This window comes from Hordeum vulgare, chromosome 2H (genome assembly GCF_904849725.1).
Source record: "Hordeum vulgare subsp. vulgare chromosome 2H, MorexV3_pseudomolecules_assembly, whole genome shotgun sequence".
Classification (NCBI taxonomy): Eukaryota; Viridiplantae; Streptophyta; class Magnoliopsida; order Poales; family Poaceae; genus Hordeum; species Hordeum vulgare.
In genome coordinates, this window is record NC_058519.1 from 622177089 (window position 1) to 622249177 (window position 72089).

A 72089-nucleotide genomic window follows, 5' to 3' on the forward strand; every position below is an offset into this window, starting at 1 on the left:
CCCTCCTCCGTACCTAGGGTTCTCTCTCCTTCCTCCAGCGCCGCCACCTTCTCCTTTCTTCTTCCTCCCTCTCTGGTAAGTGCAGTAGGTAGCCAAAGAAACCTCCCTCGTCGAACGCCGTCCTCCCGTCGCCCTCCCGTGCCGCGGCCATGTCCAGGAGCTTGGGGGACTTCCCCGCGCTCCATTTTTGCCCTCGGTGAGGTCGAGGAGCCTCCTCACCGACGACAGGGACGACGCCATTGCCGCGGACTCGAAGCCCCGCGCGTTCTGCTTCCACGAGGTCTTCTTCGCGTTCTTCTTCCTCTCCGTCGCCGGTCTGCTTCCCCTTCCTCCGGTGGGTCCTCTCCTTCCTTCCCCAAGGTGAGGAACCGTCCCCTCCTTCTTTTCTCCTCAGTAGCTTCGCGTAGATCGACACCGGCGAGCCCCTGTACCAGCGTCAGGTTGGCTGTTGCAAGTGTTGTAGTGCATGTGGTGGTGGCTTGGTAGCGCTATGTGCAGCAGGACTTCTTCCCCGTGTAGCAGACGTGCAGTAGCAGCAGGGACGTTCCCCATCATGGTGCAGAGCAGCAGTAGCAACGTCCAGGAATCCCGTCGTTCTCTCTGTCGCTGGAGTGCAGAGTAGAGATCAGGTGGATGCGCTAGTAATCCTTTCATGCGTGCCTTTCTCTGTCTGTATTCGACTCGTAGCACAGTGGAGTGTCTCCGTGATTGTAACATGCAGGTGCTGGGTTCGAGTCCCCACGGTGCCACCCCCCTTTTTTGTTGTATTTTTTCTCAGGCACAGTAACGCAGGGAGGCAGCTTATGTAGTGCTATCCCTCTGTTCTGTCGTGAGCTTGTGCAGTAGCAGAGTGGTGTTGTTGGCTGGTGGGAACCAGGAAGTCCTGGGTTCGAATCCCAGGCCTGCCTCTTTTATTTTTGCTTTCTATCCTATTTGTTTTCCTTGCTAATTTCTGTTGGGGAACGTCGCATGGGAAACACAAAATTTCCTACGCACACGAAGACCTATCATGGTGATGTCCATCTACGAGAGGGGATGAGTGATCTACGTACCCTTGTAGATCGTACAGCAGAAGCGTTAGAGAACGCGGTTGATGTAGTGGAACGTCCTCACGTCCCTCGATCCGCCCCGCGAACAATCCCGCGATCAGTCCCATGATCTAGTACCGAACGGACGGCACCTCCGCGTTCAGCACACGTACAGCTCGACGATGATCTCGGCCTTCTTGATCCAGCAAGAGAGACGGAGAGGTAGAAGAGTTCTCCGGCAGCGTGACGGCGCTCCGGAGGTTGGTGATGATCTCGTCTCAGCAGGGCTCCGCCCGAGCTCCGCAGAAACGCGATCTAGAGGAAAAACTATGGAGGTATGTGGTCGGGCAGCCGTGAGAAAGTCGTTTTAAATCTGCCCTAAAAGCCCCATATATATAGGAGGAGGGAGGGGGACCTTGCCTTGGGGTCCAAGGGATCCCCAAGGGGTCGGCCGAGCCAAGGGGGGAGGACTCCCCCCCCAAACCGAGTTGGACTTGGTTTGCTGGGAGGAGTCCCCCTCCCTTCCCACTTCCCCCTTTTTTTTCCTTTCTCCTTTGATTTTCTTATCTTGGCGCATAGGCTCCCTTGGGGCTGTCCCACCATCCCACTAAGGGCTGGTGGGTCTCCCCAAAGCCTATGGGCTTCCCCGGGGTGGGTTGCCCCCCCCCCCCCCCCGGTGAACTCCCGGAACCCATTCGTCATTCCCGGTACATTCCCGGTAACTCCGAAAACCTTCCGGTAATCAAATGAGGTCATCCTATATATCAATCTTCGTTTCCGGACCATTCCGGAAACCCTCGTGACGTCCGTGATCTCATCCGGGACACCAACAACATTCGGTAACCAACCATATAACTCAAATACACATAAAACAACGTCGAACCTTAAGTGTGCAGACCCTGCGGGTTCGAGAACTATGTAGACATGACCCGAGAGACACCTCGGTCAATATCCAATAGCGGGACCTGGATGACCATATTGGATCCTACATATTCTACGAAGATCTTTATCGTTTGAACCTCAGTGCCAAGGATTCGTATAATCCTGTATGTCATTCCCTTTGTCCTTCGGTATGTTACTTGCCCGAGATTCGATCGTCGGTATCCGCATACCTATTTCAATCTCGTTTACCGGCAAGTCTCTTTACTCGTTCCGTAATACAAGATCCCGCAACTTACACTAAGTTACATTGCTAGCAAGGCTTGTGTGTGATGTTGTATTACCGAGAGGGCCCCGAGATACCTCTCCGTCACACGGAGTGACAAATCCCAGTCTTGATCCATACTAACTCAACTAACACCTTCGGAGATACCTGTAGAGCATCTTTATAGTCACCCAGTTACGTTGCGACGTTTGATACACACAAAGCATTCCTCCGGTGTCAGTGAGTTATATGATCTCATGGTCATAGGAATAAATACTTGACACGCAGAAAACAGTAGCAACAAAATGACACGATCAACATGCTACGTCTATTAGTTTGGGTCTAGTCCATCACGTGATTCTCCTAATGACGTGATCCAGTTATCAAGCAACAACACCTTGTTCATAATCAGAAGACACTGACTATCATCGATCAACTGGCTAGCCAACTAGAGGCATGCTAGGGACGGTGTTTTGTCTATGTATCCACACATGTAAATGAGTCTTCATTCAATACAATTATAGCATGGATAATAAACTATTATCTTGATACAGGAATTATAATAATAACTATACATGTATTATTGCCTCTAGGGCATAATTCCAACAGTCTCCCACTTGTACTAGAGTCAATAATCTAGCCCTCACATCACCATGTGAATTACATTGTAATAAATCTAACACCCATACAGTTCTGGTGTCGATCATGTTTTGGCCGTGGAAGAGGTTTAGTCAACGGGTGTGCTACATTCAGATCCGTGTGCACTTTGCATATATTTACGCCCTCCTCCTCGACGTAGTCGCGGATGAGGTTGAAGCGTCGTTTGATGTGTCTGGTCTTCTTGTGAAACCTTGGTTCCTTTGCTAAGGCAATGGCACCAGTGTTGTCACAGAACAAGGTTATTGGATCCAGTGCACTTGGCACCACTCCAAGATCCGTCATGAACTGCTTCATCCAGACACCCTCCTTAGCCGCCTCCAAGGCAGCCATGTACTCCGCTTCACATGTAGAATCTGCTACGACGCTTTGCTTGGAACTGCACCAGCTTACTGCACCCCCATTAAGAATAAATACGTATCCGGTTTGCGACTTAGAGTCGTCCGGATCTGTGTCAAAGCTTGCATCGACGTAACCTTTTACGGCGAGCTCTTCGTCACCTCCATACACGAGAAACATCTCCTTAGTCCTTTTCAGGTACTTCAGGATATTCTTGACCGCTGTCCAGTGATCCACTCCTGGATTACTCTGGAACCTGCCTGCCATACTTATGGCCAGGCTAACATCCGGTCTAGTGCACAGCATTGCATACATGATAGAGCCTATGGCTGAAGCATAGGGGACGGAGCGCATATGCTCTCTATCTTCATCAGTTGCTGGGCACTGAGTCTTACTCAATCTCGTACCTTGTAAAACTGGCAAGAACCCTTTCTTGGACTGTTCCATTTTGAACCTCTTCAAAACTTTATCAAGGTATGTGCTTTGTGAAAGTCCTATCAGGCGTTTTGATCTATCCCTATAGATCTTAATGCCTAGAATGTAAGCAGCTTCTCCTAGGTCCTTCATAGAGAAACTTTTATTCAAGTAACCTTTTATGCTCTCCAAAAGCTCTACGTTGTTTCCAATCAGTAATATGTCATCCACATATAATATTAGAAACGCCACAGAGCTCCCACTCACTTTCTTGTAAATACAAGATTCTCCAACCACTTGTATAAACCCAAATGCTTTGATCACCTCATCAAAGCGTTTGTTCCAACTCCGAGATGCTTGCACCAGTCCATAAATGGATCGCTGGAGCTTGCACACTTTGTCAGCATTTTTAGGATCGACAAAACCTTCGGGTTGCACCAGTCCATAAATGGATCGCAACGACAGAGGTTTCCCCTTGCCCTGCGCCACCATCCAGAGGGATGAGAGGTTCGACAACCTCGTCAAGTTCTATCTTCCTCCCACTCAATTCTCTCGAGAGAAACTCCTTCTCGAGAAAAGTTCCGTTCTTAGCAACAAACACTTTGCCCACGGATTTGAGATAGAAGGTGTACCCAACTGTCTCTTTTGGGTAACCTATGAAGACGCACTTTTCCGCTTTGGGTTCCAGCTTTTCAGGCTGAAGCTTTTTGACATAAGCATCACATCCCCAAACTTTAAGAAACGACAACTTTGGTCTTTTGCCATACCACAGTTCGTATGGTGTCGTCTCAACGGATTTTGATGGTGCCCTATTTAAAGTGAATGCAGCTATTTCTAATGCATAACTCCAAAATGATAACGGCAAATCAGTAAGAGACATCATAGATCGCACCATTTCTAACAAAGTACGATTACGACGTTCGGACACACCATTACGCTGTGGTGTTCCAGGAGGTGTCAACTGCGAAACAATTCCACATTGTCTTAAGTGAGTACCAAACTCGAAACTCGGATATTCACCCCCACGATCAGACCGTAGGAACTTGATCTTCTTGTTACGATGATTTTCCACTTCACTCTGAAATTGCTTGAACTTTTCGAATGTTTCAGACTTGTGCTTCATTAAGTAGACATAACCATATCTACTTAAATCATCAGTGAAGGAGAGGAAATAACGATATCCGCCGCGTGCCTCCACGCTCATTGGACCACACACATCAGTATGTATGATTTCCAACAAGTCACTTGCACGCTCCATTGTTCCGGAGAACGGAGTCTTAGTCATCTTGCCCATAAGGCATGGTTCGCACGCGTCAAGTGAATCAAAGTCAAGTGACTCCAAAAGTCCATCAGCATGGAGTTTCTTCATGCGCTTTACACCAATATGACCCAAGCGGCAGTGCCACAAAAATATGGCGCTATCATTGTTTACTCTAAGTCTTTTGGTCTCAATGTTATGTATATGTGTATCGCTATCAAGATTCAATATGAACAATCCTCTCACATTCGGCGCATGACCATAAAAGATGTTACTCATAGAAATAGAACAACCATTATTCTCAGACTTAAAAGAGTAACCGTCTCGCAATAAACAAGATCCAGATATAATGTTCATGCTCAACGCAGGCACTAAATAACAATGATTTAAGTTCATCACTAATCCCGAAGGTAGTTGAAGTGACACTGTGCCGACGGTGATTGCATCAACCTTGGAACCGTTTCCTACGCGCATCGTCACTTCGTCTTTCGCCAGCCTTCGTCTATTCCGCAGTTCCTGCTTCGAGTTGCAAATATGAGCAACAGAACCGGTATCAAATACCCAGGCACTACTACGAGAGCCGGTTAAGTACACATCAATAACATGTATATCAAATATACCTGATTTTTCTTTGCCCGCCTTCTTATCTGCCAGATACTTGGGGCAATTGCGCTTCCAGTGACCCATACCCTTGCAATAGAAGTACTCTGTTTCAAGCTTAGGTCCAGCCTTGGGTTTCTTCGGCGGATTGGCAACAGGATTGCCGCTCTTCTTCGAATTGCCCTTCTTGCCTTTGCCGTTTCTCTTGAAACTAGTGGTCTTGCTCACCATCAACACTTGATGCTCTTTACGGAGTTCAGACTCTGCGACTTTCAGCATCGCAAACAACTCGCCGGGAGACTTGTTCATCCCTTGCATGTTGTAGTTCAACACAAAGCCTTTATAGCTTGGCGGCAGTGATTGAAGGATTCTGTCAGTGATAGCTTCTTGCGGGAGTTCAATCCCCAGTTCAGCTAGACGGTTTGAGTACCCAGACATTTTGAGCACATGTTCACTGACAGACGAGTTTTCCTCCATCTTGCAAGCATAGAATTTATCGGAGGTCTCATACCTCTCGATCCGGGCGTTCTTCTGAAAGATAAACTTCAACTCCTGGAACATCTCAAATGCTCCATGACGCTCAAAGCGACGTTGAAGTCCCGTTTCTAAGCCATACAAGACTGTACATTGAACTATTGAGTAGTCCTCCTTACGCGCTAACCAAGCGTTCTTAACATCCTGATCAGCCGTAGCGGGTGGTTCATCTCCTAGCGCAGCATTAAGGACATAATCCTTCTTCCCAGCTTGTAAGATTAGCTTAAGATTACGAGCCCAGTCTACAAAGTTGCTTCCATCATCTTTCAACTTAGCTTTCTCTAGGAACGTATTAAAATTCAGGATGACACTTGCGTGAGCCATGATCTACAACACAAATATATTCAAAGTGGACTTAGACTATGTTCAAGATAATTAGAGTTCAACTTAATCAAATTATATGCTAAACTCCCACTCAAAAAGTACATCTCTCTAGTCATTTGAGTGATTCATGATCCACTTACACTATCCCAAGTCCGATCATCACGTGAGTCGAGAGTAGTTTCAGTGGTAAGCATCCCTATGCTAATCATATCAACTATATGATTCATGATCGACCTTTCGGTCTCATGTGTTCCGAGGCCATGTCTGCACACGCTAGGCTCGTCAAGCTTAACCCGAGTGTTCCGCGTGCGCAACTGTTTTGCACCCGTTGTATGTGAACGTTGAGTCTATCACACCCGATCATCACGTGGTGTCTCGAAACGACGAACTGTAGCAACGGTGCACAGTCGGGGAGAAAACAATTTCGTCTTGAAATTTTAGTGAGAGATCACCTCATAATGCTACCGTCGTTCTAAGCAAAATAAGGTGCATAAAAGGATTAACATCACATGCAATTCATAAGTGACATGATTTGGCCATCATCACGTGCTTCTTGATCTCCATCACCAAAGCACCGGCACGATCTTCTTGTCACCGGCGCCACACCATGATCATCCATCTATGTGTTGCCCTCGGGGTTGTCGTGCTACTTATGCTATTACTACTAAAGCTACATCCTAGAAAAATAGTAAACGCATCTGCAAGCACATATGTTAGTATAAAGACAACCCTATGGCTCCTGCCGGTTGCCGTACCATCGACATGCAAGTCGATATTTCTATTACAACATGATCATCTCATACATCCAATATATCACATCACATCGTTGGCCATATCACATCACAATCATACCCTGCAAAAACAAGTTAGACGTCCTCTAATTTTGTTGTTGCATGTTTTACGTGGTGACCAAGGGTATCTAGTAGGATCGCATCTTACTTACGCAAACACCACAACGGAGATATATGAGTTGCTATTTAACCTCATCCAAGGACCTCCTCGGTCAAATCCGATTCAACTAAAGTTGGAGAAACCGTCACTTGCCAGTCATCTTTGAGCAAAGGGGGTTACTCGTAACGATGAAACCAGTCTCTCGTAAGCGTACGAGTAATGTCGGTCCAAGCCGCTTCAATCCAACAATACCGCGGAATCAAGAAAAGACTAAGGAGGGCAGAAAAACGCACATCACCGTCCACAAAACCTTTTGTGTTCTACTCGAGAAGACATCTACGCATGAACCTAGCTCTGATACCACTGTTGGGGAACGTCGCATGGGAAACAAAAATTTTCCTACGCGCACGAAGACCTATCATGGTGATGTCCATCTACGAGAGGGGATGAGTGATCTACGTACCCTTGTAGATCGTACAGCAGAAGCGTTAGAGAACGCGGTTGATGTAGTGGAACGTCCTCACGTCCCTCGATCCGCCCCGCGAACAATCCCGCGATCAGTCCCACGATCTAGTACCGAACGGACGGCACCTCCGCGTTCAGCACACGTACAGCTCGACGATGATCTCGGCCTTCTTGATCCAGCAAGAGAGACGGAGAGGTAGAAGAGTTCTCCGGCAGCGTGACGGCGCTCCGGAGGTTGGTGATGATCTCGTCTCAGCAGGGCTCCGCCCGAGCTCCGCAGAAACGCGATCTAGAGGAAAAACTATGGAGGTATGTGGTCGGGCAGCCGTGAGAAAGTCGTTTTAAATCTGCCCTAAAAGCCCCATATATATAGGAGGAGGGAGGGGGACCTTGCCTTGGGGTCCAAGGGATCCCCAAGGGGTCGGCCGAGCCAAGGGGGGGAGGACTCCCCCCCCCCAAACCGAGTTGGACTTGGTTTGGTGGGAGGAGTCCCCCTCCCTTCCCACTTCCCCCCCTTTTTTTTTCCTTTCTCCTTTGATTTTCGTATCTTGGCGCATAGGCTCCCTTGGGGCTGTCCCACCAGCCCACTAAGGGCTGGTGGGTCTCCCCAAAGCCTATGGGCTTCCCCGGGGTGGGTTGCCCCCCCCTGGTGAACTCCCGGAACCCATTCGTCATTCCCGGTACATTCCCGATAACTCCGAAAACCTTCCGGTAATCAAATGAGGTCATCCTATATATCAATCTTCGTTTCCGGACCATTCCGGAAACCCTCGTGACGTCCGTGATCTCATCCGGGACTCCGAACAACATTCGGTAACCAACCATATAACTCAAATACGCATAAAACAACGTCGAACCTTAAGTGTGCAGACCCTGCGGGTTCGAGAACTATGTAGACATGACCCGAGAGACACCTCGGTCAATATCCAATAGCGGGACCTGGATGCCCATATTGGATCCTACATATTCTACGAAGATCTTTATCGTTTGAACCTCAGTGCCAAGGATTCGTATAATCCCGTATGTCATTCCCTTTGTCCTTCGGTATGTTACTTGCCCGAGATTCGATCGTCAGTATCTGCATACCTATTTCAATCTCGTTATCGGCAAGTCTCTTTACTCGTTCCGTAATACAAGATCCCGCAACTTACACTAAGTTACATTGCTTGCAAGGCTTGTGTGTGATGTTGTATTACCGAGTGGGCCCCGAGATACCTCTCCGTCACACGGAGTGACAAATCCCAGTCTTGATCCATACTAACTCAACTAACACCTTCGGAGATACCTGTAGAGCATCTGTATAGTCACCCAGTTACGTTGCGACGTTTGATACACACAAAGCATTCCTCCGGTGTCAGTGAGTTATATGATCTCATGGTCATAGGAATAAATACTTGACACGCAGAAAACAGTAGCAACAAAATGACACTATCAACATGCTACGTCTATTAGTTTGGGTCTAGTCCATCACGTGATTCTCCTAATGACGTGATCCAGTTATCAAGCAACAACACCTTGTTCATAATCAGAAGACACTGACTATCATCGATCAACTGGCTAGCCAACTAGAGGCATGCTAGGGATGGTGTTTTGTCTATGTATCCACACATGTAAATGAGTCTTCATTCAATACAATTATAGCATGGATAATAAACTATTATCTTGATACAGGAATTATAATAATAACTATACATGTATTATTGCCTCTAGGGCATAATTCCAACAATTTCTGCTACTCCTTGTGCCTAAACAATAGGCATAAAGAAAATAGCATTTAGTTTTGTTCCTTCCTGCAGATGCACTAGTGTGTGTGTGCTCTAGTGTGTTGGTTGTGTGTGTATGTGAGCACTTGGTGAAGTGAATGTGTGGTGGTGGTGCTAGCTTAGTGCATGCTTGTAGGTGCACTAGTGTGTGCATATGTGAGGTAATATACATGTGGTTGTGCTTGTAGATTGTCGTGTGTATATGTGATTTCCACTCATACATGGGCTTGGCTCATGTGGCACCATATAGTTGTTCATATGTATGTGTAGGTGTTGGTACTTCCATGATGTGTGGCTTACTAGATGCCTTACAATTTTGTGTGTGGTTCAAGAGCATGTGTAGTGGGTGTTGTGGAGTTGATGTGTTAGTGAGGATCAGCCCCACCTTTGCAAATCATTCTTGCACCTTCACATTTCCATATGTGAGAGGGCATAGTGACTATTGTGTGTGTGATCTACTTGGTAGATGTGCTTGTGGGTTGATGTGCATGACACAAACATGGGGTTCAAAACCCCATGTCACTTTGTCATTGTGCACATGAGCTCAACCTTTGTAGTTGTTGTTATAGTGGAACTACATGAAATGATGCCCTATTCACTAGGCATGATTTGGAGTAGTTTCCTCTCCCTTAATTTGTGGTCACTTGTTCCAAGTAAGTGCCCACATATTATATATGATTTTAGGGTAGAAACTCCCAAGGAATCCAGTGGTGAAGTTAGTTTTGCCATTGGGAAACTTTATGGAGTGGACATATTCAGATTTGTTGCAAGTTTGATCTTGGTTTCCATGGGATAGGTGGAGCCCAAGGGCATGTGTTTTTGTGTGATAGAAGTAGGGGTTTTGCTCTACACCATAGTGGTGTCATTTACCACTTGGTGTTATTTGCATGCAAACTATGCCTAGACAAAGTGGACATGTGGCTGAAAAAGTCCAGCTTAGTGAAATCTGGAATTTCACTAAGTATGGGAATTCTGGAAACATTTTCTTCTCCTATAGATGAGGATGTGCTGGTCATTGTGTTGAGAACTAGCCTTAGTTCAGTGCTAGGATTTTGGACCTGATATGTTTGTGAAGCTTCCTGTCAAATTTAATCTCATTTGGAGTCCATTAGGTTGTGTTTTGATTGCTGTCAAAAAGCTTCAGAACAAAGACAGAAATTCAGGTGCAGGAATTTTCATCAAGTCCCTGAGATCTAATGGTTTTGGGAAAGTTTGTGGCCTTGTATCTTCTAGAGTTTAATTCCTTTTGCTGTGATTCTTGCTGGTGCTTGTAGTGTTCTTGGTTGGCTACATCCACATATATTATTTGTCATATTTAGAGGGTTGTAGCTAAGTTGCATGTAGCTCACAAAGAGCTAAGATGCAGATTGGGACAGATGGAGTTGTATAGTCATTTTGATCATTGTGTGTGCTTAGTTGATGTTGTGGTGTTCTTACTTGCTCCAAACCATTCATGTTGGGTTGTTACATGTCTTGGCAACCTGGGAATACCAGATTTGTGCCAATTGTGGGTGTGGTGTTGATTCTTCTACATAGAACTTCGTATCTTGTTTCGTTGATTCCCGTTGATCCGTAGCTCGTTTGCAATGTTCTTTATATGGTTTTGCATCGTTTTCACGAGCCGCATCTGTTCATGCCATCCTCATGCATGTCAAAATAGCTTAGTGTACAGTTCTGTACAGAAACTTCCAGTAGTTTATTTTGCTTGTGCTAGTGATAGAAATAGCGGTGCATGCTCATTTATCATCTCATGCATCATGTGATTGTTGCATCTTGTGGTGCTGCTGTTCATTGGTTGTTATTATTATGTTGGGTAGCACCGGGATCATAGAACGAATACGTGGAGTCAGGAGAGTATGTGCAGGACGAACCAGAACCATTCCAAGCTAAGGATATCACACGCAAGATGATATGACCTTGATTCCATCTCTAGACTTGTTATGCTAGTTTCGTTTCCATGTCATATTGCTCGCTGCCTACCACTGAAATTAAATTGCCTCTTCAAATGCCATGAGCCCATTACACTGATCCCTTCCCAGCATAACTTGTATGGCTATGTAGGCTTTGCTCAGCTACTAATATTAGCGTTGCTAGATGCAGGTGCTTTGTCTCATGTGATAACATGAGCTTGATATCATTATCTTAAATTCTGTTATTTAATTAATGCACCTATATACTTGGTAAATGACGGGAGGCCTAGCCTTTTGCCGGGTGTTTTGTTCCGTTATTGCCGCCTTAGTTACCGGTTACCGGTGTTTGATTCCATAATGATCGCTCCTAACACGTTCGGGGTTGTTATGGGGACCCCCTCGATAAATCGCGTAGTGCTAAGGCTTGTCCGGCAGGACCCAACATTGGTGTTAATTTGCTAATCACTTAATAATAATCTGCATAGGGAGTAGCTACCCCGAGGACTTTAATCAACAACCCGGGCCAGTGCTCCTCATGAGTGTTGGTCCAACCCTGAGCAGCTTATTACGCTCCACGGGGCAACTCGGTGTTTTGGCATGGTAACCATCGCTCATCCGGCGTGTCCTGAGACTGAGATACGCGGCTCTTATCAGGGTCGTCGACACGTCGGGAGGTCCTGCTAGCCTTGCCTTACCTTAGCGGTATATCTTGCGTATAGGAATCCCAGTGAAGCTTTTGTTTCCCCGAGAGTTGAGGTTTTCCTCTAAGGAATCCGACGAGATCACGAGATTCGTGATAGAGGATGCCTTTGCGGCCTGTGTTCGTTTGTGATGGACTAGTTTGAGCACCCCTGCAGGGTTTAATCTTTCGGAAAGCCATGCCCGCGGTTATGTGGCAACTTGGAATATTTTGTTAACATCCGGTATTAGATAACTCAAACATAAGCTAATAAAATTGCCAACGGTGTGCGTAACCGTGACTGTCCCCTCGAAGATCTCTCTTCGATCGAGAACACTTAGTGATCAAGTAATCCCGACCGCTAGTGTAGATGTCACGCCCAAGATGCGACCCTATCCTCAATTTGGCACGAAGGCCTCGTCAGGGATAGAAGCGCATCTCGTCGTGTCGCAAGAATGGATATCGTTACAAGTACATGTACTGAAAAGAAGAGATATATATATAGAATTGGCTTAAACTCGCCACAAGCTACATCAGAGTCACAAGAGTACATTACATATTTATCAAGAGTAAGAGCAGGGTCCGACTACGGACGAAAACAAACGAGAAAATAAGAACGACGTCCATCCTTGCTATCCCAGGCTGCCGTCCTGGAACCCATCCTAGATCGATGAAGAAGAAGAAGAAGAGGCAACTCCAAATGAACAATCAACGCGCTCGCGTCAACTAACCTTTACCTGTACCTGCAACTGGTGTTGTAGTAATCTGTGAGCCACAGGGGACTCAGCAATCTCATTTCCAAAGGTATCAAGACTAGCAAAGCTTAATGGGTGAGGTATGGTTTAGTGGTGAGGTTGCAGCAGCGACTAAGCACATATTTGGTGGCTAACTTATGAGTACCAAAAATAAGAGGGGGGAAGATCTACGCATAACGGACGTGAACTACAGTTGATCAAATGAATGATCCTGAACACCTACCTACGTCAGACATAACCCCACCGTGTCCTCGATCGGAGAAGGAACTCACGAAAGAGACAGTCACGGTTACACACACAGTTGGCATATTTTAATTAAATTAACTTTAAGTTATCTAGAACCGGTGTTAAACAAAGCTTCCACGTTGTCACATAACCGCGGGCACGGCTTTCCGAAAGATTTAACCCTGCAGGGGTGCTCCAACTAGTCCATCACAAATTACCACAAGTCACAGAGAAATCCTCAATCACGAAGCTCGCGATCTCGTCGGATTCCCTAGTGGAAAACCTCAACTCTGAGATTACCCAAAGCATCACCGGAATCCCGATGCACAAGATATCTCGTCAAAGGTAAAACTAATCCAGCAAGGCCGCCCGACGTGTCGACGATCCCGATAGGAGTCGCATACCTCGTTCTCAGGACACGGCGGATGAGCGATGGTTACCACGCCAAACGCCGAGTTGCCCCGGGTAGCGTTAATAAGCTGCTCTGTTTTGGACCAACACTCATGAGGAGCACTGGCCCGGGGGTTGATTAAATTATCCTCGGGGCCCGGGAAGTCCCTATGCAATTTATTAGGTGATTAGGCAAATGTAGTACCAATGTTGGGCCTTGCCGACCAACTTTAATCTAAAACGAATTATCAAGGGGGTCCCCATAACAACCCCGATCGTGTTAGGAGCGCTCAGTTATGGAAAATAACACCGGTAGCCGGTAACTAAAGGGGGCAAAGGTGGAACAAAACACCAGGCTAGAAAGGTCGAGCCTTCCACCTTTTACCAAGTATATAGGTGCATTAAATTAAATAGCATTTATTATGGTGATATAACAAGGAACTCATGCTTTCACATGGAAGCAAAGCACCTGCAACTAGCAACGCTAACAACAAGGTTAAGCAAGCAGTAACATAGTCAATCAGTGGTTTGCTAGGTTGAACAGGTTGAAGGTTTCATGGCATTGTTGAGAGGCTGCTATTTAACAGGTGGTAGGCAACGAGACATAAACGGTAGCAACGGTAAAACTAGCGTGGCAATGATAGTAATGGTATCTGGGGAAATGATCATCTTGCCTGAGATCCCGCTTGGAAGAAGAATGTCTCCGTGAAGCAGACGAACCGACGTAGTCGAACGGGTCCTCACAATCCGACACGCTGCGGAACTCCATCGAGACGAAGCAAACCGGAAACACAAATCATCACACGGAATTCACCACAGATACACAACACAAATGATGCATGAGCTACTGAATACATGCAAGTCACGGCATGACAATCACACAATCAAACACTACACATTAAGTGAAGTTCAATATGCACGAGTTGCATATTGACGAAACTCCACGTTAATTATTTAATTCACTCCAAGTTATCTACACGGCAATATTAATGTTGTCAAACATGCAAGAGGTGAAGCGGAAATTAAACTACCTATCTAGGCATTTTAAATGAGGTCGGAAATGACATATAGCATCTCCGAGACGACCTCACATGTTAATTTACAATTCTGTCCAGATCTGAACTAATGCATATAATTAGTTGTTAAACAGAAAAACAAATAGGTTCACGTGATTCTACGCGTCAAGGCAAGCAATCTACACATAAAGAACATCTCCAACGGAGCTACAGATCAAAAGTCACAAGCACCGCAAGATATGATGGCATGAATGCAAAATGTGTGCAACGGCGGCTACGAGCACTTCAAAACATGCAACCAGCAAGATAAAATGAAACTACACAAGATTCTAAGCAAGTTTCATGTAAGACACGATCAAATCGGAGCTACGGTTCACAAACTACGAGCAGAACAAGAAACGACTACAATCTGCCAAAAACAGCCACATAGCATATTCTACGCCTCACAACTTCGGCTACACAACTCCGATAAGCTCAAGCGAGGCATGGCACGGAAGAGGGCAAGAAGCACTACTACAAACAACTAACAACAACTAGCATGGCATCATGGATCACTAGGGAAAGTAGTCTGAAAAAGGCATCTCACACACTATTTCAGACTTTGTGAAAATAACACCTCCTGAAAGTGCAGTTTTCAGCCTGAAGCTATATTGACAGCAGCAAAAACCTAAGCTACAGGACTCCAAATGGCATGAAACTTAACATCATGCTAGAGAAACATAAGGGGAACAACTAACTCCATTGGACCAACCTCAAAAGAGCTACTGATCTAAAGATGCAAGCAAGACAAGACAGCAACAAAATATAACAGATTCCAGACTTAGAAATATTTCAGCTCCTCTAAAACAGCACTATTTCTAGCAACTTGAGAGCAAGCAAACAACACCTAAACATGCATTTCTATTGCAACTAAAAATACCAGGGGCTAAACAAAACATCCAAGATCAACTCTCCAGTTGTCAACTAATTCAAACGAGGCACGGAATAAATTCTATGAATTAAACAAAAGGGCATCACGGCAAAATATCGCGCGAACTAACTTGCTCAAAAGCTAAAACTAATTGCACAGAAAAATCCATGGGATTTTTCTACCCCGAAAACATATAAAATATGTGGGGTTTGCAACACAAAATAATGCCACACATTAATGCGGGAGAATCACCTAGATACGGAAAAATAAATTACCGACAAATCCTACGCGCAAAAATACGAGTGACCGCTCTAAAATGCATGCAAAAAAGATCCCTAAAACACGAGCATTTCTATCATGGCGTGCAAGCAATTCAAACACGCGAGGAAAATAAATGCGGGCACCTACTTATTGAGACAGCACGTAAATCCACGCATTAGGCAGTCTAACCGGCGTCAACTAAAAATGCAAGTCTTATAATCGGGTTCTACGCGAGAAAATACACGTTTTACATATATAAAACGTTGCGAACCGACTAACGGTCGAAAAGATACACACGTTTAATTATATGTCTAAATCCTGAAAAACAACATATTCTCAGGAAAATCCTAATAAGCAAACGGGCCGAATCTGGAGGCGCAATTTAACTAAACAGTGCATGGGCGAAGAATAGGCTTGCGGGGGGGGTGCTCACCTTGGTGGGCTCGGCCTGGTCGGCGCTGGAGCTGGGCCAGCTTGCTGCTGCTCTACTGGGCCGGAGCGAGGCGAGGACGCGGCCGAGCGCGAGGTGGCGGGAGGAGGCCGGCCTGGCGCTGCTCCACTGGACCGAGGCGAGGCGGGGCCGAGCCGACTGCTGGGCCCGGCTCAGGCGCTGGGGAAGCTGGGCCAGCGGGGCCCACGCGCGGGTCAACGACGCGATTTCTGGGGCGAGCGGGCGCAGCGCCTCGTCGTGCCCGAGACACGAGCCTGGCGGCGGCGCGTCCTCCAGCGGACGGCAGCGACGCACTCCCGGCCGACGGGGCTGCCGGCGACTGGCGGGATTGGACGGCGCGGGGAGGCGGCGCAGTGCCGGCGGCGAGGGGAGGCAGCATGGCGGCGGGTGGCGGGGCAAGTTCGCAAGGTTTCGGCCGGCAGGGAGAGCGCGGCGCTCGCGGCGGCTGCCGGTGGCCGGCGGGAGTCGGCGGGACCGAGGCGGGTCCGGGGACGCACGGGGGCCGAGGACGGCGAGGCTCCGGCCGGCGACGGGAGGCAGCGCAACGGGGCTGCTGCTGCGGGCACGGGCGGCGGCGCGCAGACGGACCTGCCCGGGCCCGATCTGGGCTCGGCGGGCCCACGGCGGCTGGGGGAGGAGAGAGGCTGTGGGGGCGGCTAGGGTTTGGTGCGGAAATCGAGGAGGGAATAGGGGGAGGCTGTCCCAAAATAATAGGAGGGTCTATATATACGCAAACGGGGGCTCGGTTAACCGGAATCGCGTTCCGGATCCAACCGCGGGGTCGGATTCGGACGATTTCGGACGTGGGAATGGGTACGCGGCCGTGTAGAGGGGTTTACCGGAGACGAGAGGGAGAGCGGGCGACGCGGCACGAATTTTTAAAACACCGACAGACGTCCGACGAATAACCGAAGACGGTGCCGCTACGGTCGACCGTTCGGGTACGAGACGGTCTCCGATCGCGGCGAAATTCGACACGCGGCCTCGCTATAACTAATCACGACCGCACGTCAAATCTCAACCCGATCAGAGAAAGTTTTAAACGCACTTTAAAAACAGGGTTTCGACGGTGCCGCGGGCGCGTGCGTGTGCGGTCGGACTTAGAACGAACAACGACGAGGACCGGCAACTGCTAGCGAATGCAAGTTTTGAAAACGGGCGGCAACGGAGATGCCGATGCAATGCAGATGATGCGCATGATGCGATGATGATGCGACAACTAAAATAAATCACACGACGAAAACGGAAAGAGAGGGGAATCTTCTGGAACGTCGGCATCGGGCTGTCACAGTAGACCACCTTCACAATTGCTTTACGTAAGTTAGCCACTAAATTAAGCTTAGGATGCTGCAGCCTTATACACTTCACCCTAACCCACCTAATAACTTGACTAGTTCTGGCACCATGGTCTTAGATTGCTGAGTCCCCGTGACTCACGGATTCCTCCGAAACTCCCAACAGGTACAGGTACCCCAGAGACAGATGAACCCGACGGCACCCAGCAGGCGTGGCAGTACGACGAGGAGACATACCGCCTCTACGTGAACTATCCAGAGGACTGAGGCGTGGTCGTGATCGTGGGCCTGCAGGCAGGGTAGCATAGCATTTCCATGTTTTGTAGTCCGTAGCGGAACTACCTTGATTGTATATGTGATGTACTCTGAGTTATTAATAAGAAGATTGAATCCCGAATTGTCTACTTTTATTATTATTTGTGCTATGTTACTTGCTTGCGAAACGCTTAGATGCGCTTCTTTCCTATTCGGGGGCCTCGACCCCCAGATCGGAAAGGACCGCATCTTGGTCGTTACATGCATCATATTGGGTGTTGCATTGTTGTTGTGCTGGTGTTTATTTGTTGTTACCTTACCTTGGGTAGCTTCGAGAACGGAGAGCGAGTACGTGGATTCTGGAGAGTTCGTGCAGGAAGAACAATAGCAGTTCCAGGCTGAAGAAATCACACGCAAGATAACCGTGACCTTGACACCGTTTCTAGCTTTGTTATGCTTAGAGTAACTTTTCCATCGTTACATGCTCGCTGCCTACCACATGCTATATATGCCACCTGTCTTTGCCATGAACCCCAAACACTTCCCTGTCCTAGGAAATATTGTTTGTCTAAGTAGGCTTGCTCAACCTCTAATGGATAGCTTTGCTAGTTGCAGGTGTCAGTTGGTCCATGTGATAACATGGGCATTTTGATATTATTATGTTTAAATACTATTTAATTAATGCACCTATATACTTGGTAAATAACGGAAGGCCTAGCCTTTTGCCGGCTGTCTTGTTCCGTTGTTGCCGCCTTAGTTTCAGCTACCGGTGTTTACTCCATAACTGAGCGCTCCTAACACGTTCGGGGTTGTTATGGGGACCCCCTTGATAAATCGTGTAGTGTTAAGGCTTGTCTGGCAGGACCCAACTTTGGTTTTAATCTGCTAATAACTTAATAATTAAATGCATAGGGAATAGCTACACCGAGGATTTAATCAACAACCCGGACCAGTGCTCCTCATGAGTGTTGGTCCAAACTAGAGCCACTTGCGGGGCCACCCGGGGCAACTCGGGGGATGTCTATCCGGCCACTGTACATAGTGCTCATCCGCCGTGTCCTCAGAACGAGATACGCGGCTCCTATCGGGATCGTCGACACGTCGGGAGGACTTGCCAGATTTGTCTTACCTTAGCGATATATCTTGCGCATTGGAATTCCGGTGAAACTTTGAGTCTCCTCAAAGTTGAGGTTTTCCTCTAAGGAATCCGACGAGATCATGAGTTTCGTGATGGAGGATTACTTTGCGGCCTGTGGCAGTTTGTGATGGACTAGTTGGAGCATCCCTGTAGGGTTTAATCTTTCGGAAAGCCGTGCCCGCGGTTATGTGGCAAATATGGATATTTTGTTAACATCCGGTTCTAGACAACTTAAAGTAATTCTAATAAAACTGCCAATTGTGTGCGTAACCGTGACTGTCTCTTTCGGAGGTACTTCCTCTGATCGAGAACACGGCGGGGTTATGTTTGACGTAAGTAAGTGTTCAGGATCACTTAGTGATCAATCTAGTGTTCGACCGACTTGCATAGACCACCATATATTCACTCTGATCATCGTAAGGTAGCCACCAAATATGCTTAGGTTGCTGCAAACCTATACACTTGACCTTCCTCACCCAATAACTCGGCTAGATTCAGTACCAAGGTCATATGATTGCTGAGTCCTCGTGGCTCACGGTTTACTACAAACACCCACAGGTACAGGTACCCCTGACGCAGGAGATCTCGACGACAGTCATTTGAAGTGGGAGTTGGATGAGGACTCTGGCAGGCTTTACGTGACTTATCCGGAGAACTAGAGGCTGTGGTCGTGATCGTGGGGCCAGCATGCGGGATGTCATAGATTTATCTGTTTCTGTTTCAAGTCCATAGCTGGACATTCTTATACTCTGAATAATGTGTGCGTGTAAGCTATATGTTATATCCTTAACAGATGGCAAGTGTATGCCCTACTTGTTATTCTTTCGGCTATGTAATGTGATGATTATCCCGTTTGCGAAACGTGTAGATGCGCCCCTTCCCCTTTTGAGGCCTCGCCCCCAAATAAGGAAAGGGCCGCATCTTAGTTGTTACACAAATGGCAAAGAAAGATTCAGATCACAAGCATCTTAATGACAAGTATCAATTCTTGTTTAACCTGACAAGAGCTTAAGCAATTGTCATCCAAAACTTGAAGTTCATCGTGCATCCTCTTCCTCTACCTCTTATGTCTTATGATGTTGTTGCTTTTCCTCTTCGGTTGTTGTTGTTGTTGTTGTTGTTTCTCTTCCTCTGCTGCTACTACCAATTTCTCTTCTGATGCTTCTTCTTCAGATCCTTGTCTAGCCTCTGTTATCTCACATTTCTTGTGCCCACTCCATCCTTTTGGTCTTCCAGGCATCATTGTCAAAGGCATCCACACCATGGCCACCGAGGTCAAGATCGTCATGCGCCACATCTTCGTTCTGAGGCACCAGTTCATCAAAACCGCACTTCAAGATCCAGTTATGTAGAATGCAACATGTAAGAACAAGCTTAACCTGAGTGGGGTAAGGGTGGAATGGCTTTTGATCCAGGATCTTGAACCTGTTCTTCAAAGCTCCAAATACACTCTCAATGGTTACTCTAAGGCTGGAGTTCCTGAGATTGAACATCTCCTATGGAGTCCTAGGGTAGTTCCTACCAGAGAACTCGTTAAGATGGTACCTGGTCTTCCTGAAGGGTGGAAGAACACTTGGTTTACATGCATAGCGAGCATCTCCTAGGTAGGACTTGCCATCAGGGTTGTTGATGCCATCAGGACGAGTCATGTTGTCATTGAGTATGTTAGCATCATGTGTTGACCCTTCCCAGCCAGCCGACACATATGTGAACTTCCTTTCAAAGTCAATAGCAGCAAGCATATTCTGGCTTGTGTAGTGCTTCCTCCACCTAAATGATGCAGCTTGTGACCTCTGCACTCTGGCAGTAACATGAGTACCATCTATTTCCCCAATGCAATGCTGAAATGGCAATAGATGACTGTGTTAGTGCTCATCTTGAACAATTCGCTCATATGAAGCAATGAACTACATACTGCATTCCTCACCTTGAAGTGTGGATATCATCTTGGACTAGTGTGAATCTTGCTAGTAGTCTGGCCAGATGGTGACTTGTTCATCTCTCCTCTCAGCACCCCAACAGCATACAACACTTGCTTGAAGTACCTTGAGTGGTCTCCATTGATCTTCTAAACATGTTGTGGATAACGCTAAATCTCTGGTTATGGCCAACAACATGAAGGAACATGATCGCTTGCTCTTCCACACTGGTGTGGATGCTTTCTTCCAGAAGTCCCCTGTTCCTGAAGATCTGGACAAGTCTAGCAAACGGCGCTCTTTCCATTCTAAGCATCCACAGATCCTATGTTTCGTTGCAGTTGTATATGTAATTTAGATTGGCGATCCTTTCCTGCTCCCATATAAGCATTGCAGCATACGTGATGACAGGTGTCTCCCCACAGCGAACAACTCTCTTGTGCAAGAACATGGCCCTTGCCTAAATCACAAATATCAGCGTTGCTGCCTGAACTACCAGCCGCATCCGTGCATCCGTAACCTAGTCCACATCGAAGATGCGTTTAGCAACATGGAAATTGATCATGCACGCCTAACGGCCTAACAACGGAACCTAACATTGGGAGAGGGGGTGTTTCTTACCGGCATCGGAGACGAGGACGACGAGGGCGGAGGGGGCATGGCTAAGTCAAGGACGAGCAAAAACATCTCCTATTGCTGGACCCGCCGCTGCCACCGCCGCCATTCTGTCTTTCTGTCTAAGAGCCGTCGTATCACCATAATCTACCGTTTTGCCGCTTGGAGAAGGTGCCTCACCACCAAACAACTTGTCGTGCACTTGCGTCGCACTGGCAGGGAAGTGTCCCGTCATCACCTTTCTTGAACTGGTGGCTTCGTCGGGGATGCCTTCCGACATCAACGAGACAATGGGGAGCAGGGGTAGTGGCGGCGGCTAGGGTTCCTCCCTTGAGCCGCCAGGTAGGCGACGCGGGGCGTGTGAAAAACTTAGATTCACTCTATTTATCGTTTTGATGGAAAGGGATAAAGGAGGTAGCAAAGCATGAGGGATACCACAATTTTTGTAAACCTCTCATATTGCGCGCAAGTTTTCTGAACAAAAGGGAAAAGATATCTCACTCTCTACGTGAAGTCGACCTCAAGTGCCCTACTGACTAAATGCTCGCAGTCGTCCTATGTACAGCAACTCACCACTGGACGAGCTGTACTCCGAGTACGTATCATCTCTTTCGTCCTCTGTACTCTGCAAAATAATAATGCAGTCAGTCACTATCATCTACCAAAAGGACCTTTATCAGCCAGTGTGCCAATCGGCCAGACCAGAGCAGGGCAGAGCAGCCTCCCTCGATCGCGTCGCCAGATCGATCGGGCATCGGCCGGCGATGTCGGCGGGCGAGGGGAGGAAGACGGCGTGCGTCACGGGAGGGAGCGGCTACATCGCTTCGGCGCTCATCAAGCTGCTGCTCGAGAAGGGCTACGCCGTCAAGACCACCGTCAGAAACCCCGGTTGGACCCGATTCCGATTCCTCCTTCCAGTTCTACTCTGTTGTTGTTGTGTGTGTGCCGGCGATTTTCTTTCCCAAGTTCGAGTTGAAAATTTCGGATATTTGCTGGCGCCGACCTTAATTTTGCCCCGCGCTACAAATCCCAAGTTCGACCTTATGCATGCCTAAAGACCGTTTTGCTGCATATTCATCTTCTTTTGCTTGCAATTGTTTTCGCTTCTAACTGAAGATACGGTAATTCTAGATGACATGGAGAAGAACTCCCACCTCAAAGACCTGCAGCAAACGCTTGGGCCCTTGGAGATCATCCGTGCCGATCTGAATGAAGAAGGCAGCTTCGACGAAGCTGTTTCTGGCTGCGACTACGTCTTCCTCGTCGCCGCTCCGGTGAACATGTTGTCTGAAGATCCTGAGGTACACAGCCATCTACGTGACGTTTCGTCTTCATTCACACGATTGTTCTTCCGGCATCTAGCTTCTTCTCTTCATGGATAACTAGCTCAGTTGGCTTGACGTTGGAGTTTGCAACCAGCCCATTGGTGTTCAAGCGTCGGCTCTAACATTTGATGCTTACGGAATTTTTTTCTATAAAAAATATCAGCAGGCTAGTCTAGCCCGGGTTGGTCTCATTAATTTTTCTTCATGGATAACTTACTCTGCTTTGTGTCCGACGGTAGAGAGATGTGATCGAACCCGCGGTTCAAGGAACGCTCAACGTGATGAGGTCGTGCGCGAGAGCAGGCACGGTGAAGCGCGTGATCCTGACGTCGTCGAACGCCGGGGTGTCCAGGAGGCCGCTGCAGGGCGGCGGCCACGTGCTGGACGAGAGCTCCTGGTCCGACGTCGAGTATCTCAGAGCCAACAAGCCACCAACTTGGGTACACAACACAAATCTTTGTGTTCAGTCCCTCTCCCCATCAATGGAAAATTGGAAATATGTCCACAGTATTGGTTCCATCGATGTGATTTGCATCGCAGGCATACGGGGTGTCGAAGGTGCTTCTGGAGAAGGCGGCGAGCGAATTCGCGGAGGAGAAGGGCATCAGCCTCGTCACCGTGTTGCCCGTGACCACACTGGGCGCGGCGCCGGTCGCCAAAGCAAGATCCAGCGTTCCCGTCGTCCTCTCCTTGTTGTCTGGTGAGAGATCCAAGCATCCCTGCTACCTTTGCGTCCGTGTTCACAGCAACGTTTCACAGCTCTCGACACACCCACAAGTAGCTGCAGCAGACTGAGCATCTCCAGCTCGTTTGACCCCTCAAAAGCGTTTTTCTGAAGAAAAATAGCGCTTTTTGGTACGTCGTTGGTGAAATTTTTAATCTGGGGAACACCAATTCCCAGCCGCGAACGGAACCTAGCCGATCCTTAAAAAAAATTAAACGCCCAAACTCAACAAAATTCAGTCAATTTAGACGAAATATAGACAGTTTCATTGAAATTTGGGCGAATAAGAAAACATAGATAAAAAAGCTCAAAAGATTACGCCTTGTCCATGCCGAGAAAGTTGTAGAAGACGGTGTAGTCGTCGCCGCCATTGCCGTCGTCACCGTCGCTCGGCGGCCATCCTTCGGGGCGTCCTTGCTGCAACCCTGTTCTGGATCGCGATTGCGGAGGGGCTTCCTCGGCGTCGTGAACTCCTCGTCGTTGTCGGAGAGCAAGACGATGCCTCCCTTGTCACGGCCGCGGCACCGCTCGGTAATTTCTTTCACAGCACGGTGTTGGCGCTCCATCTCCTGTTTGAGGTTGTCAACACACGACCTAGCGAGGCGGCACTTCAGGTCAGCGGCCATGTCCTCATGCTCCTGGTTAACCACGGTCGTCGGCTCCTTCTTCGGCTTCATCGGTCGAATGTGGCCGCGGGGAGGGGATGGGACGTGACGGCCCTCGTTTATGACGAGGTTGCCGCTGCGGCAGCGTCAGCGGAGCGGCGTCTCCTGCGGCTCGGGCTTCACGGGGACGAGTGGTGCCGCTGTCCCGAAGGAGCGGGAGTGAGAGGATGACTAGGACGATGGGTCCATGCGCCTCGGCACCCAGGAGCTCCCGCTGTGACGAGAGAACGACGACGCGAGGTACTCGAGTCGTGGCTCGTTGCCTCCCTCGATGTGCGCGAGGACATCAAAGAGAGTTCGCCCGGGCGCGCCCCACCGTTGACGGTGGCCCTCCGAGTTCTGGGCCCCTCAACATCGGGACGCGATTGGTAGACGCTAGCTGCTCGGCGTGGCGGCACTGGAAGTAGGCGGTCCACAACGCGAGCATCCTCCGGCAAGCCGGCCCGAATCGCCTCGATCTCGGTGGGGCGGTCCGCGTCGGATGGCGACGGAAGGATGGGGACGCCGGCATCACTCAGTCGACATGCGCCCGGTATGGGCATGTCGGGCGGCATCGGGTAGTTCGCCTCCTGCAGCAGGGGCGCCTCCCATTCGTGCAGCCATCGGTGACCGAAGCCGTTGGTCGCCACCCCATCACCGAGAAAGCTCTCCGCCATTGCGTTTCCCTCGGGTTTTTGAGAGAGAAGGAGGTGGTCGGTGCTAGAGCGTAGGCGAAGAGATGGCTGGTATGTGCGACGAGCGACGGCGAAGATCGGCTTTTATAGTGGCGAGAGGAGCGACGTAGACATGTGGCGGGAAAGAGCGGTGTGAATGCACGACGGGAAAGTGCACGGACGCACGACAGTGGCTTACCATCAATGAAAGGCTGACCTGTGACAACGTTGAATCACACGGGAGCCGAGGCAAGGCGATGAGGACGACTACACAGGACGGATCTGGCGTGGATTGTTTTCGCGTAAATTTCCTTTTCGTCGATGGTCCCGGTCGCCTCCCAGCGTGCTGGGTTCGGCTGGGTCCGCCGGCGTGAATTTTGACCCAACCGACGGAAATTGGGCTCCTTGGGATATAACTAGACGTATTTTTCCACCGGTGATAAAAAAACGTCTGGGGGCTGTTGGGGAGAGGGGGGCAGCTGGAGATGCTCTTATTACAGGATACGTACAAACCTCTCCCCGACAAACACACGAGATAAGGGGCAAAATCACTAGTTAACGAATATACCTTCCAACGATTACTTTCACCTTCATAGGTTGCGACAAGTGGCGCACTGCATGCGTGCCATTTGTCGTAACCTGGGAGTTTTCCCTTCTTTCGTAGATCTGTATTTTCAAAATGTTTTATCTCCAAAACCGTGCGTTCAAATCTCGAACCGTTTTCATCGTTGGCTTTTTCGCAAAACTAGATCCCATGTTGATAGGTTTTGACGAACTTTTTGTTTCACGAAAAAAAACGGAAGAAAAAACCGTGCCTCACGCAATAGAAAAAAACAGAAAACACGTTTTTTTTTCCTTTCCGAAAGGCACGGGTCGTGCCTCTTGCGAAGGCAAAACCGTGCCTCTTACGGAAGCAAAACCGTGCCTCTCGTGAAGAAAAGAGAGCAGAAAATGCGTTTTTCCTCTTTTCGGGACAGGCACGGTCGTGCCTCTCGCAAAGGCAAAATCGTGCATTTTGCGAAGCAAAACCGTACCTCTCGCAAAAAAAAAACCAAAAAACGCGTTTTTCCCTTTCGGGAGAGGCACGGGCGTGCCTCTCGCGAAGGCAAAACCGTGCCTTTCGTGGAAGCAAAACCGTGTCTCTCGTAAAAAAAATGAAAACGCGTTATTTTTTCCTTTCCAAAAGGCACGGGCGTGCCTCTTGTGAAGGCAAAACCGTGCCTGTCATGGAAGCAAAACCGTGACTCTCGCGGAAAAAAAAGAAGTGCAGAAAACGCGTTTTTTTATCTTTTCGGGACAGGCACGGGTGTGCCTCTCGCAAAAGCAAAACCGTGCCTCTCGTAAAAAAAATCCGGAAAACGCGTTTTTTCCTTTCTAGGGCGTCCCTCTTGCGAAGGCAAAACCGTGTCTCTCGTAAAAAAAACAAAAAACGCGTTATTTTTTCCTTTCCGAAAGGCACGGACGTGCCTCTCGGGAAGGCAAAATCGTGTCTTTCGTGAAAGCAAAACCGTGCCTCTCGCAAAAAAATGAAAACACATTTTTTCTCTGCCAAGAGGCACGGCCGTGCCTCTCGACAAGGCAAACCATGCGTCTCACAAAAAAAACAGAAAACAAGTTTTTCGCATAAAAAAGGAAAACGCGTTTTTTCGCTTTTCGCGTCCAAAAGTTACGAAAGACTGATGAAAAACCACAACATCAAAAAAATCAGAAAAAACCACTCTAAAAGAGCAAAAACGCGTACGAAAAAAATAAAAAAACAAAATTCGAAAGAAACGCTCAGTACACGACACGTGGCCGCGGCTAGAAACGCGTCAAGTGGCGGCGCGCGGAAGCGATCGCTGAAAGGCTTCTCAGGGAGCGCTCGGCAACTAGTTGCTCCCGATAAGGGGGCATGCAACAGAGCTTTTAAGCATTACTGCTTTTGTTCGTAACTATAAGTTTTTTTTAAAAATTGCACTATAGACCATACATGAAACAAAATGGATAAATTTACATTTTAAAATATATTTACATACATTCGTATAATTTTTTTAATATAAGTTATATTTAAAAGCGGAGGAGTACATCACACCAAAACGGTCACTCTGTTCGACAGACGGCCCGAACTAACCAGCAGCCCATGCGATTCTAAGAGCATCTCTAGTAGAACCCTCAAACCCTTAAATCTAAAACCAGTTTTAAGGGTTGAGAATTGGTTATTTTTGACACTTTTAAGGGTTGAAAAACATGGGCAAAGACTAGATCCCTTAAATCCAACCCTTATAACAGAATATTCCGTTATAAGGGTTGGGTTTGAGGGTTCTAATCTTTGCCCCAACCCCAACCCTTAAAACTGTCATTTGGCATTGCACAATTTTCACTAGAAAAACATAATAAACCTTCAAACAAACACGGAAATAAAGATCATTGATGCATGGTTTAATAGTTTTTACATCACACAATCATCATCTTCCCCCTCTCATCGGCACCATCACCAAAAAGTTGCACTTGACGCCATTTCCTAGACCACTTCCACGTCCATCAAGCACCTCCATTGTCGCCGGTGGTGGAGTCTTCCACACCGCCATCGCCACCACCACTCATCGGAGTGTCACTTCGAAGAGTAGTGGACGCACCACGGAATATCCTCTTCCTCTTTGCGATGTCCTCCTTGTAGTCCTTCCACCATTGCAATTGTTCTTGATCCATGTCCTTCTTGGACATCATCATGTGCTCCTTCTCTTTCACCATGAGTTCTTTTCATACCTTTGCCTCTTTCACCTTGATCATCCTCTTCTCCAAGTCGGTCTTGCGTTTTGCTTCTTCACGTTTTGCTTTAACTTGTGCAAGCTTGACCTCTTTCTTCTTCTTGGTGATAAGAATCTTCGTCTCCAATGTCTTCCTTGTCAATTCCTCTCTTGCCTTCATCATTTGCTCCATCTTCTCCCTTAGGCTTGATGCCTCTCCTTCCATCTTCACCCTTTGCTTGCCCTTCTTGGTTCCCTCGGGCTTGCCCAAGTTCCTCTCCTTCTCCTCATCTTCACTATCATCCATCCTAAGCATTGCCGACTTCTTGGGTGCGGTCTTTTGATCCCTCAACTTCCACTTGTCAAAGGTTTGAAGAATTACCCAAGGATGCTTAAATGGGAATGGCTTGCCCTTGGAAGCGGCCATCTCCTTGTACCTCATGTCGGGCGGCGGGAGGAGGTTCGGCGACGGCGGCGGGCGGGGTCGCGGGCTTCTTCCGCGCCGCGACCTTCTTCCGCTTCGGGGACGCGACGGCGACCTTGGAGGAAGCCCCTCGCGGCCCACGGGAGGACACCTTCGGCCGGCTCTTCTTGACGGTGGCCGGGGCGGGGACGGTGGCCGGGGCGGGAGCCGTGGAGGCGGCAGGAGGCGGTGCGAGGCCCGCCCGCCGCCGCTTGGCCCCGACATGGGTCGCCGCCACCACATCGGCCACGGTCGGCTGCAGGACGGGGGCGGGGGCGGGGGCGGGCGCGGCGGCTGGCGCGGCGGCGGGCGGGGGCGCGGCGGCGGGGGAAGCCTCCATGGCGGCGAGGACGCCGGAGGAGCTGGGGAGGCGGTGGTAGTTTTCCCTCCCGCGCGATGTGTGAAGAGGAGTGCGGGTTGGGGGGAGTTTTCCCTCCCAACCCTCATTTCTACAGGCTGGGAAGGGGTTTGAGGGTTGGACCTCTAATTTTTTTTACGGTTTTAAGGGTTGTAGTCCACGTCGTTTTTCGATAAAAACCGTAAAAAAAATGGTTATTTTTAAAGGTTTGAGGGTTTGAGGACTCTACTAGAGATGCTCTAACCAGCTCCCCTTGTCCATGGGTCGACCCCTTCATATTTTGTAGTATCAAACTTTGACCATAGTGTTAACTATACTTAATAAAGTATGAACTCTGTCACAAAAAGTGAACCATGGGAAACCCCTACCCATTTTTCAACTTGATCAGTTACCGTTTACAAACTGAAAGGTGCAGCAAAAGAGCCCTGAACTATAGCCCACTGTTATTTTCGCGTGTTGCGAACTGAAACTTGGAGATAGCAATGGATGGTAGACTTTTTTTACATTGCTCCCTTGTGACCGGTGATATTGGCACGTGACCACGCATATTTTTCAGGCGACGAAGCGCGGCTGACAATCCTGAAAGGCGTGCAGTCTGTCACCGGTTCCGTGTCGATAATTCACGTGGAGGATCTCTGCCGCGCCGAGGTGTTCGTCGCGGAGAACGAGACCTCGTCGGGGAGGTACATGTGCTGCAGCCACAACACCACCGTCGTGCAGATCACCCGTCTCCTGGCAGAAAAATTCCCGCAGTACAACGTGAATGCCCAACGGTATACAAGAAGAAATTCCCATCATGCACAAGTGTTCATAGTTGAGTGAGCCACTGACACAAGTTTTCTGCAGATTCGCTGGATGCCCCGAGGAACCGAGAGTGCGCATGTCGTCTCAGAAGCTCGTCGGAGAAGGGTTTGCCTTCAAGCATGAGTGCCTTGGTGAGATATTCGATGACGTTGTCGAGTATGGAAGGAGCACCGGGATTTTGCGCCATTGACATGTTCTTTAGACACCGACCGATATGTGATCGATGGGAACAATAAAATGTGATTTCATGTGAGTGAAGTCTTATGACTGCATTTTGTCTACGTGAAATTGTAGATACGTTTTGCCTTATTTATATTGAAGAAAATTGCAAGGGGAGACGGGATGTAATAACATCTACAGCCGGACTTAATAAATATGACCCCTATACGCTCGTGGATGTGTCCGGTTAGTGATCGTCCATGTATATTTTGAGTCTTTATTTTTCTTACTATGCAGCCGCATTTTTCATATTTTTTTTCATATGTTCGTTCACTTGCATATGATTGATGAAGAAGAAGAGAGAGAAAGAAAAATAATATATAAAAAAGAAAAATGTGATCAGAGATGGGATCGCGTCCTAGGTGACGGATTGACCGGACGTGCCCGGACGTTTTTGCGAGCCCTTATATCGTCCTCATATTTGAGATGTATATAAAAAATGTCAATTAGTTAAGTCGTTTGAGACGGATATGAGGCTCTAATTGAATCGCGTTTTTGTGACTCGTTATTGATCGAACGGCCTGTCCGAACATTTCAAACGGATAAAGGGATCCAGTTATATATGTTCTAAACTCGTCACTTTGGTTGTACTTTATATTGTGTCATCCATCGCTCGCAAGTCCTCATATTTTTTTTGTAACAGAGACCTTGTGTTTTTCCGGTCTTAAATTTTTTGTCTTAGCTTGTCTAATAATGGATGTATTTAAATGTACTAAAATGTGATTAGAACATTTAGATACTTTATATCTAGACAAATTAAAGACAATATTTTTTTATGAAGGAAGTAGAAAGGAGAAATCATGAAAAGTTAGGTCGACCATGTCACGTGGAACACACATCATGCAACCAAGGCGATGGCCACGAAGGTGATAATCCGTCAGCTGAAAAATATCGTTTCACATAAGAGAAACGCTCACCAAATTGCTCACGGTTGAGCTGGTGGGTTGTATAGAAGATGTTGCACAGACCTAGTGACCAACCACCAGCGACATCATCACTTTTCGGCAGTGAATTCTGAGTGTAATTTTCAACTTCTTGAAAACCCCTTCTGCGTTGGTAGTACTCAGAGGCGTATCTAAGGGGTGTGTCGAGTGTGCCATGGCATATCCAAAATTTTAAAAAACATTATTTTAGCATGTAAAAATTAGCAGATTTTGAAGACCCATCTAAGCCAATTAAAATAGACCTAAGATTTTAATAGTGTGCACACCCTTCATTTTATTTCTAGCTACGCCACTAGTAGTACTCCTTCCGTCTCGGTGCATTGAGCATCTTATGAAAATCAAATAATCCCAAAACATTAAGACACATTACAATAGTACTACTTGCATGCATATTAATTAGACCCCATCTATTAATTGTAGGACCAATGCATGTAATATATGCGTCATATTTTTTGAATTTGAAGAGGTCTTCTAATTAATAGCGTGTTTTTCGTTGAGAAAGGAATAGTGTGATTAGCTTCCTCTACAGTTTAATTTCTTCTCCTATCCAATCTTTACATGCCTAGGTTATAGTACATCTTGTAATATGCCTAATGTACCGCGACGGAGGGAGTAATACTAGCCAGCGACTTGTCTAGTGCGGGTTCCTCTTTCGCAGGTTGCAGGCCATTATAGTGTGCCAACAACCACTCCAGAGGAACTACCTCATAACCTCTGTTCTTGAAGCGAGGTGAGCGAGCGAATCATACTTGTCTTTTGCACGAGAGGTACGATCGAGTACTGGCCGGCGATGTCGTCCGCTGAGGGAAGGAAGACGGCGTGCGTCACCGGAGGGAGCGGCTACATCGCCTCGGCGCTCATCAAGCTGTTGCTCGAGAAAGGCTACGCTGTCAAGACCACGGTCAGAGACCCCGGTTCGTTTCTTGTTTGGTCGCCTCTAGTTCTGTCTCGTGCCTAGTTCAGCAACTTTTCTTTCCGATTTTGAGGTCAGATCATGGGCTCTAAACTTTGAAGCGACCTCTTAGTAGGTTCTAAACATGTTTAGTTTATCCATTCAGCTTCCCTTGATAAAGTCAGGGCAGCATCGGTTTGTCTACCCGAATCATCACGCTGAAATTGATGCAAACTGTTTCGGTCTCAACCCACTAACTTACCTACTGTAAGCTGTATGCAGATGACACGGAGAAGAATTCCCACCTCAAGGACTTGCAAGCACTTGGCCCCTTGGAGATCATCCGTGCCCGGCTGGATCAAGAAGGAAGCTTCGACGATGCAGTTTCCGGCTGCGACTACGCCTTCCTCGTCGCCGCCCCGATGAACATCGGCTCAGCAGATCCCGAGGTAAACATAAAATCTCCACCAAAGTTTCGTTTTCATGTGTACGACTGTTGGAGTTGTGGTTGTTGGCACGAGGTACACCATTTAAGTTGTCAGCCATCAGCCATTCAGCCACCACTCACACTCTGACAACTCGCTCTCGGCCGCAGGAGACTTCGGATCCTGTCCACCCCACCGTTAGCGTTGCAGTACTTTGCAACTCAATCACGAAAAACCTATTTCACTCCTAAAAACCTATTTATTCAATTCTAAAAACCTATTTCACTCCTTTCAGGAGAGTGATTTCACTCATTTCAAACATTTGAATTTATACACGTTTGAAATGTATTCAAGAGGGATCTCATTCTAAAGGTCTTGACGCCAGAAGTTCGAATATACATATAATTTCAAAAATAAAATTATGGTTTAAAATATAATTTAATTCTGTCATGCATGCAATTCTGCCATATAATTTAAACTAGCATAAATATGATAAATGTATGGTTGTTGTGTAGCAGTGTGGGAGAGAAGAGAGTCAATATATTTAATTCTACCATGCATGCAATTCTCTGGGATCTACTTGTACCTTTTAAGAGCATCTTCAACAGCCGCGCTTCGCGTCGCGCCCAAAAAATATTTTTACAGCGCGCGCTGGCTGGTTTAGCGCAGGGATAGGCGCTGGCTCCAACAGCCGCGCTATAATGCAACGCGCGCGCCGCACTCCAGCAGTGCTCAAAAATACAGCGCGCGCAGCAGGCACAAACCACATATATATTTCAAAAAATAGTGAGAAAAACGATCAAACAAACAAAATAAATCAACAATAAATAGTTATTACAACTCAAACAAATAGTTTCTCGTTCAGTACAACAAATAATGCAATAAACACAACCAATAATTCATGAACAATACAATACAAATAATGCAATCAAATCATGCTCTTTGTCGTCCATGCCATACCCACCAATCTTCAATCAGATCCTCGGGCGTCGGAGGCGCGCGAGGGCCGGCCGAACTAGGAGGGGTGGGGCGGAAGCGCGGCGGCGCGGGGAGGCCGGGGAAGCGCCTGAACGGCGGGCGCGGGCGGCGGGCGCAGCGGAGACAGGTCGGGGAAGCGCCGGCGGGCGCGGGCGGCGACGGCGGCTCGGGGATAGGCCGAGGCAGCGCCGAACGGTGGCGCGAGCGGCGGCGGCGACGCGGTCGGATGGGGGCGGCGGCGCGGTCGGATGGGGGAGGTCGCGAGAGTGCAGAGCGAGCGCAGAGAGTGCACAGCCAGCGCAGGAGAGAGCGCAGAAGAAAGAAGGAGCGAGCGCGGGAGAGTCGCGCGCGCGGAAGCCGGCGCAGCAAATAATGGGCGCGGGATTGCGTTTCGACCAGCGCGCTCAATTGAAAATGGCGCGCGCGCCGTTTTTGCGCACCCGCTGGAGCTGCCGCCGCGTCGCGCGCGCGCTAAATACAGCCTTTTTTACGACGCGGCGCTTGTATAGCGCGGCTGTTGGAGATGCTCTAAGAATACGAGTGGTGAGCGGAAATCCCTTTTGGAGCTCGGTCACCAGTGAGGCCTCTAAATTCGAATTTTAAATTTAATCGAAATTCATATTTTTACATTTCAATTTTTTTTTTAAAATACAGATATACATGAAGATATAACATACATGTGTGTAAATTTTCAGTTCAAAATACATTGAAAGGAGGTCTATGTGAAAAAGACAAATCTGGGGCTGTTTAACACATGATACTATTCATCCTCTCAGGTCGCGAATTTTCTTTTTTGTACAGGTCGCAATTCAAGGTATTTCATCATGAATTTTTACATACACGTGGATTACATCCTTACATACACGCATATTTTTTTTAGATTTTTCTGAAACATAAAAAATTGAATTTGATTTTTTTTAAATAAAGACCTTCATGGAGCTCAGCCTCCAAAACGCGTCTCTCAGTGATGAGCTTCTATTATACCTGGTTATACATATGGATCGATGAACCCTCACTTATGCACATATCATAAAACATGCGAATGATGGATGCTATGTCGGTACATACCGGCACCGGTAAAAGAGACTTTGCGAACTCAATCATGCCACTTTTCTTCTCTTTGCGGATAACATGCTGTGCATCGTGTTCGACGGCAGAGGGATCTGATCGAGCCGGCCGTGCAAGGAACACTCAACGTGATGAGATCGTGCGTGAGAGCCGGGACGGTGAAGCGGGTGATCCTGACGTCGTCGGATGCCGGGGTGTCCAGGAGGCCGCTGCAGGGCGGCGGCCACGTGCTGGATCTGGACGAGGGCTCCTGGTCCGACGTCGAGTACCTCAGAGCCAACAAGCCACCAACTTGGGTACATAAAACAAAACCGTGTGTTCGTTCTCTCTGGCCCGTACATTTACGTTCATTGAAGCTATTGTGCACCTGTAATTTGCATCGTAGGACTACGCGGTGTCCAAGGTGCTTCTGGAGAAGGCGGCGATCGAATTCGCCGAGGACAACGGCATCAGCCTTGTCACCGTGTTGCCCGTGTTCACCTTGGGCGCGGCGCCGGTCTCCAAGGCCAGAACCAGCGTCCCCGTCACCCTCTCCCTCTTGTCTGGTGAGAGAGCTGTCCCTCCATACCATTTCTCTGTTTATACAACATGATCGATGCTTGCTACTGGAGTAGATGAGTGTTAATTTGACTGGTGACATATGTATATGTCTGCGTGTCTTCTCCATTTTTCAGGCGATGTGACACAGCTGGACATCCTGATAGGCCTGCAGTCGGTCACCGACTCCGTGTCGATATGCCACGTGGATGACCTCTGTCACGCCGAGGTGTTTGTAGCCGAGAATGAGTCGTCGGCGGGCAGGTATATTTGCTGCAGCCACAACACCACCCTCGTGCAGCTCGCCCATCTCCTAGCCGAGAAGTACCCACGGTACAACGTGAAACCTGAACGGTATGCTAACCGTCTGCCCGTTGACACGAGTGCATGTTTACTTTTAACACTTTTGCTTCTGTACAACCCCTCCTCCATAAAACGTATAAAGAAGAATGTATATCCACCTCGTATTGTATACTATAGACCGCCATATGTATATCTACCTCATATATATAGTATACGTATGACGCCTATAGTGTATAATACGAGACGAGTATACATTCTCCTTTATACGTTTTGTGAGGAAGGGAGGTTGTACCGAAGCATACCTCTACTTTTAATTTTAATACGGATTTAACAACATGCGAGTACATACTTTCTGTAGATTTGCTGGGTCCCATGAGAAGCCGAGAGTGTGTTTATCGTCTCAGAAGCTCATTGGGGAAGGGTTCGAGTTCAAGCGCAATGACCTAGGCGAGATCTTCGACGACCTCGTTGAGTACGGCAGGACCACGGGGATCCTTCAGCACTGATATATGTATGTTGGATGCAGATGGATATGTAACTGGATCAAAACAATGCCGTGTAGGCTGAAAACCCCATGCTTGTATTTTGATGTGTTATGATGTTAATTACTTCTTGCCCTATGCGTCTTGGTCCAACTATAGACTAGAAATAATCTACAGCTGCTGTTAAGTCCACCAGCTCGGACAAACACTTGAGAAACGAAGCACAAGCTAGTGAAGTGCTGGTACACACACGAGTAGAGGAGGTCACACCAGCATAGTATGAGCTGAAGTGCATTGTACTACTGCTACTACTTAGAAGTTGAAGAGGATTCCATGGAAAACGATCAGATTCAATCGGCTAGTTTTCCACTCCATCAACCGCCACGCTTGCTTGACGCATGTCTTCTCTGGATTAGGCCCATCGCTTCCTCACCTTAGAGCATGGTTAATAGTATAGCCAACTGCTGGCTATAAACAGTCTTATAGCCCACCTTATAGCTAGCTTGTACAATAGTTAGTTATAAAAAAGTACTACTTTTATCATATATGACCCACGTTTCATTCTTACAAAGCACCTAGGAACACGTGCTTCCCTTCTCTCTCCTCTTCTCTCTAATCCAACTCAGCAGAAATATAATATTTTAATCCTTAAAGTCTGCTGACTGTATCTTATTATACTTGCTCTTACAGCGTTACCTTCACGCACACGTTTCCTCCCAGCCTTCTTTTTTCTATGCGAATCCTCTCGCTCGCCGTTCGTCATCGAATAGTGTTGCAGCCGCCGCTGCTAGCCTGCTACCTTTCCCAATCACTGTATTGCAAGCTCCATGGATAAAACGGTGCACATCGAGCCCTCCCCCTCCCCCCTTCATCCCACCATGGCTGCGATCCTGCGACCACTTCTGTGCTTCATATCCATGCTTCATCCCGTCGGCGCTGCGTTGGAGCTCCGCTTGTTAGATTGATCTCTTCCCGTGTTGGCCCAACGGCCCACCGGACCCCTGATCCACGTGTCCTGATCGGAGGTGCCCAATCCATTATGGTTGGTGGACCCCTGTGACCCGCGCTATATTAATAGAGGTGAGGGGCTGGGACACGAACTACGAGATTTGCCGCCGCCACACACCCCACCGACAAACCCTTTTGATCTAGGGCTAGTGCGATGCTCACGGGAAGCACCACCTCCACTTCTCCATCTCTCTGTCATCGTCGCCGTCATCATCTCACCATGGATGCCAGTGGGAGCACCTCAAGTGCAGGACAAGGTAAAACCTATCACTATTGTTACCGGAATCCTATCCTACACGATCTAGTGGTTGCATCAATGGTATCAGCCAGAGATTGGTTTAGGATTTTCGGTACAAAACAGAAAAGAACTCCCCATCCCCAAAGAACCCAAGCAGGGCAAAGATAACAAAAACAGCAAAAGCTCACCGGAGAGGGCTTCAGGCCTCGCCGGCAAAGAGCGTCGCCGCAAGGCCGCGCGAGTGCCTCTCGATCCCCACACGCATCGGCAAGTGAGGTGCAGGGAAGAAGAACAAAGCCTCCCCAAGGGGGCAAAAGGGCACCACCACCGCACCGCTTGATGGTGGCGCGCCCAACCTCGGGAGCTCGCGCACACAGGCAATGGGGACAGAGGGGGCACCGCTGCTTCACGTCGTCGTTGTCCTCGGTGACACAGAGAGGAGACGTGGGTGGTGGAGAAAGAGAGGAAGAAGGGAAGGGGAAAAGGGTCAGCTCGGCTCGCGCGGCGCGGTGACGTGACGCCGTCGCCGGTGGCCGGCGTGGCTTCCCGCGCCATCGGCGTGGCCGGCCGGCGCAGAGACACGCGAGAGGCGTGGGGAAGAGGGGGAGAAGACCGGGCATTCGCGGCGGCACAAGCTCGTCGTCGCCGGCGCGCCGCCTTCGCCCCGAGCGCGCGCGAGAGAGAGAGAGAACTGCGGGCAAGGTTGTGAGAATCGCGATTCTAAATCAGATCGGAGCTCTGTTGTTAGGATCGTGAATTGTAGAATCATAACTATCACGATCGTAGAATCTAAGATTTTATGAGCAAAATCGTAGAATCAGAGGGGCTAGTTTGGATTGTAAAGTCGTAAGATTCTAAGACTTGAGTCGCGATTCTCACAACTTTGGCTGCGGGAGAGCAGGGAGGCGAGCGGCGCACGAGGGGGAGAATGAGCTAGGGTTTTCTTCCCCAGCCGCCCCAGACCCCTTTTGTTCGAGCTAGAACCGCGTTGGACTGTCGGATTTGATCCGACGGTCGCGAGGGAAACCCTAGCCCTGGCCGGGCCAGTTTGGCCGACACCCCATGCGAGGAGGTGCAAGGGAGCAGGCCGTTTTCGGCCCGAGGAGCTCCAACAGTTTTCTATTTCTTTTTAGTTTTTGTTCCGTTTTACGCAAAAACAATATATATAGTCTTGATTCCTCTTCTATGCAATTTTTTCCAACGAAAATTTTGTTTATAAAATAGAAAAGAAACAGAAATGTTTCTGCAAAGAAAAATAAAAGTTTCTAAAAACAAAAAGAGACATTTTCAGAAAAAGAAAAGTGCATGGATTTTATAATGAGAAAAATAAAGTTCATGAATATTTATTTCGTAACAGAAATGTTTTTTGTAAAGTAGAAAAAGTACATGAATTTTATATTCACGTTTTCAGCTGCCAATTATTTATTTTAGTGCTCTTTTCACAAAGCAAATAACATATTAAAAGGAGCATATTAGAGTGTTTATTAAGAAAGAATATGATTCTGTTATTTTCTGATCAACGTTGTTAATAACATAATCATGTTTTATCATCATTAGAATTCAAATTGCATTTATTTCTAAAAAAAATTCAACGGTAATATAGATTTAATTGCATAGACAATTGTATGGTTAATTTGACCAACGTTGGATTAATTGCATATGATCGTCATACTGATCTCACTTAAATTGTGATTTCAGGAGGCTACCACTTGATGAGTTGCCTAAAAGATGTTCCGACACTCAGAGGTGACAACTACACTGAGTGGAGGAACAAAGTAGATATGGCATTTATCTGTGCTGAGGTGGACTGGGTTCTGGAGGAACCACAACCCGTTAGACCTACACAGCCAGTCAGAGAGGCCACTGATGATGATGATGCATGGGAGAAAAAGAAGATGGATCATGCTCCAGTGGAGATGTCCTTTACCCTCGAAAATCAAAAGTGGCTCAACGCCAACAAAAAGTGTCTGGCATTTATAAAGAATACAATTGAGAACGCCATTGTGGGCTCAATTGCAGAGTGCACTTCCGCACGGGTGATGCTTACAAAGATAAAGAGGCAGTTCACTGGTTCTTCAATGGCATATGCCACCCAGTTGATAAAACAACTGGTTACAGAAAACTACACTGGCGGTGCCATGTCATTAGAGAGCACATTCTTCGGATGAGCAACATGGCAGCAAAGCTCAAGCCAATGGACACGGATCTGGAAATCAAACCAGCACTCCTCGTCCACTTGGTCATGGCTTCACTGCCAAAGGAGTTTGAAACTTTTGTTGTAAACTATAACATGTCACCTAAAACATGGGACATTGAAAAGACAATAGCAATGTGTGTCCAAGAAGAGGACAGACTGAAAGCCTCACATGGTGGTTCACTCAACTATGTGAAGGACAATAAGAAAAAGAGTTTCAGTCACAATAGTAAAGGTTCTCCTTCAAAGCCACATGGTAAAGGCCCCTCGCACATTCGGCATCAGCAAAAGCCTCTTCCAGTGGACAAGGACACTTGTCTCGACTACAAGAAGACAGGGCACTACAAAAAGGATTGCCTTGACTGGCTAAAGACCATCATGGCAAAGAGAGGTAACGACATCGTTTCCTTTGTTAATGAATCCCTGTATTCACAGTTTTCAAAATCTACTTGGTGGATTGACTCACGTGCAACTGTTCATGTTGCAAATTCATTACAGGGATTCCATTCGACGAGGACTATGCAAAGAAGAGAAAGAAGTATTGAAGTCGGAAATGACGTCCAAGCAGAAGTTGAAGCTGTCGGCGACATCTCCTTGGAGTTGGCTCAAGGATTCAATCTTTTGCTTAGAGACGTCTTATTTGTTCCTTTGTGTCATAGAAATTTAATAAGTTTTTTTTGTTTAGATAAAGGCAATTATGAATGTTATTTTGGACATGGCAAGTGTGCCATATGGTATAATAATGCTTATGTTGGTGTTGCTTTACTTCACAACAAGCTTTATTTATTATCACTTCGTGAAAAAGTGCATTACGTGTGTAATGTGAATGAGCAAGATTCCTCGTCGAACAAAGAACAAAAGAAAAGAAAGAGAACTCGCGACTCAACGAAGTTATGGCCCTGTTGTTTGGCCTATATTTCGAAAGGGAGGATAGAAAGACTAACTAAAAGTGAGATTCTTCCTCCACTAGAGTTCTCAGATTTAGAACAATGCATTGGTTGTGTTAAAGGAAAGTATGCAAAACAAATTTAAAAAGGTGCGAACCAAAGCACCGGAACACTAGAAATCATCCACACCGACATTTGTGGACCATTTCATGTGAAAAGCGTGGATGGCTATGACTCGTTCATAACATTCACAGATGACTACTCCTGTTTCGGTTATATTTATCCAATCAAAGAAAGAAATGAAGCATTGGATAAATTCAAAAATTTCAAATCTGAAGTTGAAAATCAACCATTTTCTCACTATCCGTTGTAACTCCAACCATGACAACTATGGGAGAAGATCCGGAACCTGTCCTTCAGTATCTGACTGAACCCGTTGTTGAACATGAAAGGGAGGTACAACAGCCAATTTTAGAGGATGTGCCAGAGAATGACGCACTTAGAAGGTCTAACAGAACTAGAAGATCGGCTATTTTTTATGATTATAAAGTTTATAACACAGAATTAGTTCATATGGAAGGTGATCCCGCTTCATATGAAGAAGCCATGAGAATCCCTCACTCATCAAAGTGGTTGGAGGCAATGGAAGACGAGATGAACTCGATGAGTTCCAACGATGTTTGGGACTTAGAGATTATCCCTAAAGGAGCCAAAACAGTAGGCTCTAAATGGGTCTACGAAACTAAGTATGACTCTAATGGGAATATAGAAAACTATAAAGCATGACTCAGGGCAAAAGGATTTACACAAAGAGAAGGGATAGACTACAATGAGACTTTTTTCCCAGTCTCATGTAAGGATTCCTTCAGAATCATAATGGCATTAGTTGCACATTTTGATTTAGAGTTGCATCAAATGGATGTAAAGACGGCATTTCTAAACGGAGATTTAAAAGAAAATGCCTACATGAAACAACCCAAGGTTTTTATCATGGAAGGCGGAAGATATGGGATGCCGCCTGAAGAAATCCATTTATGGACTAAGGCAAGCCTCTAGACAGTGGTATCTAAAGTTTAACGATACAACTAAAAGATTTGGATTTAAGCAAAAATGTTGAGGATAACTGCGTTTATGCAAAGTTCAAAAATGGGGAATACATTTTCCTAGTCTTGTATGTGCATGATATCTTGCTTGCAAGCAATGGTGTTAGTCTACTACAAGAAACAAAGAAGTTTTTATCCTCAAACTTTGATATGAAGGATCTTGGTGATGCTTCATATGTTTTGGGCATTGAAATTCACCGAGATAGGAAAATGGAGTCTTAGGACTATCGCAGAAAGCATATTTGGAAAAGGTTTTCAAAAAGGTACAATATGCATGCAAGTAAGGCCACACCTGCTCCTATAGTCAAGGGCGACAGTTTTGGGAAATTCCAATGTCCCAAGAACCAGTACGAGCTCGATGAGATGAAAGCAGTGCCATATACTTCGACTGTTGAAAGTTTACAGTATGCACAAGTGTGCACCCGCCCTGACTTAGCTTTTATCATCGGGGTACTTGGTAGATATCAAGAGAATCCAATCCTAGAGCATTGGGAAGATGGTAAAGAAAGCATTGCGCTATGCGCGAGGCACAAAGGATATCATGCTAACATACAGAAGATCTGATTCCCTAGAGATAAAAGGGTATTTAGACACAGATTTTGCGGAGATAGAGATGATAGAAAATCCACGTCAGGATACGTGTTCACTCTCGCTGGAGGAGCTATTTCGTAGAAAAGCTCCAAACAGACCGTAGTTGCATCGTCCATGATGCAAGCAGAGTTTATAGCATGTTTCGAAGCCACCGGGCAGGTGATGTGGCTAAAGAAATTTATAACTGCCTTGAAAGTGGTAGATTGTATTCACAAACCACTAAAGATGTACTGCGACAACCAGCCCGCAATATTTTATGCTCACAACAACAAGTCGAGTAATGCTCTCAAGACGATAGATATAAAGTATTATGTTGTGGAAGATAAAATCGAGGATCACATTATAAGTCTCGAGCATATAAGGACAAAGGATATGCTTGCAGATCCGCCAACGAAAGTCTTACCACCCAATGTGTTCAAGGAACACTTAGCCGACATGGGTTTAATGGAAAGCCTATGATTCCTGGATCATAAGAGGCCCAAAAAGAACGGAATTTGTTTCTAAACAAAACGTATGTTCTACCTGTATGATTCTATAGGCAGTTAAGCTGTGAGATGAGACATGCTCTATGTACCAATATGTGATGGAACAAATAAACTAGAAAGTATAAAGTTAAAAGTAAAAGTTGAGATCAAGGGGGAGAATGTTAGATTGATCTCTTCCCGTGTGGGCCCAACGGCCCATCGGACCCCTGATCTACGCGCCCTGATCGGGGGCGCCCAACCCGTTATGGTTGGTGGGCCCCTGTGACCCGTGCTATATTAACAGAGGTGGGGGCTGGGCACGGACTACGAGATTCACCGCCGCAACACACCCCACCGACAAACCCTTCCGATCTAGGGCTAGCGCAGTGCTCACGGGAAGCATCACGTCCACCTCTCCATCTCTATGTCAGCGCCGCCGTCACCATCTCACCATGGACGCCGGCGGGAGCACCTCAAGTGCAGGACAAAGTAAAACCTATCACTATTGTTACCGAAATCCTATCCTACATGATCTAGTGGTTCCATCACCGCTAGGGCTGTAATGGAGCTCGGCCGGAATTGCCATGGAGCTTCGCCGGAGCCGTCGACGCTGCGTTAGAGCTCCGCCGGGGCTGCAATGGAACTCAACAGAGTCGCCATGGAGCTTCGCCAGAGCCGTCGATGTTGCGTTGGAGCTCCATCAGGGCTTCAATTGGAACTCGACTGGAGTTGCGATTGAGCTTCATTGGAGCAATCGGCGCTACATTGGAGCTTGGCGAGAGCGTCGGTGTTGCGTTGAAGCTCCACCGGAGCTGCAATGGAGCTCGGCGGACGCCCTCACTGCTGCGTTGGAGCTCCGCCGAGGCTTCAATGGCGTTGTGTTGAAGTTGACGCGCTCGCTTCTGTGATCCAACGGCCACCAGCACGCTAATCGAAGGACTGAATAGATGGATGATTTTGGCTCATTCGTAGCCGCCCCCTTTGTCTATTGCTCTTTGGCTGATCCGAGTGGAATGATTTACATCGAAGGAGTAGTGCTCCTTATATAGGACTAAAAAATGACGTAAGGAGTTGATCTAAGTGCTTCGTGCTAGTTTTTTCTGATTTATGTGCTTAGGCCCAAACTTTTTCAGGCATTGGGGGCGCCTCAAAGATTAGGCACTTAAAGCGCGAGGCGAGGCGATGCCTTAGTTCATTTTTCTGAACAGATGATGATGAATAAAATGACTAGAGCATTAGACATAAATAGTCAAAATACCTTGAATTTTTCGGTTGTTGAGCCGAGACAGCATCTATTTTTTCCATCTTTCTTCCCATTTCTTTCTTACACAGTAGAAATCTGCATAAAGATGGAACATACATGGTTAAAACTTGACTTAAGTACTTAACAGACGACCATTGGTAAGGAAAACATAGAGTAAATGGGAGTACAAGTGCAAAAGCAAATAAGATGACAAACATGAGTGCAAAAGGAAATAATTCTAGCTCTCCACAACCACAAGTCCACAACACAAAATAAATTAGGTTCACAAATTATAACATAAAATAGGTTGCAAACAGGCAAACACAATGAACTCATAAGCAAGGTTGTCCACTCTCAATGCTCAATAGCCATCATTGAACTCATCCATGGTATAATTTGTGTTGTCTTCACCATCTTGGTCAGCACTAGTTGGATCTTCTTCATCACCGGTCACATCAACATCATCTTGAGGAAAGTCTGAATCATTATCCTCTCCATTGGGGATACTTGAATGTTGTTCTTGGTCATCGTCTTCGCCATCTTCATTATGAAATGGTTGTGATGGAGCATACCTTTTGCATTGCCTCTCGTACTGGATATTGGCATTTGAGTGCCTCCTTTCCATGGTTGCAGCTCTAGGAAAATTGTGACCTCGCAGTGACGAACTTGCACCAACAACCTCATCAATAAGCTCCCATGAAATGTCATTGGGACACCCTCGAGCACATTGGGTTGCATGTATTGTTGGGTCAACCCACTCATTGCCCCGATCAAAATCCTCAATGATAAGAGGATCATAGCTTTTGTCACCCATCTTCTCACGACTCTTTTTAAACCTATCCATGTTCTTCCGGTTGTATGAAACAAAGACATTGTCATTCAATCTTTGAACTTGTAAATGGTTCCTTTTCTTTGTGTGGATCTACAAATAGCAAATAGAGTGAATAAAGAGAAAGAAATTAACTTTCTGAAATTAACCTGCTCTTGCTGAAATAAGGAGAAAGAAGCTACTCAAAAATTCAAATGTGCTCCAATTTCTCTCACAATCGGATGATGAAGCACAAAGACTAACAATACACTTTGCAAGCCTTTGTAGCTCAATTTCTCGACCACCATATGAACGCCACCAATCAACTTAAATGGTAAAAAGTAAAAACCCAAATTAGCAAAGGTTCCTTGCTGAAATTAAATTGCTTTTTGATACGTCCATTTTGCATCATGCTTTCATGTTGATATTTATCGCTTTATGGACCGTTATTATACTTTGTGGTACCATACTTATGCCTTTTCTCTCTTATTTTGCAAGGTTTATTTGAAGAGGGAGAATACCGGCAGCTGGAATTCTGGACTGGAAAAGGAGCAAGTCTGAGTCCTCTATTTTGTGCAACTCCAAATGCCCTAAAAATGAACGTGGAATTTTTTGGGAATATATAAAAAATATTGGGCGAAAGAAGTGCCGGAGGGGAGCTGCCAGGGGCCCACAAGCCTGGTGGCCGCGGCCTGCCCCCCTGGCCGCGGCAACAGGGCTTGTGGGCACCCTGGTGGCCCACTGGCCCCCTCTTCTGCTATATGAAGGGTTTCGTTTGGAAAAAATTCAGGGCGGAGCTTTTTTGAGGAGGCGCGGCCGCCATGAGGCGGAACTTGAGCAGAACCAATCTAGAGCTCCGGCAGGACGATCCTGCCGGGGAAACTTCCCTCCCGGAGGGGGAAATCGTCGCCATCGTCATCACCAACACTCCTTTCATCGGAGGGGACTCGTCTCCATCAACATCTTCATCAGTACCATCTCATATCCAAACCCTAGTTCATCACTTGTAACCAATCTCCGTCTCGCGACTCCGATTGGTACTTGTAAGGTTGCTAGTAGTGTTGATTACTCTTTGTAGTTGATGCTAGTTGGATTACTTGGTGGAAGAGTTTATGTTCAGATCCTTGATGCTACTCATTACACCTCTGATCATGATTATGATTATGCTTTGTGAGTAGTTACTTGTGTTCTTGAGGACATGGGATAAGTCATGCTAATAATAGTCATGTGAATTTGGTATTCGTTCGGTATTTTGATATGTTGTATGTTGTTTTTCCTCTAGTGGTGTTATGTGAACGTCGACTACATAACACTTCACCATTATTTGGGCCTAGAGGAAGGCATTGAGGAGTAGTAAGTATATGATGGGTTGCTGGAGTGACAAAAGCTTAAACCCCAGTCTATGTGTTGCTTCGTATGGGGCTGATTTGGATCCACTACTTTAATGCTATGGTTAGACGTTGTCTTAATTCTTCTTTCGTAGTTGTGGATGCTTGCGAGAGGGGTTAATCATAAGTGGGATGCTTGTCCAAGTAAGGGCAGTACCCAAGCGCCGGTCCACCCACATATCAAACTATCAAAGTAACGAATGCGAATCATATGAACATGATGAAACTAGCATGACAGAAATTCCCGTGTGTCCTCGAGAGCGTTTTTCCTCCTATAAGACTTTGTTCAGGCTTGTCCCTTGCTACAAAAGGGATTGGGACACTTTGCTGCACCATTGCTACTACTTGTTACTTGTTACTTTTCACCTGCTACGTTTCACCTCACTACACCATCACTTGTTACCGCTACTTTCAGTGCTTGCAGTTATTACCTTGCTAAGAACCGTTTATCAGAGCCTTCTGCTCCTCGTTGGGTTCGACACTCTTACTTATCGAAAGGACTACGATTGGTCCCCTATACTTGTGGGTCATCAAGACTCTTTTCTGGCGCCGTTTCCGGGGATTGAAGCGCCTTTGGTAAGTGGAATTTGGTAAGGAAACATTTATATATTGTGCTGAAATTTATTGTCACTTGTCATGATGGAAACTGTTTCTTTGAGGAATTTTTCGGGGTATCTTCACCACGAACGGAAACACGAGGAGTTGCTCCTCAACCTAAGGTACCTACTGAAAATATCTTTTATGAAATTCCTTCGGGTATGCTTGAGAAACTGCTGGCTAATCCTTTCACAGGAGATGGATCTTCACATCCAGACTTGCATCTAATATATGTAGATGAAGTTTGTGGTTTATTTAAGCTTGTAGGTTTGCCCGAGGATGAGGTAAAGAAGAAAGTCTTTCCTTTATCTTTGAAGGATAAGGCGTTGACATGGTATAGGCTATGTGATGATACTGGATCATGGGACTACAATCGGTTGAAATTAGAATTTTATCAAAAGTTTTATCCAATGCATTTAGTACATCGTGATCGGAATTATATTTATAACTTTTGGCCTCGTGACAGGGAAAGCATAGCTCAGGCTTGGGGGGGGGGGGCTTAAATCAGTGTTATATTCATGCCCCAATCATGAGCTCTCGAGAGAAATTAGCACTCAAAACTTTTATGCTCGGCTTTCTCATGAAGATCGTACCATGCTTGACACTTCTTGTACCGGTTCTTTTATGAAGAAGGATATTGACCACAAGTGGAATTTATTGGAAAGAATCAAACGTAACTCTGAAGATTGGGAGCTTGAAGAAGGTAAGGAGTCAGGTATGAATTTCCAGTTTGATTGCGTTAAATATTTTGTTTAAACAAACACTTCTAGAGATTTTAGCGCTAAGTATGGACTTGACTCTGAGATAGTAGCTTCTCTATGTGAATCTTTTGCTGCTCATATTGATCTTCCCAAAGAGAAGTGGTTTAAGTATCATCCTCCTGTAGAAGTCAACATAGTTAAACCCAATCTAGTTGAAGAGAAAGTCATTGCCTACAATGATCCTATTGTTCCTTGTGTCTATACTGAGAAACCACCTTACCCTGCTAGGAAAAAGGATTATTCTAAAGCTCCAACTGTGATACGTAGGGGTTACATTAGACCACTTGCACCCCCTGAGGAAATAAGAGTTGAACCTAGTGTTGCTATTATCAAAGATCTCTTAGCCGAAGACATAGACGGGCATGTTATCAAATTCTGTGAGGACTCCGCTAGAATTGCTAAACCTCACGCGAAAGACAAATACGGACCTATAGTTGGCCTGCCCGTTGTTTCTGTCAAGATAGGAGATCACTGTTATCATGGTTTATGTGACATGGGTGCTAGTGTTAGTGCAATACCCCGGTCCCTATATGATGAAATCAAAGATGAGATTGCACCTGCTGAGTTAGAACCCATTGATGTCACTATTACGCTAGCTAATAGAGACACCATCTGCCCTGTGGGGATTGTGAGAGATGTAGAAGTCATGTGTGTTGGAAATATGCCCTAGAGGCAATAATAAAATGGTTATTATCATATTTCCTTGTTCATGATAATCGTCTATTGTTCATGCTATAATTGTATTAACATGAAACAGTAATACATGTGTGAATAAATAGATCACAATGTGTCCCTAGCAAGCCTCTAGTTGGCTAGCTCGTTAGTCAATAGATGATCATGGTTTCCTGGTCATGGGCATTAGATGTCATTGACAATGGGATCACATCATTGGGAGAATGATGTGATGGACAAGACCCAATCCTAAGCGTAGCACTAGATCGTATTGTTCGTATGCTAAAGCTTTTCCAATGTCAAGTATCTTTTCCTTCGACCGTGAGATTGTGCAACTCCCGGATACCGTAGGAGTGCTTTGGGTGTATCAAACGTCACAACGTAACTGGGTGACTATAAAGGTGCACCGCGGGTACCTCTGAAAGTGTCTGTTGGGTTGGTACGAATCGAGATCGGGATTGGTCACTCCGCGTGACAGAGAGGTATCTCTGGGCCCACTCGGTAGAACATCATCATGATCTCAATGTGACTAAAGAGTTAGTCACACGATGACGTGCTACGGAATGAGAAAAGAGACTTACCAGTAACGAGATTGAACACGGTATAGGTATACCGACGATCGAATCTCAGGCAAGTTCTATACCGACACACAAAGGGAATTGTATACGGGATTGATTGAATCCTTGACATCGTGGTTCATCCGATGAGATCATCGTGGAGCAAGTGGGAGCCACCATGGGTATCCAGACCCTGCTGATGGTTATTGGCCGGAGAGGTGTCTCGGTCATGTCTACCTGTCTCCCGAACCCGTAGGGTCTACACACTTAAGGTTCGATGACGCTAGGGTTATAGCGAATTGTTATACGAGGTTATCGAAAGTTGTTCGGAGTCCCGGATGAGATCCCGAACGTCACGAGGAGCTCCGGAATGGTCCGAAGGTAAAGATTGATATATAGGACGGATGGTTTCGGACACTCGAAGTGTTTCGGGCGTCACCGGTAGCGTACCGGGACCACCGGAAAGGGTTCCGGAGGTCCACCGGGAGGGGCCACCAGCCCCAAAAGGTGACATGGGCCAAAAGGTGGAAGGGAACCAGCCCAGAGTGGGCTGGTGCGCCTCCCACCAGGGGCCCAAGGCGCAGGGGAGAGGGAAGGGGGGCAAACCCTAAGCCAAGTGGGCCTAAGGCCCACCAGGGGTGCGCCACACCCCTCCTCCCCTCCTGGCCGCCACCTCCTGGCGCAGATGGGGGCTGCCGCACCCCTTGGGGGTGGGAACCCTAAGGGTTGTGCCCCCTCCCTCTCCCCCTATATATAGTTGAGGTTTGGGGCTGTTTTGACACATAGTTTTCCCTCTCCCTCGGTGCAGCCCTGCTCTTCTTTCTCCTCCTCTCTGCCGGTGCTTGGCGAAGCCCTGCCGGGAGACCTCGTCTCTCCATCGGCACCACGCCGTCGTGCTTCCGGAGATCTTCCCCAAACTCTCCCTCCTCCTTGCTAGATCAAGGTGCGGGAGACGTCACCGGGCTGCACATGTGTTGAACGCGGAGGTGCCGTGGTTCGGCACTAGATCGGAATCACACCGCGATCTGAATCGCCGCGAGTACGACTCCATCAACCGCGTTCTAGCAACGCTTCCGCTTAGCGATCTTCAAAGGTATGAAGATGCACTCACCCCTCTCTCGTTGCTGGTCTCTCCATAGGAAGATCTGAATATGTGTAGGAAATTTTTTGAATTTATGCTACGTTACCCAACACTGTGTGGTAAGACGAAGTATCCTACTGATTTCCCCATCCTTGCTACTGCACAAGATAGCTTTTGTCCTATCATATTTGGTAGACCCTTTCTCAACACTGTCAATGCTCATATCGATTGCATTAAACAGACTGTCACTGTTAGTTTCGAGGGTGTGTCTCATGAATTTAACTTCTCCAAGTTTGGAAGACAACCCCATGAAAAAGAGTCGTCTGGTAGGGATGAAATCATTGCTCTTGCCTCTATTGTCGTGCCTCCTACGGATTCTTTAGAGCAATATCTGCTTGAGCATGAAAATGATATGCATATGGATGAAAGAGATGAGATAGATAAAATTGTTTTAGAACAATATCCTGTTCTTAAGAATAATCTGCCTGTTGAACTGCTTGGGGATCCTCCCCCACCAAAGGGTGATCCTGTGTTCGAGCTAAAACAGTTACCAGATACACTTAAGTATGCCTATCTTGATGAGAAGGAGATATATCATGTTATAATTAGTGCTCACCTCTCGAATCATGAAGAGAAGAAGTTATTAAAAACTTTGAGGAAGCACCATGCTGCTATTGGATATACACTTGATGATCTTAAGGGTATTAGTCCCACTCTATGTCAGCACAAGATTAAAACCGATCATGATTCTAAGCCAGTCACTGATCATCAACGGAGGTTAAATCCTAGGATGAAAGAGGTCGTGAGAAAAGAAATATTAAAGCTTCTGGAAGTAGGAATCATTTATCATGTTGCTCATAGTGATTGGGTAAGTCCAGTACATTGCGTACCTAAGAAGGGAGGTATCACTGTCGTTCCTAATGATAAGAATGAACTAATCCCACAGAGGATTATTACTGGCTATAGGATGGTGATAGACTTCCGGAAACTGAACAAGGCAACCAGGAAAGACCATTATCCTTTGTCGTTTATCGACCAAATGCTAGAAAGGCTATCTAAACACACACACTTCTGCTTTCTAGACGATTATTTAGGTTTCTCGCAAATACCTGTTGCACAATCTGATCAGGAGAAAACAACTTTCACCTGCCCCTTTGGTACCTTTGCTTATAGACGTATGCCTTTTGGCTTATGCAATGCACCTGCCACCTTTCAAAGATGTATGATGGCTATATTCTCTGACTTTTGTGAAAAGATTGTTGAGGTTTTCATGGATGATTTCTCCGTTTACGGTTCTTCCTTTGAAGATTGCCTCAGCAACCTTGATCGAGTCTTACAGAGATGCAAAGATACCAACCTCGTCTTGAACTGGGAGAAGTGCCACTTCATGGTTAATGAAGGCATCGTCTTAGGACACAAAATCTCTGAGAAAGTCATTGTAGTTGATAAGGCTAAGGTTGATGCAATTGAGAAAATGCCTTGCCCCACAGATATCAGAGGTATACGAAGTTTCCTCGGTCATGCGGGTTTCTATAGAAGGTTCATTAAAGACTTCTCTAAGATTTCTAGGCCTCTTACCAACCTCTTGCAGAAGGATGTTCCTTTTGTTTTTGATGAGGATTGTGAGGAAGCTTTCGAAATACTTAAGAAGGCATTGATAACCGCACCTATTGTTCAACCACCTAATTGGAACTTGCCCTTTGAAATCATGTGCGATGCTAGTGATTATGTTGTTGGTGCTGTTATAGGACAAAGAGTTGACAAGAAGTTGAATGTCATTCACTACGCTAGTAAAACTCTAGACAGTGCCCAAAGAAATTATGCCACTACGGAGAAGGAATTTTTAGCAGTCGTGTTTGCATGTGAAAAGTTCAGATCTTATATAGTTGACTCCAAAGTCATTATTCACTCTAATCATGCTTCTATTAAGTACCTTATGGAGAAGAAGGACGCTAAGCCTAGGCTAATCAGATGGGTTCTCCTGCTACAGGAATTTGATTTGCACGTTGTTGACCGAAAGGGTGCTGATAACCCTGTAGCAGATAACTTGTCCAGGCTAGAGAATGTCCTTGATGACCCACGACCTATTGATGACAGCTTTCTCGATGAGCAACTGAGTGTCATCCGCACTTCACATAGTGCACCGTGGTATGCTGATTACGCAAACTATATCGTAGCCAAATACATACCACCCAGTTTCACCTACCAGCAAAAGAAGAAATTCTTCTTTGATTTGAGACACTAATTTTGGGATGATCCTCACCTTTATAAGGAAGGAGTAGATGGTGTTATTAGAAGTTGTGTGCCTAAACATGAACAGGGACAGATCCTGCAGAAGTGTCATTCTGAAGCCTACGGAGGACACCATGCTGGAGATAGAACTGCTCATAAGGTATTGCAATCTGGTTTCTATTGGCCCACTCTCTTCAAGGATGCCTGTAAGTTTGTCTTGTCTTGTGACGAATGTTAAAGAATAGGGAACATCAATAAACGTCAGGAAATGCCTATGAACTATTCGCTTGTCATTGAACCATTTGATGTCTGGGGCTTTGATTATATGGGACCCTTCCCGAGTTCCAATGGGTATACTCACATCTTAGTTTTTGTTGATTACGTCACAAAGTGTGTAGAAGCTATTCCCACTAGAAATGTTGATCGCCACACCTCTATTAAGATGCTTAAAGAAGTCATTTTCCCAAAATTTGGAGTCCCTAGATATCTGATTACTGATGGCGGTTCACACTTCATTCATGGTGTTTTCCGCAAGATGCTCGCTAAGTATGATGTCAACCATAGAGTTGCATCTCCTTATCATCCTCAGTCTAGTGGTCAAGTGGAGTTGAGTAATAGGGAGATCAAATTGATCTTACAAAAGACTCTCAATAGATCTCGAAAGAATTGGTCTAGCAAACTTGACGATGCACTATGGGCTTATAGGACTGCTTATAAGAATCCCATGGGCATGTCGCCGTATAAAATGGTTTACGGTAAGGCTTGTCATTTACCTCTTGAGCTAGAACACAGAGCTTATTGGGCAATCAAAGAGCTCGACTTCGATTTCAAACTTGCCGGTGAGAAGCGGTTGTTTGATATCAGCTCATTAGATGAATGGAGAGCCCAAGCATATGAGAATGCCAAGTTGTTCAAGGAAAAGGTTAAGAGATGGCACGATAAAAGAATACAAAAACGAGAGTTCAATGTAGGTGATTATGTCCTGCTATACAATTCTCGCTTAAGATTCTTCGCAGGCAAGCTTCATACTAAATGGGAAGGTCCCTACGTTGTCGAGGAAGTATATCGTTCCAGTGCCATCAAAATCAATAACACGGAAGGTAATTTTCCTAGAGTGGTAAATGGGCAAAGAATCAAGCATTATATCTCTCGTACTCCCATAAATGTTCAGACCAATATCATCAATATCATAACTCCAGAGGAGTACATAAGGGATGTTTATCAGCCTGTTTCAGACTCTGAAAACGAAGAGGTATGTGTTTCGGTAAGTAATTGGACTCCAAAACTTTTCCAGCAGGAAATTTTCTCCGTTTTGGAATTTATGGAAAAATAGAAAAATAAAAGGCAGTCCGGAGAGCGCACGAGGCGGCCACAAGCTTGGTAGTCGCGGCCTCCCCCCTGGCCGCGGCTACAAGGCTTGTGGGCACCTCGTGTGCCTCCCGGACTCTGTTTTCTTGCGGAGCACTCCTTGTGGTCCAGAAAAAATCATTATGTATACACTCGAGGGTTTTGATCTCCGTATCACGCAGTTTTCCTCTGTTTTTCGTTTCGAGCCTGTTTTCTGCCGCAGATCTAGGTCAAGATGTCTTCTCACGATTCAGAGGGGGAGAGCTATGTGGTTGTTTACCTTGCTGACCCCAAGGTCTATGGGGACTTGGAACCATATGGCTGGACCACTGATGAGGAAGAGGACTATAATCCCAAGGGGAAGGAACAAACGAGTTCCGATGAAGAGGAGGCTCCTCTACCTCAACCTGGATGCACTCATGTGGAGTTCAAGAAGTCGAGCCTCCCTGACTCAAGGAAGAAGCCTAAGAACTTGTTTATACCTTCTCGTTTCTTGCAGGAGAGTAAGCAGGAACTTTTTCAAAGGGTGTTGAAGCTTGAGGAGGAAAATGACGATCTGAGAGAGTAGAATTTCATGCTCAAGTGGAAACTAGACAAGCTCAAGACCTCTGCAACAACTCCTCTGCCACCACCAAAGGAAGACAACTAAGCATTGGTATGGGCAACTCCCTTGGCTTATGCCAAGCTTGGGGAGTTGCCCTGGTATCGTATCACCTTTATATCTTTTGCTTTTACCTTTGTTTTAGTTCTTTCCTTTTCAGTTTTTATTTCTTCTCTTAGTGGAATAAGTCTTTAGTGTTTAGTTTGAGTCTTTTTCCTTGTGTCTCCCCCGATGTATTCGAGCTTGCGAGCTATATAATAAAGAGTATCTTAGTCAAAGGCTTTGTTTTGTGCCGTGATCAAAAGTATGAAAATAACGATAGCATGAAAGATCATGAGATGATCTTATGGAAAGTGATAGCTTCACATATCACAAGTATGATGATTGAAACTTGTTGAGAATAGACCAACATAGACCCCAGTCATTGTTGCAATTAATAAGAAGTAATAAGGAAAGAGAGGTTCACATATAAATATATCATCTTAGACACTTTTTACAATTGTGAGCACTCACCAAACTATTACATGCTTAGAAGTAGATGTTGGACAAGAAAGACAACATAATGAATTGTGTTTGCTTGATTCCAAACAATGTCATATGTCTAGAGATCCCTTAGCATGTGACGATTGCTTCCACCTCATTTTAGCCAAAACTCCCGCACCAAGTAGAGATACTACTTGTGCATCCATAAACCTTCAACCGAGTTTTGCCATGAGAGTCCCCTACCTATGGATTGCGTAAGATCCTTCAAGTAAGTTGTCATCGATGCAAGCAATAAAAATTGCTCCCTAATATGTATGATCTATTAGTGTGTGGAAAATAAGCTTTGTAAGAACTTGTGATGAGGAAGACATAAAAGCGACAGACTGCATAATAAAGTTCTTTATCACAGGAGGCAATATAAAGTGGCGTTCCTCCGCACTAAGAGGACACGCATCCAAACCTCAAAAGCGCATGACAACCTCTGCTTCCCTCTGTGAAGGGCCTATCTTGTACCTTTACTTTTGTCCTTGTGAAAGTCATGGTGATCAATACCAATTCCCTATTCCGTCTTCATCTTGGTGAACATCATATGCTTGGGAAAGATCTATATTCTTATATCAACTTGGAGATGAGTACTTATGCTTTATTATTGTTGACTTTACCCTTGAGGTAAATGGTTGGGAGGCAAAATTATAAGCCCCTATCTTTCTTTGTGTCCAACTGAAACTTTGATGCCATGAGTACCATGTGAGTTGTAACAATTGTGGAAAACAAAAGAGATGATTGAGTATGTGGATTTGCTTTACAAGCTCCTATTTGATTCTTTATGATGTCATGATAAATTGCAATTGCTTCAATGACTATGGACTGTTGTTGGCTACTTCTCGGTAAGGTTTTTGATTCATATTTTGCTTTGTGAAGGAATTGTTACTTTCCCATAAGGATCTTTATGATATATTGTTGTTCTATGTGTGATCATGATGCCCTCGTGTATGTATTATGTTTTACCGACACCTTCATCCCTAAACATGTGGACATGTTTATGGATCTTGGTTTTCGCTTGAGGACAAGCGAGGTCTAAGCTTGGGGGAGTTGATACGTCCATTTTGCATCATGCTTTCATGTTGATATTTATCGCTTTATGGACCGTTATTATACTTTGTGGTACCATACTTATGCCTTTTCTCTCTTATTTTGCAAGGTTTATTTGAAGAGGGAGAATACCGACAGCTGGAATTCTGGACTGGAAAAGGAGCAAGTCTGAGTGCTCTATTCTGCGCAACTCCAAATGCCCTGAAAATCAACGTGGAATTTTTTGGGAATATATAAAAAATATTGGGCGAAAAAAGTGCCAGAGGGGAGCTGCCAGGGGGGCACAAGCCTGGTGGCCGCGACAACAGGGCTTGTGGGCACCCTGGTGGCCCACTGGCCCCCTCTTCTGCTATATGAAGGGTTTCATCCGGAAAAAAATTAGGGCGGAGCTTTTTTGAGGAGGCGTCGCCACCACGAGGCGGAACTTGAGCAGAACCAATCTAGAGCTCCGGCAGGACGATCCTGCCGGGGAAACTTCCCTCCCGGAGGGGGAAATCGTCGCCATCGTCATCACCAACACTCCTCTCATCGGAGGGGACTCGTCTCCATCAACATCTTCATCAGCACCATCTCATCTCCAAACCCTAGTTCATCACTTGTAACCAATCTCCGTCTCGCGACTCCGATTGGTACTTGTAAGGTTACTAGTAGTGTTGATTACTCTTTGTAGTTGATGCTAGTTGGATTACTTGGTGGAAGAGTTTATGTTCAGATCCTTGATGCTACTCATTACACCTCTGATCATGATTATTATTATGCTTTGTGAGTAGTTACTTTTGTTCCTGAGGACATGGGATAAGTCATGCTAATAATAGTCATGTGAATTTGGTATTCGTTCGGTATTTTGATATGTTGTATGTTGTTTTTCCTCTAGTGGTGTTATGTGAACGTCGACTACATAACACTTCACCATTATTTGGGCCTAGAGGAAGGCATTGGGGAGTAGTAAGTAGATGATGGGTTGCTAGAGTGACAGAAGCTTAAACCCCAGTCTATGCGTTGCTTCGTAAGGGGCTGATTTGGATCCACTACTTTAATGCTATGGTTAGACGTTGTCTTAATTCTTATTTCGTAGTTGCGGATGCTTGCGAGAGGGGTTAATCATAAGTGGTATGCTTGTCCAAGTAAGGGCAGTACCCAAGCGCCGGTCCACCCACATGTCAAACTATCAAAGTAACGAACGCGAATCATATGAACATGATGAAACTAGCATGACAGAAATTCCCATGTGTCCTCGGGAGCGTTTTTCCTCCTATAAGACTTTGTTCAGGCTTGTCCCTTGCTACACAAGGGATTGGGCCACTTTGTTGCACCGTTGCTACTACTTGTTACTTGTTACTTTTCAGCTGCTACGTTTCACCTCACCACACCATCACTTGTTACCGCTATTTTCAGTGCTTGAAGTTATTACCTTGCTGAAAACCGTTTATCAGAGCCTTTTGCTCCTCGTTGGGTTCGACACTCTTACTTATCGAAAGGACTACGATTGATCCCCTATACTTGTGGGTCATCACTTTTCATGCTGAAATTAACTTGAGTTGACTTACGAGGGTTTTTTCTAAAATGTTTTGGATTGCCATCACATTAGCAAAGGTTCCTCGCTTGTCCTCATAGAGAAAAGATTGTGTATAAATCTTCTTGCGAGTTTCGACATCAAGTATAATTTTTGCAAGGACATCATTGAAGCAACTTATCTCCCCAACTAGGGCATCATCACCCCTCTTGAAAATAGAGAAGAACTTTCCAGGGTTCAAAAACAAAGCAACCCCATACAATGGATGAACCATTTGAGTCTCCCAACGTTTATGAACAATGTCAATGATCTTCTTGAGCAAAGCTTGCTTGTTTTGATGCGGGAAGCCCAATTTGATCCTCTCTTTTGCATAGCGCATTACTGCTGTAATTTCTAGCATGGCAGGAACCTCATCACCATCCGCTATCCTAAGAGCTCGAAGAAGAGGAGATGAAGCTCTAAGGCAGTCCTCAACTGAATGCCACCACTTTGCGGAAAGTATAATCTCTTGCACATTCAAACCAGCCGCTGTTTTTGGCAATTTGTTTCCAACCCATGCTTCACATGTAAACAAAGATCTCAAAGCTTGCTTGTGGGTGACCAAACTCTTGAGAGCAAGATAGGATGTCGCAAAACGAGTGGCTGCGGGTCTCACAAGATCCAGCCCACCCGTGGCCTTCCTAATTAGACTAAGAATTCTGCCTTGCCTATAGATGAGAGTAGTGACTCGTCTACCCCTTGCAATAGGCTTCCTAATGCCTTTAGCTTCCCTATATCTTCCAACATTAGGTTGAAGCAATGGCATGCACATGGACTCCAATATAGTGTAGGAATCCTCTCCATTAGAAGTTTTCCCGTTGCCTTGTATTTAGCACCATTGTCGGTGACAAATTGGACAACATTCTCTTTACCGACATCCGCAATTATCTTCTCTAGCAAATTTGCTATCATCCGAGCATCTTGGCATTCACTTGATGCATCCACCGACTCGAAGAAGTAAGTGCCCTCTTGGTTGTTTACAAGGAAGTTGATCAAGTGGCGCCCCCTTCTATCGAACCAGCCATCTGACATAAGTGTGCATCCATATTGCTTCCATGCTACCTCGTGATGCGCCCTCAACAGTTTTGTTTCCTTGACACAATCCTTAAGCAATGGCTCCCGCAGCTCATGAGGAGAAGGAGGCTTGTAACCTGAGCCATATTGACAAGAGGCTTCTATTGCAATCTGAAACTGCCTAGAGCTTGCAACATTGAAAGGTATGTCACACTCATAGAAGAACAATGCCCACTGCATACTCACATGGTGTCTTTCTTCCAGTGTTTTTGTGCTGGACTCCATGGTGCTTTGAGAAAACCCGGAGAGTCTTTCATCGATAACATCCTCAGGTTTTCTCCTAAGCATGGAAACAATTGACTTGGCTGCTGTCCCTGCAACAGCTTGACAATTTTTGTCGGTGATATTTACAGCAAAGGCCTTCTTGTTCATCTTGGCTGATGTCCCTGAACTTGGCCTTGTAGTGGAGCATTGAACTGTTGGTGTCATGATTGTTGAATCTACCTCCACTACATCATCATCATCATTTGGTTCTCTTATTTTTCTCCTGTTGTTTTCCAAATATTCTGACATCTCCCTCCTAAGTTGTGTGGTAGCATTTGGACAGCCTGTTGCATACCCACTGGTGGTTGCAAGATGCTCTTTGTGTCTCTTGATCCCTCCTTTAGTTATCTTGCCACAAAGATTGCATACAACCATATTGATGTCCAGAGGTTTCAACCAATACCCATACTTCCATCCAGGATCATTTGACCTTTGTGGCCTGCGTGTTAGATCTTTCATTGGATCATAAACACCCTCATGAGCATCACCATCCCCATGTGCCATGACTGCAAACTGCAACAGCCAACAACATATTAAAGAAACATCCACTAAGAACAATTACTATTCTAATAAGCTAGACAGGCAGACATCTAGTATAAAGAAGATCCACTAACAATAATACAATATACTAATGATCCACTAACAATATACTAATGATCTATAGCTAACAAGGACAATCATCAATTATTTTAACCATAGGTGGCTCCAAATTGCAGCAACTAGCACTATATTAGAGGCACAACCCATAAGCAAGCACGCAAGCAGCTCAGCAGAGCAGCAGCGCAACACAACGCAGCAGTACAACACAGCACAACAGTGAGGGGCGGAGAGGAAAGACCATGGGGGACAGGGGGAGAGAGGGCAGTCGTACCTTGTTGCCTTGCTGGGAGAGGGATGCGCCAGGGAGGAGAGGAAGCTTGGCCGGCGATGGGGAGGAAGCTGGATGAGGGAGGAAGCTTGGCCGACGGACGGGATCTGTCGGAGGAGGGGTTGGCCGACTTAGAGGAGAGAGCTCTTCTCTCTCTCAGATTGATTTTCTGCACCGGTGTGTTCCCACTCTCTCTCTCTCTCCCATCTATTTCAGCTCAGATTGGCCCCAAATTTATTTCCAATCCCGCCAAATTTCTATTTCCCGCTCCGCTACTCACCAGTTCCCGCCCAACCCCGCCCAATCCCGCCCAAGGCATCCAAATTGGACCAAGGCGACGCCTCCCCCGCCTAGGCGACGACTTGGTCGCCTTGGGGAGGGAATCTAGATGCCTTAGTCCATGGTCTAAGGCGAGATCGACGCCTCACCATCTCTGGGCGCTCTGACGCCTAGGCGACGCTTCGCGGACGCCTTAAAAACAATGCTTACGTCACTAGTGAAAAAGAGACCTTTCATGTCGAGCTTTAGTCCAGGTCGAGTTTGGGCCCGGGACTAATGTGAGCATTAGTCCCGGTTCCAACAGCTAGGAGCGGACGGGGGGCACGGCCATCTTTATTCCCGGTTCAAATGGGGCCTTTAGTCTCGGTTGGTGATACCAACCAGGACTAAAGGGGTTGTGGGAGTTAACGGGGATATAGCCTTACGGTAGGGTCATAGGCATGACCTATATGTCCTATCCAAGGGCACCTCATTGTTAGTTTAAGGACTACAAGGGAAAATCCGACTGGATCGCGACAACATCTAATCCACTCGGTATGGATCCATTGGGACAAGTACATTCCATCCACTCGGATGACAGTCAATCACTCGGCTGTATGACTCACTCGGGTATGCAAGTACCAATAGTCGGCAAGACAGTCGAAGCATAAAGGAGGTTCTGTAGTGGGCTGACATTATGGCATTAATGCCCCATCTTGTAACATAAGAGGTGAGGGTGTGGGGCATTCTATATAAGCCACCCCCTCCACATAGATAGGGACCAGCTTCTTCTCCCCATGCGGGCTCATTCTTTCCCTGGAGCTCTGTCTCTCTCTATACCATGTAACTCATGTCCATGACAGATAAAACAAAGCCTTTCCGGAGCACGGGACGTAGGGTTGTTATCTCCACGGTGAGAGGACCGAACTCGCTAAAACCATCGTGTCATCTATTTTCATCTCGATAGATCATGCTCCTTTATCCTACCCCTTTATATTGTCGAAATCGTTACCACGACAGTTGGCGCCCACCGTGGGGCATAGCGTCTATCAAGCCATGATGCATAAGGTTTGCGTTTGCTCTTACATCTATTTTTTTTTTGTTTTTGATGCATCTTACTTCTATCAAGAACAGGAAGTACACCTCGATGATTCGGTATTGTCCACCGGAGACAAGTATTTCGTCAACGAAGAATTCAATCAGTGAAGCTCCGGCCATCAGCAGGAACTTGATCGATGATCCGGCTCCCGAGCGTCCAAGCACCATTCTCGATGGCCTCTTCCTCCAGTCGACTACACAATGGCGGATTCCTCGATGGGGGCTTGGACCCGACATGGTGCGGATTCGGGGCTTGCCACATCCGTACACTTGGCGGATCCTCCCTATAGCATCAACCATCCGACGCGGCACCGGCGTCGAGGCTGGTCGCGTCCTTGACCATGGCACTTCCCCGTACGGTCGACTACGGACGGTAATCTCTACTCCCTCCGTCCCGGTGTATAAGTCATTCGCGTAGTTCTAGATCATCGATTTAAGAAATTAAATATGTGTTATATGTCATGCAAAATATATCATTAGATTTCTATACGAATGTAGTTTATAAATATATATTTTTTTTGTCACATATGATACATATTTAGATAGTTAAATTGTCGACCTAAAACTACGCGAATGACTTATACACCGGAACGGGGGTAGTACGACGGAGACACGGCTTCGACGCGCGCGTGCCGGTGCTGGCCGCTCTTGCCCAACCGCGACACTTCCCTTCCTCTGGACAACTGCTCGATGGCGCCGGCCCGACCGGCGCTCTGTCTCGTCGAGCAACAGGTCGCAGCAACCGGCACGCGGTTCTCCCCTGCCTCGTCGACTGCTCGGCAGCGGCCCGCGTGCCGGGGAGGCGCAGGCTCAACAACCGTCCCCGACGTTGATGGTCCAGCGGTCGCCTCTATGGTGGAGGCACAGGGCCGGCGCAGCGCCACAACCAGGACAGTCCGCTCCACCGTGACGGTACCTTCCTCCGTTCTACGAATTTTTGCCCATAAATCGCGTCAGTTTGTGAAGCAGGACGTGCACATGTAAGGAAAGCACGCAACAACGCTTGCGGCTTGAGTACCTCTGTAGGACCGAACCGCCATTACATGTGTATAATACGCAGCATGCTGGTCTTAATTATGCGGCGATTAACACCCACGCTCAATTGCACGCTCTTAAAATGAGTAACGTACAGGTTATTTCATCATGAAGTGAAATTGCTTACCTTTCGGTTTCCACATCGATTAATTCGTGCATGCATGCACGGCCATCCTTGGTCTTTACTCCCTGCAAAATAACATCCATATGTGAACACTTTAGTCCAATAAAAATATTCTTGGATGTAGTGTATTTGCTAACTTGCAGGCTTACTGAGACAAATAACGCCGCCCGACCGACTCATCATTTATTTCACTCGACTGATGGCGTGACGACCGGATCGCGGCCCAGTTGTGGTTCATTCGGCCGATTTCCCTTTTCGCTCGGTCGGCTAACGAACAGGTTCACTCGGCCGGCTAGCCCGGAGATGATTTTTACACTCTGGACAATTAACATGCAGATTACTTGGTTGGTTAGCTTCAGCATGCAACCACCGGCGTCATACGCCTCATCATCGTGTGTGGCTTAGTCTGCGAGGCCGTCGTCGAACCTCCACGCACGACCTTCTATAGCACTAAGACGCCACGCGCATCGCCAATCTGACAGATGCTTATATAGCACTCAGACGCCCCGCCCTTCGCCACTCAACCCGGCACGTCTACTTCATTCGACCGCCCGCGCGTCGTTAGACAGCTAAGTCATTCTTCACATAGTGCATTCAGTTAAATAATTATTTATGTATTACCGAGTGTCAAATAAGTCGCATATGACGTTCACTCGGAGGCCACGCCACCGAGTGTACTTCTGCGCTCGGTTCTTTACCTTCATATCAGATCATTCACTTTCACAAGTTCAGTCGGATCCTTCACCCTTTAGACTCTTGTTGGTTTTGATCAGCAAGCACCTGACACACCCAGCGGGTGTCTATGGGTGCAATTTACACGAATCATTTCAACAAACATTAGATTACTTCGAGAATTTGTTATGTTAGCTTGTGTTATATTTCATACACAAGCTACCCGGACGCCTCTCTGCGTCGTTCTCGACAACATTCTCGACTCGGCCATTCCGCGCGTCACCACTCGGTGAGACACGGCTTCATCACTCGGCCACCCCACGCGTCGCCACTCGGTGAGGCATGTCCTCATCACTCGGGCGCTTCACGTATCGCCGCACCGTGAGACACGTCTTCATCACTCGGTTGCTCCTGCGCCATCAGACACGGCTTCATCACTCGCCCCGCCCCCCATCGCCACTCGATGAGATACGCCTTAATCACTCGGTCGCCCCGCGCGTCGCCACTCCATGAGACACGACTTCATTACTCGGCAACCCCGCACGTCGCCACTCGGTGAGGCACGTCTTCATCACCCGGCCGCTCCATGCGTCATCACTCCGTTGGACGCTTATTCGCCACTCAGTCGCTCACGTGTCGTCGGACAGCTAAGTCATTCTTCACTTCAGCGCTGCATTCTATTAAATAAATTATTTTCATATTCCCGAGTGCCACGTAAGTCACACGTGACGTTTACTCGGAGGCAACGCCACCGAGTGTACCTCTGTGCTCGATGTTTATGTTCATGTGGGAACACTACACTTACACTTTATTTGAGTCGAGTACTCAAGCGAGTTCATTCAGATCCTTCATTCTTTCACACTATCGTTGGTTCTAAACCAGCAATCACCTAGCACACCCAGCGGGTTTCTATGGGTGTTATTTACACAAATTATTTCAGCAAAGGTTAAATTACTTTGTAAAAATTTATGTTGGCTTGTGCTATTTTTAATATGCAGGTTACGCAATCACTCGAAGCATCTGTGCGCCATCCTCGTCGCTTGTCAGGCTCAGTCGCCGCAACGATCATTCGTGCATTTTCACGTGTTCGGGAGCCTCTTCGATGACGTAGTGGACCCGACCGCCCCGCGTACCGTCAGTGGGTCGGACGCGTCCTCGACATACATCACTTGGCCGCCCCGCGCATTGCCACTCAGTCGGACTCGTCTACCTCACTCGGATGCCCCACGCATCGCCACTCCATGTGGCACGTCTTCATCACTCGGCCGCCCCGCGCGCCCCCGCTCGGCTTAGTTGTGATTCCGTATCGCCTAAGTTAAAACTACTTCTAGTACGGACAGGCTCCACACTCGGGTGCTTAGCTGCGATTCTGTATCGCCTAAGTTAAAACTACTTCGAGTATGGACACGCTCCACACTCGGGTGCTTAGCTGTGACTCTGTATCGCCTAAGTTAAAAACTACTTCACGTACGGACACGGTCCACACTCGGGTGCTTAGCTGCGATTATGTATCGCCTAAGTTAAAACTACTTCGAGTATGGACACGCTCCACACTCGGGTGCTTAGCTGCGACTCCGTATCACCTAAGTTAAAAACTACTCCGAGTACGGACATGCTCCACACTCGGGGGCTTAGCTTCGACTTCGTATCGCCTAAGTTAAAACTACTTCGAGTACGGACATGCTCCACACTCGGGTGCTTAGCTGCGATTATGTGTCGCGTAAGTTAAAACTACTTCGAGTATGGACACGCTCCATACTCGGTGCTTAGCTGCGACTCCGTATCGCTTAAGTTAAAAACTACTTCGAGTGCGGACATGCTCCACACTCGGGGGCTTAGCTGCGACTCCGTATCGCCTAAGTTAAAACTACTCCGAGTACGGACATGCTCCACACTCGGGGGGTTAGCTGCGACTCCGTATCGCCTAAGTTAAAACTACTCCGAGTACGGACACGCTCCACACTTGGGACCTTAGATGCGACTCTGTATCGCCTAAATTAAAACTACTCCGAGTACGGACATGCTCCACACTTGGGAACTTAGCTGCGACTCAGTATCGCCTAAGTTAAAACTACTCCGAGTACGGACACGCTCCACACTTGGGAACTTAGCTACGACTCTGTATCGCCTAAGTTACAAACAACTCCGAGTACAGACACGCTCCACGCTCGGGGGCTTAGCTGCGACTTTGTATCGCCTAATTTAAAACTACTCCAAGTACGGATGCGCTCCATACTCGAGAATTAGTTGTGAGTCTCTATCGCCTAAGTTAATAACAACTCTGAGTGCGGACATGATCCACACTCGGGGACTTAGCTACGACTCTGTATCGCCTAAGTTAAAAACTACTCCCAGTACAGATACGCTCCACACTCGGAAACTTAGTTGCGACCCCGTATCGCCTAAGTTAAAAAATACACTCGGAGACTTGACTTTGATCCAGAAATCATATAATGCAAATTCAACAAACATTCAACATGACGAGCACTAGAAGACTTAAACCCTCTGCCAGACTCACCTAGTCCGACAGAGGCTCACGGACTACACCCAGTGGGTGCACTGAGTGTGCCCCCACTGGAAGAGAAATACAAAAAAGAAACATTCTGCTTGGTCAGGTCCACCAACAACATTCAAGTTCAACAGATTCAACAGATTCCAACCAAATACCAGCAATTAGTCAGAGTCTCAAGATCATGTTGGTCACTCGAATCCACTTCAATTCTCAAGTTCACTCGGATGTACTACTCAGCGGAATCAATCAGGGCAAATGATGAAGACTTTAATCGATGCACAATTCTGCAAGGCCCTAAAGCACGTTCAAGTTCAGTCTGCTGCTACAAGATTTACATCGACACCTTCACCACTCGGACCCTGATCCATTCGGGAGCTAATGACGGGGACATAGACTTAGGGTAGGGTATAGGCATGACCTATACGCCCTACCCAAGGAACCTCGTTATTAGTTTAAGGACTACAATGGAAAATCCGACTCGATCGCGACAACATCTAATCCACTCGGTATGGATCCACTCGGACAAGTACATTCCATCCACTCGGATGACAGTCAACCACTCGGCCGTATGACTCACTTGGGTATGCAAATACCAACAGTCGGCAAGACAGTCGAAGCATAGAGGAGGTTCTGTAGTAGGCGGACATTATGGCATTAATGCCCCATCTTGTAACATAACAGGTGACCCCCTCCACATAGCTAGGGGCCAGCTTCTTCTCCCCCTGCGGGCTCATTCTTTCCCTGGAGCTCTGGCTCTCTCTATACCTATAACTCATGTCCATGACAGATAAAACAAAGCCTCTCCGGAGCACGAGACGTAGGGCTGTTATCTCCACCGTGAGAGGCCCGAACCACCGTGTCGCCTATTTGCATCTCGATAGATCATGCTCCTTTATCCTACCCCCTTTCTATTGTCAAAATCGTTACCACGACAGCAGGCTGGGGGCCCTGTGAGCCCTTTTAGTCCCGGTTGATATCACCAACCAGGACTAAATATAGACCTTTAGTCCCGGTTGGTATATCCAGCCACGACTAAAGTCTTCCCTATATAAAGCTCAGCTTCTTCCAGCCCGAGTCCAAGCTTTCTCTCCTCTTTGTTTCCTTTCCCAAGCTTGAGTTGATCCTCCATTTTTTCTAAGATTTTTCAAGATTGACAGAACCCCATCTATCCAAGGGTTTTAAAAGGTTAGCAACTTCATCCTTTCATCCCTCATTGCTAGTTTAGCTTGTTTATGCTCTATAAGTATAGTGATGTGTGGGTTTTAGTTTGGGAGTAATTATGTGAGAGCTTTATTTGATTTATATGCAATTTGAACTCAAATTAACTTCTTAGTTTGCATATGTGTAGGTGTGGTTTACTTAGTGCCTTCCTGTCCCCATCCTCACCGCCATCGATCGCCCGCGTCGGCGCCACCTTGGTGAGCATCATGTTCTTATCCTTTTTTGTAAAAAAAATCTAATTTGTATGATTTGGATAGTTACTTGTATAATTTTCTTACTTGTACGATTGTTTGTTATATATAGTGTCATGGTTTTAATATCCATCCCCATCGGCCCATATCCAGTTTATGATTTGGATATGGTATTTTATCTTTTATAACTATGTGTTTCTCTTGGGGAATGTTGCATGGTAAACAAAAAAATCTAAGAACACCCAAGATACATCTATAGAGATCAAAAAGCTGCGAGAAGGAGAGTGGATCCACATACCCTTGTAGACCGCTAAGCGGAAGCGTTAAGAAACGTGGTTGATGTAGTCGAACGTTTTCGCGATCCAATCATGATTCCTCCCGCAATCCAATCATTATCTAATGTCGAACGTACGACACCTCCCCGTTCAGCACACGTACAGCTCGATGACGTCTCCGCCACCTTGATCCAGCCAGCGAGAGCGGAGAGGAAGATGAGTTCCCCGGCAGCACGACGACGTGGCGGTGGTGGTGGTGGAGCTGTCCCGGCAAGGCTTAGCCAAGCCCTACCATGACGAACTAGAGGAGGAATTGATCTAGATGGAGATGGAGAGGCTGCACCGTGGCTTGTGGTGTTGCATCCCTCCCTCCCTCACACATATATATATAGGGGTAGGGGAGGGGGAGGCGACCCTAGGGTACCCCCCCCCTAAGGGGCGGCGGCCAAGAGGACGGGCGGCTACTCTAGTGGGTACCTTGCCACCCAAGGCAAGGGGTGGCCGGCCCCTTTTGGTCTCAGCCCTCCACATCCAGCCGCATGGCCTAGGTGGGAGGAGCAACTATCCCACCAAGGGCTGGTGTGCCCCCTCCCACAGCCCATGGGGCCCTCCGGGGCAGGTGGACCCTCCCGGTGGACCCCCTAAACACTTTCGGCACTCCAGTCACAAAACCGGTATTGTCCCGGAAATTTTCCGGAACTCGAATAGCAATTTCCCATATATCAATCTTTACCTCCGGAGCTCCTCGTGATGTCCGAGATCTCATACGGGACACCGAACATCCTCCGGTTACCAACATATCTAACTCAACAATACCAAATTGTCACCGAACGTTAAGTGTGCACACCCTGCGGGTTCGAGAACTATGCACACATTACCGAGACACTCTCCGGCCAATAACCAATAGCGGGACCTGGATGCCCATATTAGCTCCTACATATTCTACAAAGATATTTATCGATCGAACCACGATGTCAAGGATTCAATCAATCCCGTATGCAGTTCCCGTATGAGATTCGATCATCGGTATCACCATACCTAGTTCAATATCGTTACGGGCAAGTACCTTTACTCGTTCTGTAATACAAGATCATGTGACTAACTCCTTAATCACATTGCTTGCAAACTTCTTGTGATGTCGTATTACCGAGTGGGCCCAAAGATACCTCTTTGTCATATGGAGTGACAAATCCGAGTATCGATCCATGCCAACTCAACACACACCCTCGGAGATACCCATAGAGTACCTTTATAGTCACCCAGTTACGTTGTGACGTTTCATACATACAAGTCATTCCTCCGGTGTCAGTGAATTGTATGATCTCATGGTCGTAGGAACAGGTACTTGGCATAGATAAGGCAATAGCAATAAACAATCACGACCAAATGCTATGCTTACGGTTGGGTCTTGTCCATCACATCATTCTCCTAATGATGTGATCCCGTTATCAAATGACAACTCATGTCTATGGTCAGGAAACCTTGACCATCTTTGATCAACGAGCTAGTTAACTAGACGGTCACTAGGGACAAAGTGTTTGTCTATATATCCACACATGTATGTGAGTTTCTAATCAATACAATTCTAGCATGGATAATAAATGATTATCATGAACAAGGAAATACAATAATAACCACTTTATTATTGCCTCTAGGGCATATTTCCAACAGTCTCCCACTTGCACTAGAGTCAATAATCTAGCTCACATCACCATGTGATTTACATTGTAATGAATCTAACACACATAGAATTCATGTGTTTATCATGTTTTTCCCTTGGAAGAGTTTTAGTCAACGGGTCTGCAACATTCATATTTGTATGTACTTTGCAAATATTTATGTCCTCCTCCTTGATCTAATCGTGGATGGAACTGAAATGACACTTTATGTGTCTAATCCTCTTGTGGAACCTGGCCTCCTTGGCTAGAGCAATGGCGCGAGTGTTGTCACAGAAAAGGGTCATTGGGTACAATGCACTGGGCACAACTCCAAGATGTGTCATGAACTCCTTCATCCAGACACCTTCCCTCGCTGCTTCCGAAGCAGCTTTGTACTCTGCTTCACATGCAGAATCTGCTACCATGCTTTGCTTGGAAATGCACCAGCTTACTGCTCTACCATTCAGAATAAATATGTATCTGATTTGAGACTTAGATTCATCCAGATCTGTGTCAAAGCTTTCATCAATATAACCGTTTACGACGAGCTCTTCATCACCTCCATAAACGAGAAACATCTCCTTAGTCCTTTTCAGGTACTTGAGGTTATTCTTGAAAATAATGATATCCACTGCGCGCCTCAACACTCATCGGACCACACACATTAGTATGTATGATTTCCAACAAGTCACTTGCCCGCTCCATTACACCGAAAAACTGGATTTTAGTCATCTTGCCCATAAGGCATGGTTCGCACGTATCAAGCGATTTAAAATCGAGTGATTCTAGAAGTCCATCGGCATGGAGCTTCCTCATGCATTTTACACCAATATGACCGAAGCGGTAGTACCACAAGAAAGTGGTACTATCATTATTAACTTTGCATCTTTTGGCATCAATGTTATAAATGTGTGTACTACTGTCGAGATTCAATAAGAATAAACCATTCACATTTGGGTGCATGACCATAAAAGATATTACTCATATAAATAGAACAACCATTATTCTCTGATTTAAATGAGTAACCGTCTCACAATAAACAAGATCTAGATATAATTTTAATTCTTAACGCAGGCACCAAATAACAATTATTTAGGTTTAAAACTAATCTCGATGGTAATTGAAGAGCGAGCATGCCCATGGCGATCACATCAACCTTGGAACCGTTCCCGATCGCATCGTCACTTCATCTCTCGCCAGCCTGTGTTTATTCTGCATTTCCAGCTACGAGTTACAAATATGAGCAACCAAACCAGTATCAAATACCCACGCACTACTACGAGAGCTAGTGAGGTACACACCAATAACGTGTATATCAAATATACCTTTGTTGACATTGCCAGCCTTCTTATTAGCGAGGTACTTGGGGCAATTCCACTTCCGGTGGTTAGTCCCCTTGCAATAGAAGCACTCAGTCTCAGGTTTGGGTCCAGCCTCGGGTTTCTTCGCGGGAGCGGCAACTTGCTTGCCATCCTTCTTCAAGTTTCCCTTCTTTCCCTTTCCTTTCTTGAAACTAGTGGTTTTATTCACCATCAACACTTGATGCTCCTTTTTGATTTCTACTTCTGCGACTTTCAGCATTGCGAATAGCTCAGAGATTGACTTATTCACCCCTTGCGTATTATAATTCATCACGAAGCTTTTGTAGCTAGGTTGCAATGACTGGAGAATTCTGACAGTGATCGTTTCTAGTGGAAGCTCAACTCCCAAATCGGCCAAATAATTATTGTACCCAGACATTCTGAGTAAGTGTTCACTTATAGAACTATTTTCTTCCATCTTGTAGGAAAATAACTTATCGCAGGTCTCATACCTCTCGATCCGGGCATTTTCTTGAAATATTAACTCCAACTCATGGAACATCTCATATGCTCCATGGCGTTCCAAACGCTTTTGAAGTTCCGATTCTAGGCCATACAGCATGGCACAGTAAACTATTGAGTAGTCATCTCCGCGCGCCTGCCAAACATTCACAACATATGTAGACGCCGCCACAGGGGTGCTGCCTCAAGTGGTGTATCAAGGACATAAGCCTTTTGTGCAGCAGTGAGGATAATCCTAAGATTACAGACCCAGTTCGCATAGTTACTTCCGTCATCTTTCAGCTTAGCTTTCTCTAGGAACGCATTCAAATTCATGGGAGCTACTGCATGAGCCATTGATCTGCAACATAATTTTGCAAAGTCAACTTAGACTATGTTCATGATAATGAGTTTAATTAATAAAATTACTTAAGAAATCCCACTCAAATCAACATCCCTTAGGTTGTCTAAGTGTGACACGATCCAAATCCACCAACCCAAGTCTGATCATCACGTGAGATGAGGTGGTTTCAATGGTGAAGATCTCCATGTTGATCATATCTACTATATGACTCGTGTTCGACCTTTTGATCTCCTGTGTTCTGAGGCCATGTTTATACATGCTAGGCGTGTCAAGTTTAACCCAAGTGTTCTGCATGTGCAAAAATGGCTTACACCGGTTGTTTGCGAACGTAGAGTCTATCACACCTGATCATCACATGGTGCTTCAAAACGACGATCCTTCGCAACGGTGCATGCTTGGGAAGAACAAAATTTTATCTTGAAATTTTAGTGAGAGATCATCTTCTAATGCTACCATTGTCCTAAGAAAAATAAGATGCATAAAAGGATTAACATCACATGCAAATCATATAAGTGACATGGTATGGCCATCATCATCTTGTGCTTTTGATCTCCATCTCCAAAGCACCAACATGATCTCCATCATCACCAGTATGAAACCATGATCTACATCATCTTGATCTCCATCAACGTGTCGCCATGAGGTTATCGCACCAGCTATTGCTTATACAACTATTGCTAACTCATAGCGATAAAGTAAAGCAAATGGTACAAATTAATTAAAGACAACCCTATGGCTCATGTCGGTTGTCGTACTCATCGACATGCAAGTCATGATAATCTATACAAAATATGATCATCTCATACATCACATGTAACATCACATCTTGGCCATATCACATCACGACATGCCCCGAACAAACCACTCAAAGGGTGGCCATTCATAGTGACAAGCATTAGTAAATTGCAGCACGTGTAGAAAATGTTTCCTTACCAATTCCCACTTACCAGAGGCGCTTCACTCTCCGGCAACGACGCCAGAAAAGAGTCTTGATGACCCACAAGTATAGGGGATCAATCGTAGTCCTTTCAATAAGTAAGAGTGTCGAACCCAACAAGGAGCAGAAGGAAATGATAAGCAGTTTTTAGCAAGGTGTTCTCTACAAGTGCTATAATTAACAGTGATAGATTGTTTTTTAGCAAGATAATTCGTAATAAGTGACGAGTAACAATAGTAGTAAAGGTGCAACAAAGTAGCCCAATCCTTTTTATAGCAAAGGACGGGCCTGAAAGTACTCTTATATAAAGCAAGCGCTCCCGAGGACACATGAGAATTTTTGTCTACTCATGTTCATCATATTGAGTTGATTCGCGTTCGTTACTTATTGACGATTCGATGTGTGTGTGGACCGGTGGTAAGGTGTTGTTATTACTTGAACTAACAACCTACTTATGATTACCCCTCTCGCAAGCATCCGCTACTCCGAAAAAGGAATTAAGATAAATCTAACCATAGCATGAAACATGTGGATCCAAATCAGCCCCTTATGAAGCAACGCATAAACTCGGGTTTAAGCTTCTGTAACTCTCGCAACCCATCATCTATTTGTTACTCCACAATGACTTTTCTTAGGCCCATAACATGGTGAAGTGTCATGTAGTCGACGTTCACATGACACCACTAAGTGAAGTAACAACATCCATATCATCAAAATATCAAACGAATATCAAATTTATATGATTAATTATAACAAGGTTTCTCACATGTCCTTTGGAACAATAATTAGTACTTACACATCATCAACATGTTCAAGATCAGAGGTGTAATAGTAATAATTAAGGATCTGAACATAATATCTTCCACCAAGTAATCCAACAAGCATCAACTACAAGATGTAATCAACACAACTAGTAACCCATAGGTACCAATCTAAGATGTTGAGACATAGATTGAATACAAAAGATGAACTATGGTTGGAGATGAGATGGTTTTGGTGAAGATGTTGATGAAAATTCGTCCTCCCACGAAGGAGGAAGCGTTGGTGATGACGTTGGCTTTGATTTCCCCTTCCCAAGAGAAGTTTCCCCGACAGAATCTCTCTCTCGGAGAGCAAAAGGGCCTCTGCCCAGGTTTCTCCTTGAGACGGCGGCGCTTCGTCCCGAAAGATGACTTATGATTTTTTTTCTAGGATAAAACACACCATATAAGAGAAGATGGTCGGCAGAGGGCCAGCTGGGGCCCCACTCCAGTATATTTTTAGCCTAGAAATTAATAAATATTCCATAAAAATTCTCCATAAAGTTTGAGGTCATTTGAAGCAAGTTGATTTTTCTACCTTTTTCGGTTTTCTAGTCCAGAATTCCAGTTTTTAGATATTTTCCTCTTAGTGATGTACCTCGCATATTACGAGGAAAAAAGCATAAAAATTGTACTCCCTTCGTCCGAAAATACTTGTCATAAAAATGCATATAATGGATGTATCTATAATTAAAATAAGTCTAGATACATTCATCTTTAGGACAAGTATTTACGAACGGAGGTAGTATGATAATAAGAGATAATGGACAGAATCATCACAAATATTAATAGTATTCATGATGCAAAATGAGTGTATCATCGGGGCGAGAGTCAATCATTAGCGGGCGCAAGAATGATAGAGCTAGGGGTAGACCAATAACGCTTAATGTACGGACACATTTTACAAGGTTTTACGGGCTGGGCATTGTGCACTCTTCTAATTGGCCCCTCCTAAATTTCACCGATGGGACCGTGTGCCTTAATCAATCCCTGGCCAATCAGTGTTAAGCAATCTGTAAATCCTTCCGTACAACTCCGTACGTGTAGCATTACCGAGGGGTAAAGGCTTAAAAAATAAAAGTAATGAGCGACATCAAAGGTTGAGTTACTGCACCATGGCCGTGGGTATGTTTGTTTGATGACGATATATTCTTTTCTTTTTTGTTTCATTTCTTCATCTACTTAGTGAACAATCGTTGACTCCTGTACTTTTCTTTCCTTTCTTTTTGTCTATAAGA

The 72089-nt window shown here is 46.2% G+C and overlaps 2 protein-coding genes across 2 annotated transcripts; both read left to right on the top strand.

The window, feature by feature from the left end:
* Nucleotides 1–21775: 21775 nt before the first annotated feature.
* On the top strand, nt 21776–29342 carry LOC123427967 (anthocyanidin reductase ((2S)-flavan-3-ol-forming)-like). Its single transcript, XM_045112113.1, has 6 exons — nt 21776–22121; nt 22365–22534; nt 22798–22998; nt 23099–23258; nt 28704–28920; nt 28994–29342. Exons 1-6 carry the CDS (start codon nt 21791–21793, stop codon nt 29139–29141), a joined length of 1227 nt encoding a protein of 408 aa, XP_044968048.1. The 5' UTR covers nt 21776–21790; the 3' UTR covers nt 29142–29342.
* Nucleotides 29343–30727: 1385 nt separating this feature from the next.
* Nucleotides 30728–34939, top strand: LOC123427968 (anthocyanidin reductase ((2S)-flavan-3-ol-forming)-like). Its single transcript, XM_045112114.1, has 6 exons — nt 30728–31028; nt 31289–31455; nt 33567–33773; nt 33863–34022; nt 34152–34368; nt 34676–34939. The coding sequence occupies exons 1-6, from the start codon at nt 30905–30907 to the stop codon at nt 34821–34823; spliced, it is 1023 nt and encodes a 340-aa protein (XP_044968049.1). The 5' UTR covers nt 30728–30904; the 3' UTR covers nt 34824–34939.
* The last annotated feature ends 37150 nt before the right edge of the window (nt 34940–72089 follow it).

Excerpts from the sequence above, each read along its gene's own strand:
- LOC123427967 (XM_045112113.1), top strand. The coding sequence starts at position 21,791 with ATGTACAGCAACTCACCACTGGACGAGCTGTACTCCGAGTACGTATCA. Across the intron at positions 22,535-22,797 it reads TGTTGTCTGAAGATCCTGAG|AGAGATGTGATCGAACCCGC; the intron begins GTACACAGCCAT and ends GTCCGACGGTAG. Across the intron at positions 22,999-23,098 it reads CCAACAAGCCACCAACTTGG|GCATACGGGGTGTCGAAGGT; the intron begins GTACACAACACA and ends TTTGCATCGCAG.
- LOC123427968 (XM_045112114.1), top strand. The coding sequence starts at position 30,905 with ATGTCGTCCGCTGAGGGAAGGAAGACGGCGTGCGTCACCGGAGGGAGC. Across the intron at positions 31,029-31,288 it reads GACCACGGTCAGAGACCCCG|ATGACACGGAGAAGAATTCC; the intron begins GTTCGTTTCTTG and ends AGCTGTATGCAG. Across the intron at positions 31,456-33,566 it reads TCGGCTCAGCAGATCCCGAG|AGGGATCTGATCGAGCCGGC; the intron begins GTAAACATAAAA and ends GTTCGACGGCAG.